This window comes from Pelodiscus sinensis, chromosome 30, assembly GCF_052426305.1.
Source record: "Pelodiscus sinensis isolate ZL-2025 chromosome 30, ASM5242630v1, whole genome shotgun sequence".
Lineage (NCBI taxonomy): Eukaryota > Metazoa > Chordata > Testudines > Trionychidae > Pelodiscus > Pelodiscus sinensis.
In genome coordinates, this window is record NC_143081.1 from 10698233 (window position 1) to 10770321 (window position 72089).

At 49.2% G+C, this 72089-nt stretch overlaps 2 pseudogenes and 1 gene segment (V, D, J or C); all 3 read left to right on the top strand.

Moving 5' to 3' along the window:
* The first annotated feature begins 15626 nt into the window (after positions 1-15626).
* LOC149521205 (immunoglobulin heavy variable 1-3 pseudogene) lies at positions 15627-16446 on the top strand (annotated as a pseudogene).
* Positions 16447-19118: 2672 nt separating this feature from the next.
* On the top strand, positions 19119-19979 carry LOC149521206 (immunoglobulin heavy variable 1-46 pseudogene; annotated as a pseudogene).
* Positions 19980-21262: 1283 nt separating this feature from the next.
* LOC149521207 (Ig heavy chain V region 3-like) lies at positions 21263-23373 on the top strand. The segment is given in 3 exon segments: positions 21263-21527; positions 22684-22819; positions 22905-23373. Coding segments are annotated over 2 exon segments (489 nt in total).
* The last annotated feature ends 48716 nt before the right edge of the window (positions 23374-72089 follow it).

Consider the following 72089-nt stretch of genomic DNA (forward strand, 5'->3'; position numbering starts at 1 on the left):
CAACTCCTTCTGTGGTCAAGGGATTTGGGGGCGCTATTATCAGCTTACCTCCAAGGCTGTGAATCCCAACTGGAGCTCCGTACCTAACTCCCTTTCGCAGGTGGTACCCGCCCCATTCTCGGCGGTGCGGTGGCTTTGGTAAGCCGCCTAGCTCTGTGATCACCGTACCCAAGGAGGCTGAGGTGAATACGGTGAAGTGGGTTGTGACAAGTGTTACCAATACTTGTAGACCCCGATCACCGTCTTGACCAATATCAGTAATCCTAGCAAAACACGGTTTTAGAGGACTTCTTATCTGGCCTCAAAGGTGCGCTAACTACCATCGAATGATACCGGAGGACTTTAAAATTCGAGGCGTACACTTGATTTGCTTGGGAAGTGTTCACGTGCAGGAAAAAAACCCGACTCGTTCATTAGCTGTTTAGAGGCATTTTTTTGTAGAAAATTGACTCCTGATCTCAATGACTCCGCCCAACCCGCGAACTGCACGCTTCTTTTGCAGTAAAGTGCAGCAGTATTATGGGGTAGGTGCTTTAGAATGTCCTCGCAACTTGTACACCACTATGTCAGCATTGCCCCATGTCAGCATTCCTACCGAGGCATTAGTCTCGCCGAATTCCGATATGATCTCTGAAATGCGCTAAAAACCTGCCACGCGTAGTCGAGAACTACACAACTACTTTCACACACGAGATGTCTTTCCGACGTTCTTACAGGCATGGGAAAAAAACCCTAATCGTTCTCTAGTTCTATAAAGTCATCTTTTACAACATTGAGCCCCGTTTCAATGACGCCTCAACAATCAAGTTTCCTTTAAAAATCGCAGCGCAGTTTATGCTGTATGTGCGGCAGAATGCTAGGACGCTTCGGACGCCACATTGCAGAATGTAAGTATCATTAGCTGACACTGTTTCACACCAATTCTTATATGGCTTCAGTAATACGCCTAAAACCGGGACCCACGGACTGGACGACTGCAGAAGTACATTCGTACACCCCATTTGCTTGGGACGTCCTTACATGAAGGAAAAGCACCTAATCCTTCATTAGTTCTCTAAAGACATGCTCTCCAAGCTTGATGCTTGTTTTCAATGCCCCCTCAAAGAGCACTTATCCTCTCAGGCGTAACGCAGCACAGTCCAAACTACATCTGCGTTACAATGCGATCCTACTTTAAAACAAATAGCTCAGCATTGCCCACTCTAAGGAGCAAAAGCAGCATAGAATGCGCTCCATTCTGTTTCCAAGAAAGTTGATGTATACGGAGAGGTGGGGGGCTTTGATAACAGTATTGTATTAGTAAATCATGTCTTTACAGTGCTAGTCGAACGATTCGGTGATTTTCGTGCATGTGAGAACGTCGCAAGGCAATCTCGTGTGCGAATGTAGTTGTGCAGTCTTCCAGCCCCTGAGGCCGGTATGTAGCAAATGTCTGAAGCCATATAAGAATTTGTGAGAAACGGAGTCTGGCTAGTAATAGCTCTATTGGACTTTGCTGAGTTAGTGGCGTTCATGTAGTTAGGATATTCGGAGGCAGAAACTGCGCTGCTAAGTTTTGGGACAGTAGAAGGCTCTTCTGTGAAGCTGCCTAAGAATGGGCGTGCAACAGTGTCTAGCTAGGGATAGCTAAACTCGGTTATGCTGAGCTTACAGAATGCTGTGATTCCTAAATTGTTACCAATACTTTTAGACCCCGATTACCGTCTTGACCAATATCAGTAATCCTAGCAAAACACGGTTTTAGAGGACTTCTTATCTGGCCTCAAAGGTGCGCTAACTACCATCGAAAGATACCGGAGGACTTTATAATTCGAATCGTACACTTCATTTGCTTGGAAAGTGTTCACGTGCAGGAAAAAACCGCCCAATCACTCATTAGCTGTTTAGAGGCTTTTTATAGAAAATTGATTCCTGATCTCAATGACTCCGCCCAACCCGCGAACTGCACGCTTCTTTTGCAGTAAAGTGCAGCAGTATTACGGGGTAGGTGCTTTAGAATGTCCTCGCAACCACTATGCGAGGACACTATCCTCGCAACCACTATGTCAGCATTGCCCCATGTCAGGATTCCTACCGAGGCATTAGTCTCGCCGAATTCCGATATGATCTCTGAAATGCGCTAAAAACCTGCCACGCGTAATCGAGAACTACACAACTACTTTCACACACGAGATGTCTTTCCGACGTCCTTACATGCATGGGAAAAAAACCCTAATCGTTCTCTAGTTCTATAAAGTCATCTTTTACAACATTGAGCCCCGTTTCAATGACGCCTCAACAATCAAGTTTCCTTTAAAAAACGCAGCGCAGTTTATGCTGTATGTGCGGCAGAATGCTAGGACGCTTCGGGCGCCACATTGCAGAATGTAAGTATCATTAGCTGACACTGTTTCACACCAATTCTTATATGGCTTCAGAAATACGCCTAAAACCGGGACCCACGGACTGGACGACTGCAGAAGTACATTGGCAGACCGCATTTGCTTGGCACGTTCTTACATGAAGGAAAAGCACCTACTCCTTCATTAGCTCTCTAAAGACATGCTCTCCAAGCTTCATGCTTGTTTTCAATGCCCCCTCAAAGAGCACTTATCCTCTCAGGCGTAACGCAGCACAGTCCAAACTACATCTGCGTTAGAATGCGATCCTACTTTCAAACCAATAGCTCAGCATTGCCCACTCTAAGGAGGACAAGCAGCATAGAATGCGCTCCGTTCCGCTTCAAAGAAACTTGATGTATACGGAGAGGTGGGGGGCTTTGATAACAGGATTGCATTAGTAAATCATGTCTTTACAGTGCTAGTCGAACGATTCGGTGATTTTCGTGCATGTGAGAACGTCGCAAGGCAATCTCGTGTGCGAATGTAGTTGTGCAGTCTTCCAGCCCCTGAGGCCGGTATGTAGCAAATGTCTGAAGCCATATAAGAATTTGTGAGAAACGGAGTCTGGCTAGTAATAGCTCTATTGGACAATGCTGAGTTAGTGGCGTTCATGTAGTCAGGATATTCGGAGGCACAAACTGCGCTGCTAAGTTTTGGGCTCTTCTGTGAAGCTGCCTAAGAATGGGCGTGCAACAGTTTCTAGCTAGGGTTAGCTACACTCGGTTATGCTGAGCTTACAGAATGCTGTGATTCGTAAATTGTTACCAATACTTGTAGACCCCGATCACCGTCTTGACCAATATCAGTAATCCTAGCAAAACACGGTTTTAGAAGACTTCTTATCTTGCCTCAAAGGTGCGCTAACTACCATCGAATGATACCGGAGGACTTTAAAATTCGAGTCGTACACTTGATTTGCTTGGGAAGTGTTCACGTGCAGGAAAAAGACCCGACTCGTTCATTAGCTGTTTAGAGGTATTTTTTTTTTTTACAAAATTGATTCCTGTTCTCAATGACTCCGCCCAACCCCCGAACTTCACGTTTCTTTTGCAGTAAAGGGCAGCAATAGTTATGGGGTAGGTGTGTTAGAATGTGCTCGCGACTTATACACCTCTATGTCAGCATGACCCCATGTCAGGATTCCTACCGAGGCATTAGTCTCGCCAAATTCTTATATGGCCTCTGAAATGCGCTAAGAACCTGCCACGCGTAGTCGAGAACTACACAACTACTTTCGAACACGAGATGTCTTTCCGACGTTCTTACAGGCATGGGAAAATAAAACCCTAATCGTTCTCTAGTTCTACAAAGTCATCTTTTACAACATTGAGCCCCGTTTCAAGTAAGCCTGAACAATCAAGTTTCCTTTAAAAAAACGCAGCGCAGTTTATGCTGTATGTGCGTCAGAATGCTAGGACGCTTCGGGCACCACATTGCCGAATGTAGGTATTACTAGCTGACACTGTTTCACACCAATTCTTATATGGCTTCAGAAATGCGCCTAAAACCGGGACCCACGGACTGGACGACTGCAGAAGTACATTCGCACACCCCATTTGCTTGGGACGTTCTTACATGAAGGAAAAGCACCTACACCTTCATTAGCTCTCTAAAGACATGCTCTCCAAGCTTGATGCTTGTTTTCAATGCCCCCTCAAAGAGCACTTATCCTCTCAGGCGTAACGCAGCACAGTCCAAACTACATCTGCGTTAGAATGCGATCCTACTTTTAAACCAATAGCTCAGCATTGCCCACTCTAAGGAGCAGAAGCAGCATAGAATGTGCTCCGTTCTGTTTCAAAGAAACTTGATGTATACGGAGAGGTGGGGGGGCTTTGATAACAGGATTGCATTAGTAAATCATGTCTTTACAGTGCTAGTCGAACGATTCGATGATTTTCGTGCATGTGAGAACGTCGCAAGGCAATCTCGTGTTCGAATGTAGTTCTGCAGTCTTCCTGCCCATGAGGCCGGTATGTAGCAAATGTCTTGAAGCCATATAAGAATTTGTGAGAAACGGAGTCTGGCTAGTAATACCTGTATTGGACAATGCTGAGTTAGTGGCGTTCATGTAGTCAGGATATTCGGAGGCAGAAACTGCGCTGCTAAGTTTTGGGACAGTAGAAGACTCTTCTGTGAAGCTGCCTAAGAATCGGCGTGCAACAGTGTCTAGCTAGGGTTAGCTACACTCCGTTATGCTGAACTTACAGAATGCTGGGATTCGTAAATTCCCGAGGACCCCGCCCGGTGTCACTGCGCAGCCGCCACTGCGAGTGCAAACCAGCCGGAGCTGAGACAAAACCCTTCCTCGGCAGCAGCGCTGGGCTGCTCCGCCAGGTGGCGCCCCAGGCCCGCGAGTGAGAACGAGCCGTACGAATCCAGCGGTTCCATCTCAGACACTGACCGGCTCTTCCCGTCCTCCTCCCCCTCCCCAACCTACTGTGCCCTCCCCCCCCCCCCCCGCCCACTGTGCTCCCCCGTGTGACCTCTGCCCTGACCGACAGCCCGCTGGGGACACTCCCACCACGCCCGGATGCTGCTAGCGCCGGGAATGAACCCCGGGCCTTAGGCTCCGGCCGGCATTGGTGCGCCGGGAAGGGAGCGGGAGTGTCCATGCGAACGGGAGCGGGAAGGGGAACAGGAACAAGAATGGGGTGGCAAATGTGATCGGGAGTGTGCGGGATACAGGAAAGGGAATATGAACAGGAGCAGGAATGTGAAGGGAGCATCAGCCTGTATGTGAATGGGAGTAATGGGGGGGTGTGGAATGGAACAGGCGTGGTAGGGGCGGTGGGAACAGAAATGTGTCCGCAGCGAGGCTGGTTCCAGTGCCTGGGAATGGGCATGGAATGATGATGATGATGAATAGTTAGTACCGATTGAATCCTGCCATGTCGCACCACGGGGCTGGGCTCTGAAAGCTGCAGGTTTACTACCTCACAAGCGCTTTAAACCCGACACGGGGAAACCTTCTGTCTCCGCTTTGCGGCTGGTTAATACTGAACTCAGTAAATGAGCTGGAAGATGACGCCCAACGAGGGCGGAGCAGTTGGGGGTAGCGGTCCCAGCGCCCAGGGTCTCTGGTCACAATCTAGGATCCCATTATCCTAGGCCCGGTAGCGGCACAGCCCGTGAGAGCTCTCTCCGCCCGCAACCCCAGTGTAAATGGGAAGCTTTGACCGGCGCTGCGTGGCCCTCCTGAGCATGGGAGGGGCTCCAGAGATCGCTTCCCTCCCCGCATCACCTGAGTCACCAGCCCCTTAGTCCCTGCGCGAGGAATCACAGTCACTGCAGGGAGCTGCTCCTCCTCCAGGTCCGAAAGTGTCAGGAGCGTCCCAGCGCCCCGTGTCCGGCGCTGCACAGACACGCAGGCCGCTCTGGTCTGACTCCTGCAACTGCAGCCCGGGGTCGAGCCTCTGAGATCTCTGGCAGGAGCAGGGCGGGTTTAGGGAGTCAAGTATGCAAACGAGGAAACCAGTTTCCAGTTTAAATTTGTCAGTCCCTCCACGCAGCCTGCACCCGCAGCCCCCTGGGTCTGGGCAGTGACCAGCCAGTCCCCTGAGAACTTTCCCCGCCAGCGCCAGGGACAATGGGATTTTTGCTGCTCTTATGTGTCGCTGTAGCGGCTTTGGAAGGTTTTTTCTATTTCTGAATAACTGGCGGAGTTAGTAGAAATATGGCTCCTTTGACAGAGGTATTGATAAGCTGTTTGAAGAAAACCGGAGACTCTCTGCGCCTCTCCTGCAAAGCCTCCGGCTTCACCTTCAGCAGCTACCCCATGAACTGGGTCCGGCAGGCTCCCGGAAAGGGGCTGGACTGGGTCGCTGCTCTCCTCTTCGAAGATGTTGGTACATTCTACCCCAGTTTATGGAACGCATAGGCGGATTCCGTGAAAGGCCGATTCACCATCTCCAGGAACAACTCCAACAACCTGCTGCACCTGCAAATGACCGGCCTGAAGCCCGAGGACACCGCCCGCTATTACTGTGCGAGAGACACAGCGAGGAGAAGCCGGTCTGAGCCCAGACACAAGCCTCCCCTTACAGTGAGCAGCGAAGCCGTTTGGCGCTGGGGGCGCCCAAGCTCCGTGCATGGAAATGAAACCGAGTTCAGAGAGAGGCTGGGAACAGCAAATCCCTTTCACTGTCGTTCTCAGCCCTCCGCCTTGAGGGGCGGCAGCTCCCGAGACAGGGCTGCAGTGGGCTGGGAGAGGAATATTAGGACGGTTCCACCGGGCACACAGAGAACAGCTCCTCCTTCCAGAGCCCGGGTCACTGTCTCCCTTGGCTCCTCCAAAAACTAGATCTGAGCGCTGCGGGCACCCAAAAAGGGGAGGCGGATTCTCACCGGATTCTCGGGCCTCTCTCAGCCTCTGCGGCGGATATAGGGCAGGAGGAGCGGGGCGGGTGCCCCGGGCCCCGCGCTTCAATAGACCCCGCGCCAGCGCTGTCACTTTCTAGCTTTCGCCACTAGAGGGCGCCGATGCCCCGCGCCTCACAGGTAAAGCCTTTGCAGTTCTGTCTCTAGAGCAGCCCGGCCGGCCCGCAGGCGCTGGCGGAAGGGGGGGTCTCTGCTGGCGGGTGGGTACCGTGAGGCGCCTTTCCCCAGCTCCGCAGACCCAGACACCAGGCCAACTCCTTGAAAGAGTAAAGCGGCAGTTTCTGCAGCCTGGCCCTGGGGGCGACTCTCCTGAGAGGCGCAGGAGCCTTCAGCGCGGCGCTGTGCCTAACGCCGCCCCACCACACATCTCCTGCCCCCCAGCTACCGCCGGATCCTGCAGCCAGAGTCCTCTGCCCCAGCATGGGAAGGGGAGGTCTCGGTGTGGGGGAGCCCCGTGAGCCCCACACTAGCTGGTCGGTGCCTGGGCGGGGTCTGCGCATCGGGGGCTGTTCCCTTCCTGCCCCCGGCACCCAGTCCTAGAGCAATGCGCCGCAGCAGCCGGACAGCGGGGGCCCATACAGCTGCCTTGGTGCGGACACAGGGAGACTGAGCCAGGCGGTTGCCCCCCGCCAGAAGGGAGCCAGCTGTCGGGGGGGAGGGGGGCAACAGTGGCAGGCTCGTTTGCTGTGTCCAAGCTCCCTTTCTCGGCAGGGGCCAGTCGGGGCAGCCTCTATGGCCCCTCCTCTGACCCTGTATGGAGCCTGAGGTGCCGTCTCCTTTCCCTCCAGCTGCTCTGCAGGCTCCTGAGGGTCTGCTGGCTCGGACACAGCAGCCAGCCCCTTCTAAACCGGGTCAGGATTTCCCTGCTCCGCGGGCGCCTCGCTGCTTCCGTGTTTGGGTCTGGAGAAGGGGCTGATGCTGGGGAGAAGCCTTTTCCCACCGGCTGTTAGAGACCCAGCTGCCAAAAGAGCTAGACAGCTGTAACAGACTTAAATACCAATGGAAATGTTTAATTATTAATGTAGAAGTTTGTTTAACAATGAATCACAATAGAATTAAAATAAAAATTATCCAACTAAATTAAGTTTCTATAAAATTTACCCAATTCACATGTAATATGAAAAAAGCTTCAATTTGCTCATTTGACACTTTTTTTTTCTATTTTTTCTCCAAAGGGGAGCCCGGGAAATTGTGCTGTCCTGGGCCCCGCAAAACTCTCATCCGTCCCGCCTCAGTCCCGCCAGGTGGGGCCAGGTCTTGATTAGGATGCAGATGGGCAATAAACAAAACCATCAAGCCTGTAAGGAGAGGCGGTGAGGACTCCCTTAGCGGTAGTGGGGAGGAGGGTGGATGGCAGCCCCAGGAGACCTTTCTGCTTCTTGATGCAGGCTCAGTGCACACAGAGAGACCTGTGCCCCTGGGCGGGACGAGGAGGGGCCGTGAACCCTTCCATTCCTTCCTCCAAAGGGACACGGGAAACCAGCACCTCACACTTGGGTTCAAGGTTCTGACCGAGAACTAGGGGGACAGGCTGGAGAGCGAACCCATCTACAACGCTAGCTGGGCCTTGCTACATCGAGTTTTAGCCTTTCAGCTGCAGGTGTTCACCGTGATTTCCCTGTTACCATACCTGGCCTGGTTTCCCTTCACTTGGCATCATTTAACCTGCAATCCACTGTTAATAAACTTGGTTTATTTCAACCTAAACCAACCAACCTGGGGCTGTGGAGGAAGCTGAACGGTTCATGGCAGGCCGGTTGGGGGAATTCAGGCTGGAAGGGCATAGAGAACCCTTGGCTAGTGATAACCAAGGCTGGTGGAGACAAGAGCACGGTGGGAGGTACCAAGCAGGCTGCTGCAGGGGGGGTTGCTAAACCAGGGCTGTCAATCACACATGCTCAGTTCCTACTTGTCTGCTCGCTGGGAGTGACCGGACGGGGAGCTGCTGCAGACGAGCATTTCAAGGCACCCGAGAGACCAAGCGGGAGGTAATTTTGGATCAAACTCCATATAACTCCTGCCGTGGGACATGGTGGCGGTCAGTGAGCAGTGATCCCACCCTGGCCACAGCAGGAGCAGGGGGTGTGAATGAGCGAGTTCCCCAGTTGGTGTCAATAGACCCCAACTTCTAGGCCCACATCCCCAGAGGTGCCAGCCAGGGACATTTATCCTCGCAAAGCTAGCACGGCGAAAAGCCGAAGGATGACTCTAGGCGTCCCTGAGCACCAATCCACCGGACGTCGGTCCTTCCTCGGTGGTTTATCTCCGTTTGCTCACACCCGCCTGCAAATCCCTGACGCAGCGGGCTCTGCTGCGCCCCAGTCCAGTGCCCGGCCCTCTGCACTCACACCCGCCCTGCCCCAGCCTCGCCTGCAGTGCGGCGTGCGCTGAGCTGAGCGGAGCGTCTCTCTAGTGTAAAGGAGAGACCTGTCCCCGCGGGGACATCGCCACGTGCCGAGCTCTCACCCCCATAGCACTTTATACCCGCCTGAGGAACCCGCATGTAAATTCCTGAGCGGTTAAATACGGAGCCCTGCGTCTCGGAACCTCAGTCTCTGTCCAGACACAGACCTGCTCTGCCCTGCTCTCTGGGGAGTTTCCCTCAGTGCCTGGGAACGAGAATGGAACCTCTGCTGCTTTTCCTCGCCCTGCTCGCCGCCCCCCGCTCTGAGTGTTCCTGGGGCAGGGAGGGGTTTAGGGTCCCACACACATTCAGCGGCTAATTCCTTCCTGGATTTGTTTCCTTTCCCCTGGTGTCCTCGCTCAGGTGCAGCTGGTTCAGTCCGGCCCGGCGGCGGTGAAGCCCGGAGAGACCCTCACCCTGAGCTGCGCTGTCTCCGGGTTCTCCATCTACTACTCCATCAGTACTACTACTGGCACTGGAACCGGCAGCCCCCCAGGAAAGGACTGGAGTGGGTGGGGAACGCGTATCCATATGATGGGAGCACAGGCTACGCCCCGTCTCTCCAAGGCCGAGTCACCATTTCTGGGGACACCGCCAAGAACCAGGTCTCGCTGCAACTCCGCTCGCTGACAGCTGCAGACAGCGGCACCTATTACTGCGCCAGAGACACAGTGACACAGCGCAACGCAAGGCCCAGCACAAAAAGGAGAAGCGGTTTCCAAGCCGCATGCCGTGGCCAGACGAGCAGGGCGAGCGGGGCCCCTCAGAGATCAGGACACACTCGGGGATGGATGCGAACAGCCCACACGCTCCTGTCGGGCAGTGACCGGAGCGGGGCGATTGTCTGTCAGAGGAGAACACAGAGCGCAGGGATAGTCTGAGTCCCGGGTCTTTCTTCCCGCGGGATATAAGGGGTCTGGGAAACCGCCCGGTCCCCGCTACACATGAAAATCCAGACGATGCCAATAGAACTAACTCGCTCTGCTTTGTACCGGGGCGGGGCGGGGCGGGGCTGCTTGGGATCCCACGATGCGCACGGGGAGTGAGGCTGCTGGCTGGGAGTCAGACGCAGGGATTTGGTCCCTGGCTCTGTCACTCACTGGTTGCTGACAGAGCCCCTGCCACGGTCTGTGCCTCTATTTCCCCCTTTCCTTATGCAGGGGAGGGGAGTTGCAAAGCTGAACAAAAGCCTTAGCAGCCTTTGAAACATCCCAGTCTTTGTTCACATGAGGGTCTCGCTTTGAACCCAGCTGGGCCCTTTCGGAGCCATCTTTCCTCCCCAGCAACTCCCCTCCCCTATGTAAGGAAAGGGGCGGGGGGGGGGGGGACAGAGGCACAGATCGTGGCAGGGACTCTGCCTGCACAAACCTGCTTCTTTATCTACCCCATTGGCCTGAGGCCTTTTCTGTCAGTGACACAGAAGTTGGGACTCGCCCAGTCGGAGCTCAGCCTGGATAATTGCCCGGATCCATGGACTCCAAATCGCAGCCCCTCAAGCACCGATTGGTCTTCCTGTCCCTGAGGCCCCGGGGCCGGGATCGCTCCTTTCCGTAGGAGGCAAACTGCAGCTCTCTCGCCAGGGCGGATGGCACCAGGTCTCGCGGGATTAGAGCAGGAGATTCAGACTTCTCCATCGATCGGGCCTCGCACCGCCGAATGCAGCGATGCCAGGTCACCTGGGAACTCTTTGTCCAAATACTTGAAACTCTTGTCCGTAGCTGACTGGGGAATCAAACAGGCACCGGGTGGGATTTCTCATAGACTCATAGACTTTAAGGTCAGAAGGGACCATTATGATCATCTAGTCTGCACCCTGCACAGTGCAGGCCACAGAATCTCAACCACCCCTCTTAGAATAATCCTCTCACCTATATCAAAGATATTGAAGCATTCAAATACTTTGAAGGACCCAACATGCAGAGAGTCCTTCAGCTGTAATCTGTGCCCAATGCTACAGAGTAGGGCGAAAAACCTCCAGGGCCTCTGCCAATCTACCCTGGAGGAAAATTCCTTCCCGACCCCAAATATGGCGATCAGATAAACCCTGAGCATGTGGGCAAGACTCACCAGCCAGACACCCAGAAAGTTCCCTATAGCAACTCCTATCATCCCTCCATTGACCTATTTCCAACTGATAATGAATGGTCAATTAGTTACCAAGATCATGTTATTTCATCCAACCATCCCCTTATAGAATCATAGAACTGGAAGAGACCCCAGAAGGTCGTCAAGTCCAGCCCCCCGCTCTAGGCAGGACCAATCCCATCTAAATCAACACGGCCAGGGCTTTGTCAAGCCGAGACTTAAATACCTCTAGGGATGGAGACTCCACTATTTCCCTAGGTAACCCATTCCAATGCTTTCGAGATTCCAGGTCCGGACGGCAGAGGGATGGCTCAGTCCCTCTTAGGAGGGAGTCCCCGACCACCACCACCCGTCGTTTCCTTTTGGGGGTGGTGGCCGTCGAACCCCCATCCCTAGGACTACGCATCCCATGCCTTTCAGTAGATGGTGCCCCCTTCTGGTTTCTACCTTGTGAGGTCCCTTCCAGAGCTTTCAGCACTGCAGAGCCTGTGGAGAGAGCTTGAAAGCGATTGCTTACCTCTATAGCATCGGGGGAATCCCGTGCTGGCCTTTTTCCCCTTCTAGAAGTTACATGCTGCCAGTTCTCTTCTTGGTCACGTACTGCCCTCACTGGCTCCTCTGCCTGCCGTGCTTGAAGGATCAATTGCTGCCTTCTATCGAGGAAGTCTTCATCCTCTCTGATCAAGCGTAAGGTCGACACTTGGGCCTCCAGTCCTCTAATTTTTTCTTCCAAAATCTCGACCAGCTTGCACTTCGTGCAGATGAAATCCGTTCTTTCTTCCAGGAGGAAGACAAACATGGCACACGCCGTGCAGGTAACAACAGCAGCAGACCCATCATCAACCATCGCTGCTGTCCTGGAAAAGGGATTTAAAAAGAAAGACAAGAGAACCTCCCGCCCTTCCCTCTCCCCTTCAGAACTCCCTCTCAAAACTCCCTGTTAGCAATCACCTGGTCGCTTGCGCACTGCCTTATAAAGCCCCTCCCCCTACCAAGGCTCAGCCAATCAGCAGAGGCTTCTAGAATTCAAACTTTAATTAGAAGCCAACAGTTTCCACCTGCCAATCACAGCCCCTACCAATCACAGCACAAACTCTATCAAGGGGAGGGTTGGGAAGGGGGAAAAAAAAGCCTCACTCTCAAACACAGGGGAAAATAAATAAATAAAATAAACAAACAAACAAACAAACAAAAAACAAAAAAGAACACACACCAACCCTCACTCACAAACACAAGCTCAGTATACAGCAAGCAGCCCAAAGCACAGCACCCACTTCCCTCAAGACTCCTGTATCTGCTTCTCCTTCATCTGGAGAACTCCCTCTCAAAACTCCCTGTTCCCAAGCTCCTTGGTCGCTTGCCCACTGCCTTATAAAGCCCCTCCCCCTACCAAGGCTCAGCCAATCAGCAGAGCCTTCTAGAATTCAAACTTTAATTAGAAGCCAACAGTTGCCACCTGCCAATCACAGCCCCTACCAATCACAGCGCAAGCTCCTTGGTCCCTTGCCCACTGCCTTATACAGCCCCTCCCCCTACCAAGGCTCAGCCAATCAGCAGAGGCTTCTAGAATTCAAACTTTAATTAGAAGCCAACAGTTTCCACCTGCCAATCACAGCCCCTACCAATCACAGCACAAACTCTATCAAGGGGAGGGTTGGGAAGGGGAAAAAAAAGCCTCACTCTCAAACACAGGGGAAAATAAATAAATAAAACAAACAAACAAAAAACAAAAAAGAACACACACCAACCCTCACTCACAAACACAAGCTCAGCGTACAGCAAGCAGCCCGAAGCACAACACCCACTTCCCTCAAGACTCCTGTATCTACTTCTCTATCTGGAGAACTCCCCCTCTAAAGCCTCACTCAAAGGGGGGGGGGAAAACCAACACCCTCACATACCAAACAAACACAAGCTCTGCACACACTAAGAAAGCCCCAATGACAAAACACACTTCCCTCAAGAGTCCTGTATCTGCTTCTCCTTCACCTGGAGAACTCCCTCTCAAAACTCCCTGTTCGCAATCACCTGTTCGCAAGCTCCTTGGTGAAGCTTCCAGAATCACTTGGGTGCCTAAATCCCATAGATCTCAGTGCAGGCTGGGTGTGCCAGCGTTCCTGAAAATCCCACTAAGCACAAACCTGCTTCTTTATCAGCCTCAGTAGTTACAGTAAATGGGCCCCGATACGTAAAGGCCCCGGGCTGGTACATAACCCGAGAGTTAGGTGTCCAAATTGCAGGAAAGCAGAAAGAAATGAAATGTCTGTTCCTAACCCCCTTAGGACACTCTCGTAGGGTCAGAGAATGAAGGGCCCGGTCTGAGCTGCTGCATGGCAGAGGCCAGAGAACGGTACCGGTCTGAGACTCTCAGCCTGGCTGGCCCACTGACTCCCCAGTGCACGTTACACCTTTTCCACCCCGCTCCCTGCAGAACCGTCCAGGCTGAGGAGCCGGGCAGCGCGTGCACCCTCCGTCCGGTTCCTGACAAGGGGTCTGATTCAATCTTCGGCTTGACAAGGCGCAACAGAAACAACCCCCCGTGCAGGGCAATAATTGTGGGTGTGATCCAGCCCCCAGCCCCCAGCCCAGGGGCCCTTTCTACACCGCGAACGAGCTAGGCACATTCCGGGCGGACGCTACCTGTTCAAAGCCCAGGCGCCGAGAGACACTTCCCAAACGGCCCTCGCCCCGCAGCCCCTGCTGGGTCTGTTGCCCTTCGCCCTTCGGCCCTCGCCATGTTCTGCGCAGGAAGATTCCTTCCCTCGCTCGCCGCCAGCTCCGAAGTGTTTGCGCTCAGTAAGTGTTTGGGGTGTTTTGTGTTCGTAGGTGCCCGGTGCGAGGTGGAGCTGGTGGCGTCTGGGGTGGAGTCTAGAATCCCGGAGAGTCCCTGAGACCCTGCAAAGCCTCTGGGCTCACCTCCAGCAGCGCTGGATGCGCCAGGTTCCCGGGAACTCGCTGCAGTGTGATTCGGAGAAAATGTTCTTTATAGAGTCGGCCAAAGAGCACTTCACCGTCTCCACGGACAATCCCAACAACCTGCTGCACCTGCAAATGACCGGCCTGGAGCCCGAGGACACCGCCCGCTATTACTGTGCCAGAGACTCACAGTTACAGGAAACCCCTGAGAGCAAAGCAGAGAAAGGCGGGCACCTCCTCGCGATGAAGAGTGAGATTTTCCCTCCTCCCCCTTCAACTACAGCAGCTGGAGGCTCCATTTGGGATCCAACTCACTTCCCTGGCTCTGAAATTCGGAGCCTGCCCAAGTAACAGACAAGCGGACACGCTCAGTCAGCGGTGACATTGATTTGTGTGTCTATCACGTCACAGGGCGCGCACACACATTGCCAGACACTCAGTGAATTGTTCCCTGGATTCCTACAGCCCAGGTCCAGGTCCCACGTCACAACCAGCTAGTCTCCCCCTCTGTCGGGGTCAGACATGCGCACTGAATGTTCCTCGGAACCGCTCTTGGTGACTTCCCACCCACCCTCCCCGCAGCAGCGAGCTGCCAGAGAACGGGGTAGGGTGGGGAGGGGGAGAGGCACTTGGAAGAGAGACTATGAAGCTAGACAGACATTGAGCGGGTTAGTGAGTGGCCTTGGATACAGCGATAAACTGAAGTAGCCTGCAAATTAAACCCCCTCCCCCTTCTCCAGGCCCTGCAGGGACACAAGTGACCAAGTGACACGAAGCTAAAAGGATGAAGAGGGGGGATCGTTTCTGTGGTTACTGAAGGGACAGATCCGCACGGGGGCAGCAAAGTGTCACGGTCGCTTCGGAAACGTTTCTGCCCAGAGACTGAATCGGGGAATAATCACCAGGAATTATTGGCTTCAGCTCTGCAGGCTGGGCTGGATCTTGAGCGCGAGGCTCTACGCAGCCTAATCCCTTCCCATTCAGCACGAGTTCGGTGCCCAGCGCCCCTTGGAAGATCTAAGATCACCGCTCACAGGTAGATTTCCCCACTGGAGAGTGCCCGTGTATACACATTACTGGACTCTGTGTTGTGTCAGTTTCACATCCACTGGGTGTGACATTGTGACAACCCGCCACAGGGCACCGTAACATTCAGCTTCACCAATTGTCCCTTAGCTCCCACGGACGCCTCGCTGAGGTCACAGTAGCTTCCATGTTGTCCTAGATCGGGGCCCAGATTCCATAGCTCTGCTCTGGCCTCCTCCGTGGCTGTGTCCCTCCAGATTCTGAGGCCGTTTATTTGCACTTCCGGGCAAAGCCGCGCTTTCGTCACCCGATGTAGCCACGCTCATATGCAAATTAAGTAGGGAAAGTGCCTGATAAAGAACAGCCAGGGCGCCTCGCCAACAGGCGGCGGGTTTCCTGCTTTGTAGCACACAAGGTGGTGGAGGAGAATGACAATGATCGGTCTGGGGTTCTGTTTCCTTCTGGCGGCTGTCTCAGGTAAGGGGATGGATGCAGGTGTCTGCTGGGCACAGCTGGGCCGAGAGAGCAAAGATGGTTTGAAGATGAAGATGTAGGAGGTGGATCAGGAACTCTGGAATCAAAATCCCAGCTCTGAGCAGATCGCATGGGATGGAGTTTTAAAGCCAGATGGTGGGGTTTGATGCCCAGGTTTCATTACTCCGTATTAAGAATCCCGTACACAGCATTGAAAAGCCTCCAGAGCAGATTGTGCCTCAGTTTCCACTTTGCCAAATGGGGATAATTGTCCTTCCCTGCTGCACAGGAATATGACGGAGACAAATTCTCTCTTATTAAAAGGCAGATCAGAGACTGCCTTTAGGAGGCAAGACAAGGGCTTGAATAAGGCCGGGAAGAGGAGGAATAGAATGGAATTACCGGTATTTGTATTGTTTTTCTACAGGGGCCAGCTCCCAAATCCAGCTGATCCAGTCTGGGGCAGAAATCAAGAAGCCCGGAGAGTCCGTGAAGGTCTCATGTAAAACCTGCGGCTACAGCTTTACCGACTATTACATTAGCTGGGTCCGGCAGGCTCCCGGGGAAAGCCTGGAGTGGCTGGGATACATCTATCCCGGTAATGGTGGCACTAGCTACTCCCCGGCCTTCCAGGGGCGAGTCACCATGACCAGGGCCAACTCCATAACCACGGCCTGGCTGCAGCTGGGCAGCCTGCGAGCCGATGACACCGCCACGTATTACTGCGCTCGGCACACGGTGACACAAACCAAAACAACAGCCCTTCAAAAACCCCAGTGAGAGAACCCAGGTGTCCTGCCAACCCTGGAGCCTTTAGTCCCTCCGGCGAGCATTTGCCCAGATCAACAAGCCGGGGTCATTTGTCCCAAATTTCATAGGCCCGTCACGGTCAGTTGTTTAGTTATTTCTGGCTGCAGCGTTAAATCAGTTTTCAGAACAGGCTTCTGTGACAGTCATCTGTGTCATCAGCAAAACAGCCCGGAGCGAATGCCCTGAGTGATATACGATAGGAGATTTGAAGGAGGGGTTTTCAATATCTCTGCTTGAAGGTGTTCCTCAGTGAATAAAAAAATACTGGACTGAAAGAGAAGAGGGGTGCCTGTAGCCCATGTCAACCTCCCTTTGACAGTGGAGTCTCAAATTCCTGCTCCCACATCAGGCTCAGGAGGGATGATCCTGGCTGTTTCATTTCCTAGGTAAGTGCTCTAACCACTATAGGAAACCCCACCGACTCCTTCCCTGGCACAAGGGGCTTGGGAGCGTTATTAAGTATCATCTGAAGCACCTACCTTTAGGACAGGGCTGTGAATCCCAAATGCAGTTAGATACTTAACTCCCTTTCACAGGTGGGACCCCTCCTCCGCATTTGCTAAAACTAGAAGCTGCACCAGACAGCCCTACTACCCAGTTTGCTGCCTTTTGTAGCCCTCCTACTAGCCCCCAGCACTCCGCACAGCGAACAGGAGGTGTGATCCCCCGTACCTGGGGAGTCGCAGTTAAATAAGGTGATGCGGGGGCCCGCCAGGGGCTACCCCTGGCAGATGGAATTCGGCCTGTGGGCCAGTATTTGTCCATCGCTGGTTTACAGCCAGTCACAAGTGACTGCACGTGGGATATTTATCTCGCCCGGGTATCCATTGACAAACTCCACGTACATGTCTGTTCCCAGAAGCCCTCGTACCTGTTTCTCATCAGTCTCGGAAGCTCTTTCTAAGGAGCGGTCAGTGCTATTATGCCCCGTTTCACAGAGGGGGAAACTGAGGTACAGGAAGCAGAAGGGACTTGCCCGCAGTCCCCCAGCACCCAGGAGCAAAGCAAGGAACCGCATTCACGTCTCTTGAGTCCCAGCCTGGTTCTTTGTCCTCGCAGATTAGTATGCTCCATATCCAGCAATGCGGACGTGACCGTGCGGGGTTGCAGGTAAGACTAGAGCAAACTTTTTAATACCAGGGACCGCAAACCCATTCACAAACTTTTAGCAGACCGGTAACAGTTAATTTGCATATTTGCATATTCTCGGTCTCCAACTCTTGAGCAGATCCCAACAGCTGAGCCAAACATAGAATCGCCCATTCCCAGCTGGAATGGCGCCGGTGTGGATCAGGCTTCGCGCGGAGGCACTAGGGGGCAGTGTTGCTACACATCTGAGGCAGCGGCAGGCGGTAAAAAGTTGATGCGGATTCAACCTTTACCTTGGTTTCCTGGAATCGTCCCAATCTATCAGCCGACCCTCCACCCTGCCCTTATCTTTAGGAGGGCTCCATGTGCCCCTGCATGATCTTCAGACCGGCCTGCCTATGGGGCGGGGGGACGGGGCAATTTGCCCAAGGGCCTTGACAATTTTAAAGGGCCTAGGGCCCCCCAGCCGCTCCTGCTGACAGCACCCTCCACACATGGAAGCAGCCAGCACCGTCCCTGCGGCATCTGGGGGTGGGATGTCTCTGCGGGCTGCCCCCTCCCAGCACCAACTCCGCACTCTCATTGGCTGGGAACTAGCTTCAGGGGCAGAGCCTGCAGGCAGCGGTACTCTGAGACCCCCTGCACCACCCGCCTAGGAGTCACTGCCAGAGGGAGGCGCCTCCCTGAGCACCTTCTATGAAGTTACCTTCATTGCTTCGGAGCTTTGCTCAGCACATGGGGTGACCAGCCAGCGAGCTCCAAACAAACACAACGAAGCATCATCACCCAGCACCCAGTCAGCCTGTGTCACCCTCTGTCACAGGACACTGTGAAGGGCAAGAGTGTAACAGCCCCCCTCTCCCTTCTCCAGCCCCTGCGGACACAAGTGACCAAGCGACACGAAGCTAAAAGGACAAAGAGGGGGGATCGTTTCTGTGGTTACTGAAGGGACAGATCCGCACGGAGGCAGCAAAGTGTCACGTTCGCTTCAGAAACCGAATAGAAGAATAAGCACCAGGAATTATTGGCTTCAGCTCTGCAGGCTGGGCTGGATCTTCAGCGCGAGGCTATCCCCAGCCTAATCCCTTCCCAATCAGCACGAGTTCGGTGCCCAGAGCCCCTTGGAAGATCACCGCTCCCAGGGAGATTTCCCCACAGGAGCGCGCTCGTGTTCACACATCCCTGGATTCTGTGTTATGTCAGTTTGACACCCATTTGCTGTCACATTGTCATAGCCCGACACTGGGCACCTTGACATTCACCAATTGTCCTTTACTCACACGGACGGCCCGCCGACATCACAGTAGCTTTCGTTTTGTCCTAGATCGGGGCCCAAATTCCATAGACCTGCTCTTGCCGCCTCCGTGGCTGCGTCCCTCCAGATTCGGAGGCCATTCATGAGTAAAGGCGGGCAAAGCCGAGGTTTTGTCATACCATGTAGCCACGCCCACATGCAAATGTGGGGGGAAATGTGCCTGATAAAGAACAGCCAGGGGGGCTCGCCAACAGGCGGCTGGTTTCCTGCTTTGCAGCACACAAGGTGGGAGAGGAGAATGGCAATGATCGCTCTGGGGTTCTGTTTCCTTCTGGCGGCTGTCTCAGGTAAGGGGATGGACGCCGGTGTCTGCCGGGCACAGCTGGGCTGGGGGAGCAAAGATGGTTTGAAGATGAAGACGTAGGAGGTGGATCAGGAACTCGGGATTCTAAATCGCAGCTCTGAGGAAATCGCACACGCTGGAATTTTAAACCCAAATAGGGTATTCTGATGCCCAATTTTCATTACTCTGTAGTAGGAATGCCGTACGCAGCTCTGAAAAACCTCCAGCCCAGTTATACCTCAGTTTCCCCTCTGCAAGAAGGATAACTGTACTTCTTCTGAACAGGAATATGCCATGGACAAATTCTTTATTATTAAAAGGCAGATCAGACCCTGTGATAAGGCAGGGAAGGGTACTTGGATAAGGCTGGGAAGAGGAGGAATAGAATGGAATTAACGGTATTTTTTTTTATTGACAGGTGCCAGCTCCCAGATCCAGCTGACTCAGTCTGGGGTAGAAATCAAAAAGCCTGGAGAGTCCGTGAAGCTGACATGTAAAACCTCCGGCTACACATTTACCAGCAATTACCTTAGCTGGGTCCGGCAGGCTCCCGGGAAAGGCCTGGAGTGGATAGGATACATTGATCCCAGAGATAGTGAAACAGGCTATGCCCAAAATTTCCAGGGGCGATTCACCATCACCAGGGAGAACTCCATAAGTACGACCTGGCTGCAGCTGGGCAGCCTGCGAGCCGATGACACTGCCACGTATTACTGTGCTCGGTGCACAGTGACACAAACCGCAGCTACCGCCGTTCAAAAACCCCGCGAGGGGACCCAGGCTCCTAACTCTCCACATAGCCAACAGGAGCTGTGATCCCCGTACCTGTGGAGGCGCAGGTAAATACGGCATGTGGGGTCCGATCAGGAGCTAACTCTGACTATCGGAATCCGGCCCCCGGGCCAGTATTTGCCCACCTCTGGGCTCCATCAAGTTACAAGAGACAGGAAGCTACAAGGTGTATTTACTTTACCCGTGTGTTCATGGACAAACACCGGAAACGTGTCTGTTCCTGGCAGTCCCTGCTTCTCATCAGATGTGGATGCTCCATCTAAAGAGAGGTCACAGATTGGGAAAATGAAGTTCAGGGAGCAGAAGGGACCTGGCTGCTGTCACCCGGCAGGTCAGGGACAAAACCAGGAACCGCATGGACGTCTCCTGAGCCCCAACCTGGTGGTTGGGTGTCAGGGCCGACCCACAACATTTTGGCATGTGAAGCAGGGAGCTCAAATGACGCCCCCATGCTCCGTCGCTTTGGCCAAAACTTTGTAAGGTCTCAATACTGCCTTTTTCCTGTTCTTTGTTCCCTCCTTCCTCCAGCACAGCACTCCACCATCTCTATGCATCTAGAGCAGAGAGAATACCAGCAGCAGACACAATTTTCTATACACTGGGTCCTAGTGGCCCACCCAGTCTGGCACCTGAGACTGCCATCTCAGTTCCACTGATGGTAAGGCCAGCCCTGTTTGACATCACAGATCAGTCAGCTCCATATCCAGGAGGGCAGGCATGAGTCCTGTGGGGCTGCAGGCCAGACTAAAGGATCTTAGCACCTGGGTGTCCCTTTTTTTTGGTAAATGGGGACCACGGCAGTGCAACCTCCCTGCTCCCCATGTGTGATGGCATGTCGTCAGGGTTTTCCTGTCTCCTGCACCCCCCGTAATGGCATGGATAGACTCCACCAGCCAGTAGAATAAAGGGTGTTTATTGTTTCTCCAGGATACAGCACAGCACAGATGTAATCTGGTTCCAGGGCAGGCCTAGGATGCCTCAGCCCCCCCTTGAGATGGGGGAGACTGGGCCCCTAAACTCCATTCCCTTTCCCTAGGCTGTCTCCTCCATGCTCCCAGACAGAAACTAACCCCCTCACCTCCAGCCCTGCCCCCAGCCAGGGCTCCACTCCCCTTCTTCCCATTGTTCCACCTGTCTGAAGAGTTTCGAAGCCCCCTTGCATAATGACTCATACCCTGCCCTGCTGGGCCGTGCTGCAGACGGCAGCCAGTGGAGGTCACTCAGAACCCACTGCCCAGCATAGCAACCAGCAAGGTACGCCCCACTACGTCACAGTCAGTGCTTGGGGAGGGAGCGGCTCACAGGGTTGCACGGTGCTCGGACCTGGGTCTGAGAGTGGAGGCCTGAGACGCTAGGACCTACTCGCCCCTCCCAAGCCTAGTAACCATGGAAACTGATCATAACAATAGATATTATTGTCCGGGGAATTCACCGGACATGCCGAGTTCCAGCTCCAAACGGGGCAGTGCGGGAGGGGGCTCAGGGCTGGGATAGGGAGCTGGGGAGCCAGGTGATTCACGCGAGAGCTCCATGAGTCCCAGCCAATGGGCGCTTTGAGGGCGGAGCCTGCAGGTGAGGGCAGAGAGGGGACCCCGCTAGCTTGGCGCTCGGGGATGCGGCTCCAGCCCTGTCACGCGCTCTAGGGGTTAGTGGCTGCAGCCCAGGGCCCCAGGATAAGGGCCGCCTGCAAAAAGATCTGCACTTGTAGTGGCCGGGTAATGTCTCTTCTCACCCCCCCTCCCCCGCCCGCCCAGGACAGCCACGGAAGCACCTTTCTTAATCTGGGCCTGGGCGATATAAGTTATAATATATTCGATATAAATATAAATATTTATCCGGGTCTCTCTATGTCCCTGGTCATTCGGACTGTGGCTCTAGGGGCAGAGTTGGTCGTTAATTCGCCTCCTGAATCCCTGAGCGCTGTCCCTGGTGCGAGCCCTGCGGGACGAGGTTTAACACCCCCGCCCAAAGCTCCCCCCACGCCGCTGTGTGTCCCAGCCCCGCTCCCGACCTGCCATAAACCCAGGCCTCCTTCGGCTACAGCCCAGAACTTTCCAGCCTCCCAACTTCCCTCCCTCCCGCTGTTCGCTGCTGTGACTGGGGCAAATCCAGCCTGGCTCGCTCTGCCGGTCACACGGGGCGGCCTCTCGGCTGCACAGACCCAGCCAGGGGGAGCCGGCCCCCAGTCTCCCGCCCCGAGCCCCCTTTGCACAAATCCCCGCTCCGGTGACGAATCCTTTGTCTCCTTCGCCTTCGGTTTGTGTGAGCCTGGGTCACCCCCCGGACTGATTCCAAATCCTCATTCCCCGCCCGGGGAGAGGCTGCCGGACTCACCGCGCTCCCCAGCCCCTTACTTGTAGCCTTCCAGTGAGTGACCCAGCCCCGTGCAACCCTGTGACCCCGCCCCTTCCAGGCACCGACCTCCTGACCCGCTGTCCGCATGGACAGGACCTCGGACACCTCCACGTAACGGGATAACTACGTGACAATCGGGCCCTAAATTCAATACCGGGGAACCGGGCTCGAACCCGGCAGCTGCTTCTCCCCTTTAACCCACCTCCCTGGAGCTGGGAGCTGCACAGACACAGCGGGGCAGAGTCTGACTCCGCCCTGAGCCCCGAGCCAGCGAATCAGAGTTAAGGGAAGGAGCCTGGGTCCGTTATAAGCAGCGGGCCATGCAAATAGGGGAGAGAGGTTCCTGTTTAAATCTGTGCCTCTCTCTGCCCAGCCTGCACCCGCAGGGACAATCCGCAGCCCCTTGGCTCAGAGCAGGGAGCAGCCAGTCCCCGGAGAACTTTCCCCGCCAGCAGCAGAGACAATGAGACTTTGGGTCGCAGCTGTTTTCATTCTAGCAGCTCTGGAAGGTATTTAGTTCCCCGATCAAGTGGCAGAGCCCAGACAATTCTCGCTGGTTTTATGCCGGTTCTTCTAACATCCCTTTATTCCCAGGTGCCCGGTGCCAGGTGCAGCTGGTGGAGTCCGGAGGGGATGTGAAGAAGCCCGGAGACTCTCTGCGCCTCTCCTGCAAAGCCTCCGGCTTCACCTTCAGCAGCTCCGGGATGGACTGGCTCCGGCAGGCTCCCGGGAAGGTCCTGGAGTGGGTGGCTGCTATCAGCACCGGCAGTGGGAGCAGCACGTTCTACTCTGATGCACTTGGGGGCCGATTCACCATCTCCAGGGACAACCCCAACAACCTGCTGCACCTGCCAATGACCGGCCTGAAGCCCGAGGACACCGCCCGCTATTACTGTGCGAGACACACAGCGACACGAAACCTAGTGATGCGCCTGCAAAAACCCAGGCTGCAGAACCCGCGGCCGCCACGCGGGGGCAGCAGAGACACAAACAACCGGGCGCTGCGCACAGAACCGAGAACAAACTTCGGTGGATGAAATACAAACCCGCGGGGAGATTTTAACCCTTTCGTTGCCTAGAAACGCCCCCTCTCCTCCCGTTTGCATCACGGTGTTCCCCTGGGCCTGCGCGGCAGACATCGCCGGCTGCCTCAGCCAGTCCCGTTGAGGCGGGAGCCCTGTTCCCCCGGCCCGGCTTGGCTTGCTGATCGGGCACTTTCACTGATGTAAACCGGGATTCATTGGACTCCTTCCAACGTGGCTCCTGCGCTCCCCTTCCCCCACAGAGACCCGGGTCCAGCTTCCTCGGAGCCACCCGGCCCGGGAGAGAAGGTCCCCCGTGGCCTGCGCTCTGCAGCAAGTCACGCAGAGAGGTGGCAGCGGTTCCTTCTGCCCCTCGGCTCTGTGCCAGAGCCCGGGGGGCGGAGGGTGACGGAAGGAAACACGCAAACAGGCCACAGTCAGTTATCAGAGCGCTTAGGAAGCAAGAGCGGCTGGTCTATTTAGGACAGCAGACGGGGACTTGAGTCCAGGTGCGCCCCTGTGCCTGTTACAGAACAGGAGTGATTGTCCGCAGCTGGGACAGGACACACACACACACGAACCGCACACACAGTAACACACAGCGGAGACACACAAACAAATCAAACACAGTCACTCAGACACAGAGACACTCGGACACACTCACGTCTCCTCCCCTTTTCTGAGGCTAAAAGGACGACGAGGGAGAATCGTTTCTGTGGTTACTGAAGGGAGAGATCCGCTCCGGGGCAGCAAAGTGTCACGTTCGCTTCGGAGACTGAATGTTCGGCCTTAGCTCTGCAGGCTGGGATGGAACCGCAGCGCGAGGCTCTGCCCAGCCTAATCGCTTCCCAGTCAGTACGAGTTCGATGCCCTTGGAAGTTCGCCTAGCACCGCTCACAGGCAGATTTTCTCCATTGGAGTGGGCCCGAAAGGCAGAAGGAGGACGAATAGAGTTCACTGAATTTGTGTCGCTTTTTATTCACAAGTCCAGCTCACCCGGTCTGGGACTGGCTATGCCCCGGCCTTCCAAGGGCGACTCACCATCACCAGGGACAATTCTGGAAGCACGGCCTGGCTGCAGCTTTAGTCCCTCCAGAGAGCGTTTGCTCGGGTCAACAGCCTGGGATAATTTCGCCCCAAACTTCATAGCCCCGTGACTCACTTAAGTCGCATGGCAACGAGAGTTTTCTGGCTGAAGCGCTAAGTCACTTTTCAAAGTATGAATTAGGCCCCTGTGTCACTTGTGACAGCAACAAAACATCCCTGAGCAAATGTCGTGAATGCCAGACAACGGGAGACTTGGGGGGAGAATCTTTCAGTATCTCCTGTTGAAGCTAATACCCATGAAGTCTGAAAAAATAAGGGGGTGTCGGCACCCCCATGTCACCCTCCCTTTACACGGTGGAGGATGGGGTGTCAAATCCCTGCTCCCACATCAGGCTGAGGAGGGATGATCTTGGCTGTATCATTTGCTAGGCACGTGATCTAACCACTAGGCAATAGGAAGCACCATCAACTCCTTCTGTGGTCAAGGGATTTGGGGGCGCTATTATCAGCTTACCTCCAAGGCTGTGAATCCCAACTGGAGCTCCGTACCTAACTCCCTTTCGCAGGTGGTACCCGCCCCATTCTCCGGCGGTGGGGTGGCTTTGGTAAGCCGCCTAGCTCTGTGAAAACCGTACCCAAGGAGGCTGAGGTGAATACGGTGAAGTGGGTTGTGACAAGTGTTACCAATACTTGTAGACCCCGATCACAGTCTTGACCAATATCAGTAATCCTAGCAAAACACGTTTTTGGAGGACTTCTTATCTGGCCTCAAAGGTGCGCTAACTACCATCGAATGATACCGGAGGACTTTAAAATTCGAGGCGTACACTTGATTTGCTTGGGAAGTGTTCACGTGCAGGAAAAAAACCCGACTCGTTCATTAGCTGTTTAGAGGCATTTTTTTGGAGAAAATTGACTCCTGATCTCAATGACTCCGCCCAACCCGCGAACTGCACGCTTCTTTTGCAGCAAAGTGCAGCAGTATTACGGGGTTGGTGCTTTAGAATGTGCTCGCGACTTGTACACCACTATGTCAGCATTGCCCCATGTCAGGATTCCTACCGAGGCATTAGTCTCGCCAAATTCTTATATGGCCTCTGAAATGCGCTAAATACCTGCCACGCGTAGTCGAGAACTACACAACTACTTTCGCACACGAGATGTCTTTCCGACGTTCTTACCTGCATGGGGAAAAAAACCCTAATCGTTCTCTAGTTCTATAAACATTGAGCCCCGTTTCAATGACGCCTCAACAATCAAGTTTCCTTTAAAAAACGCAGCGCAGTTTATGCTGAATGTGCGGCAGAATGCTAGGACGCTTCGGGCGCCACATTGCAGAATGTAAGTATCATTAGCTGACACTGTTTCACACCAATTCTTATATGGCTTCAGTAATACGCCTAAAACCGGGACCCACGGACTGGACGACTGCAGAAGTACATTCGCACACCCCATTTGCTTGGGACGTCCTTACATGAAGGAAAAGCACCTAATCCTTCATTAGTTCTCTAAAGACATGCTCTCCAAGCTTGATGCTTGTTTTCAATGCCCCCTCAAAGAGCACTTATCCTCTCAGGCGTAACGCAGCACAGTCCAAACTACATCTGCGTTACAATGCGATCCTACTTTCAAACCAATAGCTCAGCATTGCCCACTCTAAGGAGCAAAAGCAGCATAGAATGCGCTCCATTCTGTTTCAAAGAAAGTTGATGTATACGGATAGGTGGGGGGGCTTTGATAACAGGATTGTATTAGTAAATCATGTCTTTACAGTGCTAGTCGAACGATTCGGTGATTTTCGTGCATGTGAGAACGTCGCAAGGCAATCTCGTGTGCGAATGTAGTTGTGCAGTCTTCCAGCTCCTGAGGCCGGTATCTAGCAAATGTCTGAAGCCATATAAGAATTTGTGAGAAACGGAGTCTGGCTAGTAATAGCTCTATTGGACAATGCTGAGTTAGTGGCGTTCATGTAGTCAGGATATTCGAGGCAGAAACTGCGCTTCTGTTTTGGGACAGTAGAAGGCTCTTCTGTGAAGCTGCCTAAGAATGGGCGTGCAACAGTGTCTAGCTAGGGATAGGTACACTCCGTTATGCTGAGCTTACAGAATGCTGTGATTCCTAAATTGTTACCAATACTTGTAGACCCCGATTACCGTCTTGACCAATATCAGTAATCCTAGCAAAACACGGTTTTAGAGGACTTCTTATCTGGCCTCAAAGGTGCGCTAACTACCATCGAAAGATACCGGAGGACTTTTTAATTCGAATCGTACACTTCATTTGCTTGGAAAGTGTTCACGTGCAGGAAAAAAACGCCCAATCACTCATTAGCTGTTTAGAGGCTTTTTTATAGAAAATTGATTCCTGACCTCAATGACTCCGCCGAACCCGCGAACTTCACGTTTCTTTTGCAGTAAAAGGCAGCAGTATTACGGGGTAGGTGCTTTAGAATGTCTTCGCAACTTGTACACCACTATGAAAGCATTGCCCCATGTCAGGATTCCTACCGAGGCATTAGTCTCGCCAAATTCCGATATGGCCTCTGAAATGCGCTAAAAACCTGCCACGCGTAGTCGAGAACTACACAACTACTTTCGCACACGAGATGTCTTTCCGACGTTCTTACATGCATGGGAAAAAAAACCCTAATCGTTCTCTATTTCTATAAAGTCATCTTTTACAACATTGAGCCCCGTTTCAATGACGCCTCAACCATCAAGTTTACTTTAAAAAAACGCAGCGCAGTTTATGCTGTATGTGCGGCAGAATGCTAGGACGCTTCGGGCACCACATTGCCGAATGTAAGTATTACTTGCTGACACTGTTTCACACCTATTCTTATATGGCTTCAGAAATACGCCTAAAACCGGGACCCACGGACTGGACGACTGCAGAAGTACATTCGCACACCCCATTTGCTTGGCACGTTCTTACATGAAGGAAAAGCACCTACTCCTTCATTAGCTCTCTAAAGACATGCTCTCCAAGCTTGATGCTTGTTTTCAATGCCCCCTCAAAGAGCACTTATCCTCTCAGGCGTAACGCAGCACAGTCCAAACTACATCTGCGTTAGAATGCGATCCTACTTTTAAACCAATAGCTCAGCATTGCCCACTCTAAGGAGGACAAGCAGCATAGAATGCGCTCCGTTCCGCTTCAAAGAAACTTGATGTATACGGAGAGGTGGGGGGCTTTGATAACAGGATTGCATTAGTAAATCATGTCTTTACAGTGCTAGTCGAACGATTCGGTGATTTTCGTGCATGTGAGAACGTCGCAAGGCAATCTCGTGTGCGAATGTAGTTGTGCAGTCTTCCAGCCCCTGAGGCCGGTATGTAGCAAATGTCTGAAGCCATATAAGAATTTGTGAGAAACGGAGTCTGGCTAGTAATAGCTCTATTGGACAATGCTGAGTTAGTGGCGTTCATGTAGTCAGGATATTCGGAGGCACAAACTGCGCTGCTAAGTTTTGGGCTCTTCTGTGAAGCTGCCTAAGAATGGGCGTGCAACAGTTTCTAGCTAGGGTTAGCTACACTCCGTTATGCTGAGCTTACAGAATGCTGTGATTCGTAAATTGTTACCAATACTTGTAGACCCCGATCACCGTCTTGACCAATATCAGTAATCCTAGCAAAACACGGTTTTAGAAGACTTCTTATCTTGCCTCAAAGGTGCGCTAACTACCATCGAATGATACCGGAGGACTTTAAAATTCGAGTCGTACACTTGATTTGCTTGGGAAGTGTTCACGTGCAGGAAAAAGACCCGACTCGTTCATTAGCTGTTTAGAGGTATTTTTTTTTTTACAAAATTGATTCCTGTTCTCAATGACTCCGCCCAACCCCCGAACTTCACGTTTCTTTTGCAGTAAAGGGCAGCAATAGTTATGGGGTAGGTGTGTTAGAATGTGCTCGCGACTTATACACCTCTATGTCAGCATGACCCCATGTCAGGATTCCTACCGAGGCATTAGTCTCGCCAAATTCTTATATGGCCTCTGAAATGCGCTAAGAACCTGCCACGCTTAGTCGAGAACTACACAACTACTTTCGAACACGAGATGTCTTTCCGACGTCCTTACAGGCATGGGGAAAAAAAAACCCTAATCGTTCTCTAGTTCTATAAAGTCATCTTTTACAACATTGAGCCCCGTTTCAATGACGCCTCAACAATCAAGTTTCCTTTAAAAAAACGCAGCGCAGTTTATGCTGTATGTGCGTCAGAATGCTAGGACGCTTCGGGCACCACATTGCCGAATGTAGGTATTACTAGCTGACACTGTTTCACACCAATTCTTATATGGCTTCAGAAATGCGCCTAAAACCGGGACCCACGGACTGGACGACTGCAGAAGTACATTCGCACACCCCATTTGCTTGGGACGTTCTTACATGAAGGAAAAGCACCTACTCCTTCATTAGCTCTCTAAAGACATGCTCTCCAAGCTTGATGCTTGTTTTCAATGCCCCCTCAAAGAGCACTTATCCTCTCAGGCGTAACGCAGCACAGTCCAAACTACATCTGCGTTAGAATGCGATCCTACTTTTAAACCAATAGCTCAGCATTGCCCACTCTAAGGAGCAGAAGCAGCATAGAATGTGCTCCGTTCTGTTTCAAAGAAACTTGATGTATACGGAGAGGTGGGGGGCTTTGATAACAGGATTGCATTAGTAAATCATGTCTTTACAGTGCTAGTCGAACGATTCGGTGATTTTCGTGCATGTGAGAACGTCGCAAGGCAATCTCGTGTGCGAATGTAGTTCTGCAGTCTTCCTGCCCATGAGGCCGGTATGTAGCAAATGTCTTGAAGCCATATAAGAATTTGTGAGAAACGGAGTCTGGCTAGTAATAGCTCTATTGGACAATGCTGAGTTAGTGGCGTTCATGTAGTCAGGATATTCGGAGGCAGAAACTGCGCTGCTAAGTTTTGGGACAGTAGAAGACTCTTCTGTGAAGCTGCCTAAGAATCGGCGTGCAACAGTGTCTAGCTAGGGTTAGCTACACTCCGTTATGCTGAACTTACAGAATGCTGTGATTCCTAAATTGTTACCAATACTTGTAGACCCCGATTACCGTCTTGACCAATATCAGTAATCCTAGCAAAACACGGTTTTAGAGGACTTCTTATCTGGCCTCAAAGGTGCGCTAACTACCATCGAAAGATACCGGAGGACTTTATAATTCGAATCGTACACTTCATTTGCTTGGAAAGTGTTCACGTGCAGGAAAAAAACGCCCAATCACTCATTAGCTGTTTAGAGGCTTTTTTATAGAAAATTGATTCCTGACCTCAATGACTCCGCCGAACCCGCGATCTTCACGTTTCTTTTGCAGTAAAAGGCAGCAGTATTACGGGGTAGGTGCTTTAGAATGTCTTCGCAACTTGTACACCACTATGAAAGCATTGCCCCATGTCAGGATTCCTACCGAGGCATTAGTCTCGCCAAATTCCGATATGGCCTCTGAAATGCGCTAAAAACCTGCCACGCGTAGTCGAGAACTACACAACTACTTTCGCACACGAGATGTCTTTCCGACGTTCTTACATGCATGGGAAAAAAAACCCTAATCGTTCTCTATTTCTATAAAGTCATCTTTTACAACATTGAGCCCCGTTTCAATGACGCCTCAACAATCAAGTTTCCTTTAAAAAAAGGCAGCGCAGTTTATGCTGTATGTGCGTCAGAATGCTAGGACGCTTCGGGCACCACATTGCCGAATGTAAGTATTACTTGCTGACACTGTTTCACACCTATTCTTATATGGCTTCAGAAATACGCCTAAAACCGGGACCCACGGACTGGACGACTGCAGAAGTACATTCGCACACCGCATTTGCTTGGCACGTTCTTACATGAAGGAAAAGCACCTACTCCTTCATTAGCTCTCTAAAGACATGCTCTCCAAGCTTGATGCTTGTTTTCAATGCCCCCTCAAAGAGCACTTATCCTCTCAGGCGTAACGCAGCACAGTCCAAACTACATCTGCGTTAGAATGCGATCCTACTTTTAAACCAATAGCTCAGCATTGCCCACTCTAAGGAGGACAAGCAGCATAGAATGCGCTCCGTTCCGCTTCAAAGAAACTTGATGTATACGGAGAGGTGGGGGGCTTTGATAACAGGATTGCATTAGTAAATCATGTCTTTACAGTGCTAGTCGAACGATTCGGTGATTTTCGTGCATGTGAGAACGTCGCAAGGCAATCTCGTGTGCGAATGTAGTTGTGCAGTCTTCCAGCCCCTGAGGCCGGTATGTAGCAAATGTCTGAAGCCATATAAGAATTTGTGAGAAACGGAGTCTGGCTAGTAATAGCTCTATTGGACAATGCTGAGTTAGTGGCGTTCATGTAGTCAGGATATTCGGAGGCACAAACTGCGCTGCTAAGTTTTGGGCTCTTCTGTGAAGCTGCCTAAGAATGGGCGTGCAACAGTTTCTAGCTAGGGTTAGCTACACTCGGTTATGCTGAGCTTACAGACTCCTGTGATTCGTAAATTGTTACCAATACTTGTAGACCCCGATCACCGTCTTGACCAATATCAGTAATCCTAGCAAAACACGGTTTTAGAAGACTTCTTATCTTGCCTCAAAGGTGCGCTAACTACCATCGAATGATACCGGAGGACTTTAAAATTCGAGTCGTACACTTGATTTGCTTGGGAAGTGTTCACGTGCAGGAAAAAGACCCGACTCGTTCATTAGCTGTTTAGAGGCATTTTTTTGGAGAAAATTGACTCCTGATCTCAATGACTCCGCCCAACCCGCGAACTGCACGCTTCTTTTGCAGCAAAGTGCAGCAGTATTACGGGGTTGGTGCTTTATTATGTGCTCGCGACTTGTACACCACTATGTCAGCATTGCCCCATGTCAGGATTCCTACCGAGGCATTAGTCTCGCCAAATTCTTATATGGCCTCTGAAATGCGCTAAATACCTGCCACGCGTAGTCGAGAACTACACAACTACTTTCGCACACGAGATGTCTTTCCGACGTTCTTACCTGCATGGGGAAAAAAACCCTAATCGTTCTCTAGTTCTATAAAGTCATCTTTTACAACATTGAGCCCCGTTTCAATGACGCCTCAACAATCAAGTTTCCTTTAAAAAACGCAGCGCAGTTTATGCTGAATGTGCGGCAGAATGCTAGGACGCTTCGGGCGCCACATTGCAGAATGTAAGTATCATTAGCTGACACTGTTTCACACCAATTCTTATATGGCTTCAGTAATACGCCTAAAACCGGGACCCACGGACTGGACGACTGCAGAAGTACATTCGCACACCCCATTTGCTTGGGACGTCCTTACATGAAGGAAAAGCACCTAATCCTTCATTAGTTCTCTAAAGACATGCTCTCCAAGCTTGATGCTTGTTTTCAATGCCCCCTCAAAGAGCACTTATCCTCTCAGGCGTAACGCAGCACAGTCCAAACTACATCTGCGTTACAATGCGATCCTACTTTCAAACCAATAGCTCAGCATTGCCCACTCTAAGGAGCAAAAGCAGCATAGAATGCGCTCCATTCTGTTTCAAAGAAAGTTGATGTATACGGATAGGTGGGGGGGCTTTGATAACAGGATTGTATTAGTAAATCATGTCTTTACAGTGCTAGTCGAACGATTCGGTGATTTTCGTGCATGTGAGAACGTCGCAAGGCAATCTCGTGTGCGAATGTAGTTGTGCAGTCTTCCAGCTCCTGAGGCCGGTATCTAGCAAATGTCTGAAGCCATATAAGAATTTGTGAGAAACGGAGTCTGGCTAGTAATAGCTCTATTGGACAATGCTGAGTTAGTGGCGTTCATGTAGTCAGGATATTCGAGGCAGAAACTGCGCTTCTGTTTTGGGACAGTAGAAGGCTCTTCTGTGAAGCTGCCTAAGAATGGGCGTGCAACAGTGTCTAGCTAGGGATAGGTACACTCCGTTATGCTGAGCTTACAGAATGCTGTGATTCCTAAATTGTTACCAATACTTGTAGACCCCGATTACCGTCTTGACCAATATCAGTAATCCTAGCAAAACACGGTTTTAGAGGACTTCTTATCTGGCCTCAAAGGTGCGCTAACTACCATCGAAAGATACCGGAGGACTTTTTAATTCGAATCGTACACTTCATTTGCTTGGAAAGTGTTCACGTGCAGGAAAAAAACGCCCAATCACTCATTAGCTGTTTAGAGGCTTTTTTATAGAAAATTGATTCCTGACCTCAATGACTCCGCCGAACCCGCGAACTTCACGTTTCTTTTGCAGTAAAAGGCAGCAGTATTACGGGGTAGGTGCTTTAGAATGTCTTCGCAACTTGTACACCACTATGAAAGCATTGCCCCATGTCAGGATTCCTACCGAGGCATTAGTCTCGCCAAATTCCGATATGGCCTCTGAAATGCGCTAAAAACCTGCCACGCGTAGTCGAGAACTACACAACTACTTTCGCACACGAGATGTCTTTCCGACGTTCTTACATGCATGGGAAAAAAAACCCTAATCGTTCTCTATTTCTATAAAGTCATCTTTTACAACATTGAGCCCCGTTTCAATGACGCCTCAACCATCAAGTTTACTTTAAAAAAACGCAGCGCAGTTTATGCTGTATGTGCGGCAGAATGCTAGGACGCTTCGGGCACCACATTGCCGAATGTAAGTATTACTTGCTGACACTGTTTCACACCTATTCTTATATGGCTTCAGAAATACGCCTAAAACCGGGACCCACGGACTGGACGACTGCAGAAGTACATTCGCACACCGCATTTGCTTGGCACGTTCTTACATGAAGGAAAAGCACCTACTCCTTCATTAGCTCTCTAAAGACATGCTCTCCAAGCTTGATGCTTGTTTTCAATGCCCCCTCAAAGAGCACTTATCCTCTCAGGCGTAACGCAGCACAGTCCAAACTACATCTGCGTTAGAATGCGATCCTACTTTTAAACCAATAGCTCAGCATTGCCCACTCTAAGGAGGACAAGCAGCATAGAATGCGCTCCGTTCCGCTTCAAAGAAACTTGATGTATACGGAGAGGTGGGGGGCTTTGATAACAGGATTGCATTAGTAAATCATGTCTTTACAGTGCTAGTCGAACGATTCGGTGATTTTCGTGCATGTGAGAACGTCGCAAGGCAATCTCGTGTGCGAATGTAGTTGTGCAGTCTTCCAGCCCCTGAGGCCGGTATGTAGCAAATGTCTGAAGCCATATAAGAATTTGTGAGAAACGGAGTCTGGCTAGTAATAGCTCTATTGGACAATGCTGAGTTAGTGGCGTTCATGTAGTCAGGATATTCGGAGGCACAAACTGCGCTGCTAAGTTTTGGGCTCTTCTGTGAAGCTGCCTAAGAATGGGCGTGCAACAGTTTCTAGCTAGGGTTAGCTACACTCGGTTATGCTGAGCTTACAGAATGCTGTGATTCGTAAATTGTTACCAATACTTGTAGACCCCGATCACCGTCTTGACCAATATCAGTAATCCTAGCAAAACACGGTTTTAGAAGACTTCTTATCTTGCCTCAAAGGTGCGCTAACTACCATCGAATGATACCGGAGGACTTTAAAATTCGAGTCGTACACTTGATTTGCTTGGGAAGTGTTCACGTGCAGGAAAAAGACCCGACTCGTTCATTAGCTGTTTAGAGGTATTTTTTTTTTTACAAAATTGATTCCTGTTCTCAATGACTCCGCCCAACCCCCGAACTTCACGTTTCTTTTGCAGTAAAGGGCAGCAATAGTTATGGGGTAGGTGTGTTAGAATGTGCTCGCGACTTATACACCTCTATGTCAGCATGACCCCATGTCAGGATTCCTACCGAGGCATTAGTCTCGCCAAATTCTTATATGGCCTCTGAAATGCGCTAAGAACCTGCCACGCTTAGTCGAGAACTACACAACTACTTTCGAACACGAGATGTCTTTCCGACGTCCTTACAGGCATGGGGAAAAAAAAACCCTAATCGTTCTCTAGTTCTATAAAGTCATCTTTTACAACATTGAGCCCCGTTTCAATGACGCCTCAACAATCAAGTTTCCTTTAAAAAAACGCAGCGCAGTTTATGCTGTATGTGCGTCAGAATGCTAGGACGCTTCGGGCACCACATTGCCGAATGTAGGTATTACTAGCTGACACTGTTTCACACCAATTCTTATATGGCTTCAGAAATGCGCCTAAAACCGGGACCCACGGACTGGACGACTGCAGAAGTACATTCGCACACCCCATTTGCTTGGGACGTTCTTACATGAAGGAAAAGCACCTACTCCTTCATTAGCTCTCTAAAGACATGCTCTCCAAGCTTGATGCTTGTTTTCAATGCCCCCTCAAAGAGCACTTATCCTCTCAGGCGTAACGCAGCACAGTCCAAACTACATCTGCGTTAGAATGCGATCCTACTTTTAAACCAATAGCTCAGCATTGCCCACTCTAAGGAGCAGAAGCAGCATAGAATGTGCTCCGTTCTGTTTCAAAGAAACTTGATGTATACGGAGAGGTGGGGGGCTTTGATAACAGGATTGCATTAGTAAATCATGTCTTTACAGTGCTAGTCGAACGATTCGGTGATTTTCGTGCATGTGAGAACGTCGCAAGGCAATCTCGTGTGCGAATGTAGTTCTGCAGTCTTCCTGCCCATGAGGCCGGTATGTAGCAAATGTCTTGAAGCCATATAAGAATTTGTGAGAAACGGAGTCTGGCTAGTAATAGCTCTATTGGACAATGCTGAGTTAGTGGCGTTCATGTAGTCAGGATATTCGGAGGCAGAAACTGCGCTGCTAAGTTTTGGGACAGTAGAAGACTCTTCTGTGAAGCTGCCTAAGAATCGGCGTGCAACAGTGTCTAGCTAGGGTTAGCTACACTCCGTTATGCTGAACTTACAGAATGCTGTGATTCCTAAATTGTTACCAATACTTGTAGACCCCGATTACCGTCTTGACCAATATCAGTAATCCTAGCAAAACACGGTTTTAGAGGACTTCTTATCTGGCCTCAAAGGTGCGCTAACTACCATCGAAAGATACCGGAGGACTTTATAATTCGAATCGTACACTTCATTTGCTTGGAAAGTGTTCACGTGCAGGAAAAAAACGCCCAATCACTCATTAGCTGTTTAGAGGCTTTTTTATAGAAAATTGATTCCTGACCTCAATGACTCCGCCGAACCCGCGATCTTCACGTTTCTTTTGCAGTAAAAGGCAGCAGTATTACGGGGTAGGTGCTTTAGAATGTCTTCGCAACTTGTACACCACTATGAAAGCATTGCCCCATGTCAGGATTCCTACCGAGGCATTAGTCTCGCCAAATTCCGATATGGCCTCTGAAATGCGCTAAAAACCTGCCACGCGTAGTCGAGAACTACACAACTACTTTCGCACACGAGATGTCTTTCCGACGTTCTTACATGCATGGGAAAAAAAACCCTAATCGTTCTCTATTTCTATAAAGTCATCTTTTACAACATTGAGCCCCGTTTCAATGACGCCTCAACAATCAAGTTTCCTTTAAAAAAAGGCAGCGCAGTTTATGCTGTATGTGCGTCAGAATGCTAGGACGCTTCGGGCACCACATTGCCGAATGTAGGTATTACTAGCTGACACTGTTTCACACCAATTCTTATATGGCTTCAGAAATGCGCCTAAAACCGGGACCCACGGACTGGACGACTGCAGAAGTACATTCGCACACCCCATTTGCTTGGGACGTTCTTACATGAAGGAAAAGCACCTACTCCTTCATTAGCTCTCTAAAGACATGCTCTCCAAGCTTGATGCTTGTTTTCAATGCCCCCTCAAAGAGCACTTATCCTCTCAGGCGTAACGCAGCACAGTCCAAACTACATCTGCGTTAGAATGCGATCCTACTTTTAAACCAATAGCTCAGCATTGCCCACTCTAAGGAGCAGAAGCAGCATAGAATGTGCTCCGTTCTGTTTCAAAGAAACTTGATGTATACGGAGAGGTGGGGGGGCTTTGATAACAGGATTGCATTAGTAAATCATGTCTTTACAGTGCTAGTCGAACGATTCGATGATTTTCATGCATGTGAGAACGTCGCAAGGCAATCTCGTGTTCGAATGTAGTTCTGCAGTCTTCCTGCCCATGAGGCCGGTATGTAGCAAATGTCTTGAAGCCATATAAGAATTTGTGAGAAACGGAGTCTGGCTAGTAATAGCTCTATTGGACAATGCTGAGTTAGTGGCGTTCATGTAGTCAGGATATTCGGAGGCAGAAACTGCGCTGCTAAGTTTTGGGACAGTAGAAGACTCTTCTGTGAAGCTGCCTAAGAATCGGCGTGCAACAGTGTCTAGCTAGGGTTAGCTACACTCCGTTATGCTGAATTTACAGAATGCTGTGATTCCTAAATTGTTACCAATACTTGTAGACCCCGATTACCGTCTTGACCAATATCAGTAATCCTAGCAAAACACGGTTTTAGAGGACTTCTTATCTGGCCTCAAAGGTGCGCTAACTACCATCGAAAGATACCGGAGGACTTTATAATTCGAATCGTACACTTCATTTGCTTGGAAAGTGTTCACGTGCAGGAAAAAAACGCCCAATCACTCATTAGCTGTTTAGAGGCTTTTTTATAGAAAATTGATTCCTGACCTCAATGACTCCGCCGAACCCGCGATCTTCACGTTTCTTTTGCAGTAAAAGGCAGCAGTATTACGGGGTAGGTGCTTTAGAATGTCTTCGCAACTTGTACACCACTATGAAAGCATTGCCCCATGTCAGGATTCCTACCGAGGCATTAGTCTCGCCAAATTCCGATATGGCCTCTGAAATGCGCTAAAAACCTGCCACGCGTAGTCGAGAACTACACAACTACTTTCGCACACGAGATGTCTTTCCGACGTTCTTACATGCATGGGAAAAAAAACCCTAATCGTTCTCTATTTCTATAAAGTCATCTTTTACAACATTGAGCCCCGTTTCAATGACGCCTCAACCATCAAGTTTCCTTTAAAAAAACGCAGCGCAGTTTATGCTGTATGTGCGGCAGAATGCTAGGACGCTTCGGGCACCACATTGCCGAATGTAAGTATTACTTGCTGACACTGTTTCACACCTATTCTTATATGGCTTCAGAAATACGCCTAAAACCGGGACCCACGGACTGGACGACTGCAGAAGTACATTCGCACACCGCATTTGCTTGGCACGTTCTTACATGAAGGAAAAGCACCTACTCCTTCATTAGCTCTCTAAAGACATGCTCTCCAAGCTTGATGCTTGTTTTCAATGCCCCCTCAAAGAGCACTTATCCTCTCAGGCGTAACGCAGCACAGTCCAAACTACATCTGCGTTAGAATGCGATCCTACTTTTAAACCAATAGCTCAGCATTGCCCACTCTAAGGAGGACAAGCAGCATAGAATGCGCTCCGTTCCGCTTCAAAGAAACTTGATGTATACGGAGAGGTGGGGGGCTTTGATAACAGGATTGCATTAGTAAATCATGTCTTTACAGTGCTAGTCGAACGATTCGGTGATTTTCGTGCATGTGAGAACGTCGCAAGGCAATCTCGTGTGCGAATGTAGTTGTGCAGTCTTCCAGCCCCTGAGGCCGGTATGTAGCAAATGTCTGAAGCCATATAAGAATTTGTGAGAAACGGAGTCTGGCTAGTAATAGCTCTATTGGACAATGCTGAGTTAGTGGCGTTCATGTAGTCAGGATATTCGGAGGCACAAACTGCGCTGCTAAGTTTTGGGCTCTTCTGTGAAGCTGCCTAAGAATGGGCGTGCAACAGTTTCTAGCTAGGGTTAGCTACACTCGGTTATGCTGAGCTTACAGACTGCTGTGATTCGTAAATTGTTACCAATACTTGTAGACCCCCGATCACCGTCTTGACCAATATCAGTAATCCTAGCAAAACACGGTTTTAGAAGACTTCTTATCTGGCCTCAAAGGTGCGCTAACTACCATCGAATGATACCGGAGGACTTTAAAATTCGAGTCGTACACTTGATTTGCTTGGGAAGTGTTCACGTGCAGGAAAAAGACCCGACTCGTTCATTAGCTGTTTAGAGGTATTTTTTTTTTTACAAAATTGATTCCTGTTCTCAATGACTCCGCCCAACCCCCGAACTTCACGTTTCTTTTGCAGTAAAGGGCAGCAATAGTTATGGGGTAGGTGTGTTAGAATGTGCTCGCGACTTATACACCTCTATGTCAGCATGACCCCATGTCAGGATTCCTACCGAGGCATTAGTCTCGCCAAATTCTTATATAGCCTCTGAAATGCGCTAAGAACCTGCCACGCTTAGTCGAGAACTACACAACTACTTTCGAACACGAGATGTCTTTCCGACGTCCTTACAGGCATGGGGAAAAAAAACCCCTAATCGTTCTCTAGTTCTATAAAGTCATCTTTTACAACATTGAGCCCCGTTTCAATGACGCCTCAACAATCAAGTTTCCTTTAAAAAAAGGCAGCGCAGTTTATGCTGTATGTGCGTCAGAATGCTAGGACGCTTCGGGCACCACATTGCCGAATGTAGGTATTACTAGCTGACACTGTTTCACACCAATTCTTATATGGCTTCAGAAATGCGCCTAAAACCGGGACCCACGGACTGGACGACTGCAGAAGTACATTCGCACACCCCATTTGCTTGGGACGTTCTTACATGAAGGAAAAGCACCTACTCCTTCATTAGCTCTCTAAAGACATGCTCTCCAAGCTTGATGCTTGTTTTCAATGCCCCCTCAAGGAGCACTTATCCTCTCAGGCGTAACGCAGCACAGTCCAAACTACATCTGCGTTAGAATGCGATCCTACTTTTAAACCAATAGCTCAGCATTGCCCACTCTAAGGAGCAGAAGCAGCATAGAATGTGCTCCGTTCTGTTTCAAAGAAACTTGATGTATACGGAGAGGTGGGGGCTTTGATAACAGGATTGCATTAGTAAATCATGTCTTTACAGTGCTAGTCGAACGATTCGATGATTTTCATGCATGTGAGAACGTCGCAAGGCAATCTCGTGTTCGAATGTAGTTCTGCAGTCTTCCTGCCCATGAGGCCGGTATGTAGCAAATGTCTTGAAGCCATATAAGAATTTGTGAGAAACGGAGTCTGGCTAGTAATAGCTCTATTGGACAATGCTGAGTTAGTGGCGTTCATGTAGTCAGGATATTCGGAGGCAGAAACTGCGCTGCTAAGTTTTGGGACAGTAGAAGACTCTTCTGTGAAGCTGCCTAAGAATCGGCGTGCAACAGTGTCTAGCTAGGGTTAGCTACACTCCGTTATGCTGAACTTACAGAATGCTGTGATTCCTAAATTGTTACCAATACTTGTAGACCCCGATTACCGTCTTGACCAATATCAGTAATCCTAGCAAAACACGGTTTTAGAGGACTTCTTATCTGGCCTCAAAGGTGCGCTAACTACCATCGAAAGATACCGGAGGACTTTATAATTCGAATCGTTGTGACGGCGCGTTGGGGGTTCCCCGTCTCCTGCACCCCGAAATGGCACAAACAGACTGCACCAGCCAGTGGAATTGAGGGTGGTTTATTGCTCCTCCAGCACAGCGCAGCACAGATGTAGTCTGGTCACAGGAACTGGGCTAGGATGCCTCAGGCCCCCTTGAGATGGGGGAGACTGGGCCCCTAAACTCCAGCCCCTTCCCCTAGGCTCTCCTCCATGCCCTCCGACAGCCAGCAACCAACTCACTAACTTCCAGCCCTGCCCCCCAGCCAAGGCAGCCTTCCACCTTCCTTTGTTCCTCTCCATGGGGGGTGTCTGGCCACTGGTTTGCATAGTGACTCATCCTGTTTTGCTGGGTCGTGGTCCCCACGACAGCCAGTGGGGGTTCCCCCAGAGCCAGCAGCATAGAAACCAGCCAGGTACCCCCACTACGTCACAGTTCTCCCCCCTCCGAGAGCGAACTGAGCAGGGTCACTCTGCTCGTGACCTAGGGAAGTTCGGGTCCTCTGCGTGGGAACCCGCCCTGGGGACATGGGTGCTCCCCTTGACTCGGGCCGGCCGTGGCGAGGCCCCACATGAATTGGCTTCCCTCTGTCCACTCGCCGCCCCGCTCCAGGGCGACTGGCACAGGCCTGTCCTCGGGGGTCACACCCACCCTTCCACTGGCCTTGATCTCTGGCCAGGGTCTCTCGGGCCGGGGCCATGAGCCCAGCGAGCCTTCTCTGGACAGCCAGGGCGGCTTCCACCCCCGATGCTCCATCCAGGGAGGACTTCCCCTCCCATAACTCTCTCAGCAAGCCCAGAGGGTCTATCTGGGGTAGAGACCCCCAAGCCGCTTTCCTACTGTCTTGGGCCTTCCCGCCCCTCTGGCAGGAGTCACAGGACCGGCAGTACCGCTGCACGGCTGTAAAGATTCCCGGCCAATAGAAGTGCTGGAGCAGCTTCAGCCGGGTGCTCCGGATCCCCCGGTGGGCCCCAACGGGGGAATCGTGGGCCAAATACAGCAGCTTGAGGCGATACTTTCGGGGGACGACCAGCTGCCGCTCTACCCTCCATGCCCTCACCTTCCTGGGGGGGAGCCACTCACGGAACAGGAGCCCACGCTCCCGCAGGAATCTCTCCTGGCCACCTCTCCCCCGGGGCTGAGCTGCATGGAGGCCAGCCTGGTCCCTCAGCCTCTGCAAGGAGGGGTCTGCCTGCACCTCAGCCTGGAATTCAGCTGCTGAGGCAGGGATCGGGACCTGTCCCCCACCTCTGCCTAGGTCCGGAGTCCCAGCCTGGCTGGACCCCGTGTCCACTGGGATGGGACCCTGAGGACGCTGCCAGGAGTCCTTCCCTGGACCCACGTTGTCAGCCCCCCGCTGGCTCTGGCTCCGGGTAGTGACTAGAGCCCGCTGGGATTCATGGGGCCACTCCTCTAGGTCGTTCCCCATCAGCACCTCGGTGGGCAAGTGCGGGTGCACCCCCACTTCCTTGAGGCCTTCCTTCGCCCCCCATTTCAGATGCACCCTGGCTACAGGCACCTTAAACGGGGACCCGTCTATGCCCTTCAGGGTCAGCTGCGCGTGGGGTAGTATCCGCTCCTGGGCCGCTATGTCAGATCGGGCCAGAGTCACCTCCGCCCCCGTGTCCCAGAAGCCCGTCACCTTCCTACCATCCACCTCCAGGGGTATGAGGCACTCGCTCCGCAGGGGCCGTCCTGCCCCCACCCGGTACACGGAGAAATCCGCCTCCCGAGAATCAGACCTCCCAGGGGAGGTGCACTGAGCATCCTTCCCCTCTCTCTGAGCTGAGGTTTGCCTGCCAGCCCCTGCCTCTGGGGCAGCCTGCCCTTCCTCCCGCCCCAGCCAGTTAACCCTGGAAAGTCCCCGGTCCTGGGACCTGGTGCACTGAGCCCTCTTGTGGCCTTTTTGCCCACAGCGATGGCAAGTTAGGCTTTGGGCTGTCTCTGTCCCGGCCCTGGCTGGTTCTCTGGGGCACAGATGACCTGTTCCTTGGTCTCGCCCCGTAGTTGACTCCCTCCGTCGCTCAGCCGAGATCCGGTCTCTGCGCGGTTCCCTCTCTCTCCGGGACTCCCGTTCACACCCGGACCGGCTCTCCGTGAACTCATCCGCCAGTCTCCCGGCCTCCTGGGGGTTCTCTGGTCTCCGGTCCTTGAGCCACAGCCTCAGTTTGGGTGGGCACGCTTCATAGAACTGCTCCATCATGACCAGCTTGAGCAGCTCCTCTGCGGTCTGGGCTCCGACTCCAGACACCCACTTGCGGCAGTATTGCGCCAGGCGGGAGGCCAGGTCCACATAGGTCTCCCGTGGCCCTTTCTGTACCCCCCGGAACTTCTTCCTGTACATCTCGGGGGTCAGCCCGAACTTGTGCAGCAGGGCCTCCTTGACTCGGTTGTAATCCCCTGGCTGTAGGTCCTCCAGCTGACTGAGCACTCCGGCCGCCTCCTGGCTCAGTGCGGGGATGAGCTCCTGCAGCCAGTCAGCTGGGGGAACCCGTTGCAGTCCACAGGCCCTCTCAAAGGTACTGAGGAACCCGTCTATGTCACCCATGCCCTTCAATTGGGCCACCACGGGCTTCTCCAAGCGTCTGGCAGTCCTGGGACCCTGGGGCCCATCCGCATTTGGCGCAGCCGGTGCCCCGCCGGTTCTCCGCTCTGCCATGGCCAGCTCATGCTGCCGCTGCCTCTCTCGATCTTGGCGCTCCCTCTCTCGATCTTGGCGCTCCTTCTCTCGGTCCTGGCGGTCCTTCTCTCGGTCCTCTACTTCCAATTCCCTGATCCGCAGCTGGATCTCCAGGCGCCGCAGCTCCGCTGGGCTGTCCCCTGCCCTAGATGGGCTACGGCTTGCAGGCCTCCCGGGAGACGCTGTCTCATCTCTCCGTTGGGTTCCAGCACTCCTCCCCCTCTCTGAGCCTGACACACTCTCAGGGGGGGTCTGGCTGCTTCCCCTGGGGACAAGATCCTGGCCCTGTGGCTGGTCATTATCTTCCAGCTGGGCAATCAGCTGGGCCTTGGTTGCTTTCTGCACAGGCAAGCCCCTCTCTCTGCACAGCCCCACCAGCTCTGCCTTCAAGAGTCGGGCGTAGGCCATCTGCCCGCTGGGCCCCTCGGTGCAGACTCACCAGTCTAGTGCTGCAGCGCCCCACGATTCCCAGGAACCGCTTCGCTCTGTCTCCAGCACGCCTGGCTCCAGGGCTCTTGCTTCTACGGCGCCTTGTCGCTTGCCGCTGGGAGCTTCATCCACGGGGTGCAGTGCATCCCACTCCTGACACCAGTGTGACGGCGCGTTGGGGGTTCCCCGTCTCCTGCACCCCGAAATGGCACAAACAGACTGCACCAGCCAGTGGAATTGAGGGTGGTTTATTGCTCCTCCAGCACAGCGCAGCACAGATGTAGTCTGGTCACAGGAACTGGGCTAGGATGCCTCAGGCCCCCTTGAGATGGGGGAGACTGGGCCCCTAAACTCCAGCCCCTTCCCCTAGGCTCTCCTCCATGCCCTCCGACAGCCAGCAACCAACTCACTAACTTCCAGCCCTGCCCCCCAGCCAAGGCAGCCTTCCACCTTCCTTTGTTCCTCTCCATGGGGGGTGTCTGGCCACTGGTTTGCATAGTGACTCATCCTGTTTTGCTGGGTCGTGGTCCCCACGACAGCCAGTGGGGGTTCCCCCAGAGCCAGCAGCATAGAAACCAGCCAGGTACCCCCACTACGTCACAATCGTACACTTCATTTGCTTGGAAAGTGTTCACGTGCAGGAAAAAAACGCCCAATCACTCATTAGCTGTTTAGAGGCTTTTTTATAGAAAATTGATTCCTGACCTCAATGACTCCGCCGAACCCGCGATCTTCACGTTTCTTTTGCAGTAAAAGGCAGCAGTATTACGGGGTAGGTGCTTTAGAATGTCTTCGCAACTTGTACACCACTATGAAAGCATTGCCCCATGTCAGGATTCCTACCGAGGCATTAGTCTCGCCAAATTCCGATATGGCCTCTGAAATGCGCTAAAAACCTGCCACGCGTAGTCGAGAACTACACAACTACTTTCGCACACGAGATGTCTTTCCGACGTTCTTACATGCATGGGAAAAAAAACCCTAATCGTTCTCTATTTCTATAAAGTCATCTTTTACAACATTGAGCCCCGTTTCAATGACGCCTCAACAATCAAGTTTCCTTTAAAAAAAGGCAGCGCAGTTTATGCTGTATGTGCGTCAGAATGCTAGGACGCTTCGGGCACCACATTGCCGAATGTAAGTATTACTTGCTGACACTGTTTCACACCTATTCTTATATGGCTTCAGAAATACGCCTAAAACCGGGACCCACGGACTGGACGACTGCAGAAGTACATTCGCACACCGCATTTGCTTGGCACGTTCTTACATGAAGGAAAAGCACCTACTCCTTCATTAGCTCTCTAAAGACATGCTCTCCAAGCTTGATGCTTGTTTTCAATGCCCCCTCAAAGAGCACTTATCCTCTCAGGCGTAACGCAGCACAGTCCAAACTACATCTGCGTTAGAATGCGATCCTACTTTTAAACCAATAGCTCAGCATTGCCCACTCTAAGGAGGACAAGCAGCATAGAATGCGCTCCGTTCCGCTTCAAAGAAACTTGATGTATACGGAGAGGTGGGGGGCTTTGATAACAGGATTGCATTAGTAAATCATGTCTTTACAGTGCTAGTCGAACGATTCGGTGATTTTCGTGCATGTGAGAACGTCGCAAGGCAATCTCGTGTGCGAATGTAGTTGTGCAGTCTTCCAGCCCCTGAGGCCGGTATGTAGCAAATGTCTGAAGCCATATAAGAATTTGTGAGAAACGGAGTCTGGCTAGTAATAGCTCTATTGGACAATGCTGAGTTAGTGGCGTTCATGTAGTCAGGATATTCGGAGGCACAAACTGCGCTGCTAAGTTTTGGGCTCTTCTGTGAAGCTGCCTAAGAATGGGCGTGCAACAGTTTCTAGCTAGGGTTAGCTACACTCGGTTATGCTGAGCTTACAGACTCCTGTGATTCGTAAATTGTTACCAATACTTGTAGACCCCGATCACCGTCTTGACCAATATCAGTAATCCTAGCAAAACACGGTTTTAGAAGACTTCTTATCTTGCCTCAAAGGTGCGCTAACTACCATCGAATGATACCGGAGGACTTTAAAATTCGAGTCGTACACTTGATTTGCTTGGGAAGTGTTCACGTGCAGGAAAAAGACCCGACTCGTTCATTAGCTGTTTAGAGGTATTTTTTTTTTTACAAAATTGATTCCTGTTCTCAATGACTCCGCCCAACCCCCGAACTTCACGTTTCTTTTGCAGTAAAGGGCAGCAATAGTTATGGGGTAGGTGTGTTAGAATGTGCTCGCGACTTATACACCTCTATGTCAGCATGACCCCATGTCAGGATTCCTACCGAGGCATTAGTCTCGCCAAATTCTTATATGGCCTCTGAAATGCGCTAAGAACCTGCCACGCTTAGTCGAGAACTACACAACTACTTTCGAACACGAGATGTCTTTCCGACGTCCTTACAGGCATGGGGAAAAAAAACCCCTAATCGTTCTCTAGTTCTATAAAGTCATCTTTTACAACATTGAGCCCCGTTTCAATGACGCCTCAACAATCAAGTTTCCTTTAAAAAAAGGCAGCGCAGTTTATGCTGTATGTGCGTCAGAATGCTAGGACGCTTCGGGCACCACATTGCCGAATGTAGGTATTACTAGCTGACACTGTTTCACACCAATTCTTATATGGCTTCAGAAATGCGCCTAAAACCGGGACCCACGGACTGGACGACTGCAGAAGTACATTCGCACACCCCATTTGCTTGGGACGTTCTTACATGAAGGAAAAGCACCTACTCCTTCATTAGCTCTCTAAAGACATGCTCTCCAAGCTTGATGCTTGTTTTCAATGCCCCCTCAAAGAGCACTTATCCTCTCAGGCGTAACGCAGCACAGTCCAAACTACATCTGCGTTAGAATGCGATCCTACTTTTAAACCAATAGCTCAGCATTGCCCACTCTAAGGAGCAGAAGCAGCATAGAATGTGCTCCGTTCTGTTTCAAAGAAACTTGATGTATACGGAGAGGTGGGGGGCTTTGATAACAGGATTGCATTAGTAAATCATGTCTTTACAGTGCTAGTCGAACGATTCGATGATTTTCATGCATGTGAGAACGTCGCAAGGCAATCTCGTGTTCGAATGTAGTTCTGCAGTCTTCCTGCCCATGAGGCCGGTATGTAGCAAATGTCTTGAAGCCATATAAGAATTTGTGAGAAACGGAGTCTGGCTAGTAATAGCTCTAATGGACAATGCTGAGTTAGTGGCGTTCATGTAGTCAGGATATTCGGAGGCAGAAACTGCGCTGCTAAGTTTTGGGACAGTAGAAGACTCTTCTGTGAAGCTGCCTAAGAATCGGCGTGCAACAGTGTCTAGCTAGGGTTAGCTACACTCCGTTATGCTGAACTTACAGAATGCTGTGATTCCTAAATTGTTACCAATACTTGTAGACCCCGATTACCGTCTTGACCAATATCAGTAATCCTAGCAAAACACGGTTTTAGAGGACTTCTTATCTGGCCTCAAAGGTGCGCTAACTACCATCGAAAGATACCGGAGGACTTTATAATTCGAATCGTACACTTCATTTGCTTGGAAAGTGTTCACGTGCAGGAAAAAAACGCCCAATCACTCATTAGCTGTTTAGAGGCTTTTTTATAGAAAATTGATTCCTGACCTCAATGACTCCGCCGAACCCGCGATCTTCACGTTTCTTTTGCAGTAAAAGGCAGCAGTATTCCGGGGTAGGTGCTTTAGAATGTCTTCGCAACTTGTACACCACTATGAAAGCATTGCCCCATGTCAGGATTCCTACCGAGGCATTAGTCTCGCCAAATTCCGATATGGCCTCTGAAATGCGCTAAAAACCTGCCACGCGTAGTCGAGAACTACACAACTACTTTCGCACACGAGATGTCTTTCCGACGTTCTTACATGCATGGGAAAAAAAACCCTAATCGTTCTCTATTTCTATAAAGTCATCTTTTACAACATTGAGCCCCGTTTCAATGACGCCTCAACCATCAAGTTTCCTTTAAAAAAACGCAGCGCAGTTTATGCTGTATGTGCGGCAGAATGCTAGGACGCTTCGGGCACCACATTGCCGAATGTAAGTATTACTTGCTGACACTGTTTCACACCTATTCTTATATGGCTTCAGAAATACGCCTAAAACCGGGACCCACGGACTGGACGACTGCAGAAGTACATTCGCACACCGCATTTGCTTGGCACGTTCTTACATGAAGGAAAAGCACCTACTCCTTCATTAGCTCTCTAAAGACATGCTCTCCCAGCTTGATGCTTGTTTTCAATGCCCCCTCAAAGAGCACTTATCCTCTCAGGCGTAACGCAGCACAGTCCAAACTACATCTGCGTTAGAATGCGATCCTACTTTTAAACCAATAGCTCAGCATTGCCCACTCTAAGGAGGACAAGCAGCATAGAATGCGCTCCGTTCCGCTTCAAAGAAACTTGATGTATACGGAGAGGTGGGGGGCTTTGATAACAGGATTGCATTAGTAAATCATGTCTTTACAGTGCTAGTCGAACGATTCGGTGATTTTCGTGCATGTGAGAACGTCGCAAGGCAATCTCGTGTGCGAATGTAGTTGTGCAGTCTTCCAGCCCCTGAGGCCGGTATGTAGCAAATGTCTGAAGCCATATAAGAATTTGGGAGAAACGGAGTCTGGCTAGTAATAGCTCTATTGGACAATGCTGAGTTAGTGGCGTTCATGTAGTCAGGATATTCGGAGGCACAAACTGCGCTGCTAAGTTTTGGGCTCTTCTGTGAAGCTGCCTAAGAATGGGCGTGCAACAGTTTCTAGCTAGGGTTAGCTACACTCGGTTATGCTGAGCTTACAGAATGCTGTGATTCGTAAATTGTTACCAATACTTGTAGACCCCGATCACCGTCTTGACCAATATCAGTAATCCTAGCAAAACACGGTTTTAGAAGACTTCTTATCTTGCCTCAAAGGTGCGCTAACTACCATCGAATGATACCGGAGGACTTTAAAATTCGAGTCGTACACTTGATTTGCTTGGGAAGTGTTCACGTGCAGGAAAAAGACCCGACTCGTTCATTAGCTGTTTAGAGGTATTTTTTTTTTTACAAAATTGATTCCTGTTCTCAATGACTCCGCCCAACCCCCGAACTTCACGTTTCTTTTGCAGTAAAGGGCAGCAATAGTTATGGGGTAGGTGTGTTAGAATGTGCTCGCGACTTATACACCTCTATGTCAGCATGACCCCATGTCAGGATTCCTACCGAGGCATTAGTCTCGCCAAATTCTTATATGGCCTCTGAAATGCGCTAAGAACCTGCCACGCTTAGTCGAGAACTACACAACTACTTTCGAACACGAGATGTCTTTCCGACGTCCTTACAGGCATGGGGAAAAAAAACCCCTAATCGTTCTCTAGTTCTATAAAGTCATCTTTTACAACATTGAGCCCCGTTTCAATGACGCCTCAACAATCAAGTTTCCTTTAAAAAAAGGCAGCGCAGTTTATGCTGTATGTGCGTCAGAATGCTAGGACGCTTCGGGCACCACATTGCCGAATGTAGGTATTACTAGCTGACACTGTTTCACACCAATTCTTATATGGCTTCAGAAATGCGCCTAAAACCGGGACCCACGGACTGGACGACTGCAGAAGTACATTCGCACACCCCATTTGCTTGGGACGTTCTTACATGAAGGAAAAGCACCTACTCCTTCATTAGCTCTCTAAAGACATGCTCTCCAAGCTTGATGCTTGTTTTCAATGCCCCCTCAAAGAGCACTTATCCTCTCAGGCGTAACGCAGCACAGTCCAAACTACATCTGCGTTAGAATGCGATCCTACTTTTAAACCAATAGCTCAGCATTGCCCACTCTAAGGAGCAGAAGCAGCATAGAATGTGCTCCGTTCTGTTTCAAAGAAACTTGATGTATACGGAGAGGTGGGGGGGCTTTGATAACAGGATTGCATTAGTAAATCATGTCTTTACAGTGCTAGTCGAACGATTCGATGATTTTCATGCATGTGAGAACGTCGCAAGGCAATCTCGTGTTCGAATGTAGTTCTGCAGTCTTCCTGCCCATGAGGCCGGTATGTAGCAAATGTCTTGAAGCCATATAAGAATTTGTGAGAAACGGAGTCTGGCTAGTAATAGCTCTATTGGACAATGCTGAGTTAGTGGCGTTCATGTAGTCAGGATATTCGGAGGCACAAACTGCGCTGCTAAGTTTTGGGACAGTAGAAGACTCTTCTGTGAAGCTGCCTAAGAATCGGCGTGCAACAGTGTCTAGCTAGGGTTAGCTACACTCCGTTATGCTGAACTTACAGAATGCTGTGATTCCTAAATTGTTACCAATACTTGTAGACCCCGATTACCGTCTTGACCAATATCAGTAATCCTAGCAAAACACGGTTTTAGAGGACTTCTTATCTGGCCTCAAAGGTGCGCTAACTACCATCGAAAGATACCGGAGGACTTTATAATTCGAATCGTACACTTGATTTGCTTGGGAAGTGTTCACGTGCAGGAAAAAGACCCGACTCGTTCATTAGCTGTTTAGAGGTATTTTTTTTTTTACAAAATTGATTCCTGTTCTCAATGACTCCGCCCAACCCCCGAACTTCACGTTTCTTTTGCAGTAAAGGGCAGCAATAGTTATGGGGTAGGTGTGTTAGAATGTGCTCGCGACTTATACACCTCTATGTCAGCATGACCCCATGTCAGGATTCCTACCGAGGCATTAGTCTCGCCAAATTCTTATATGGCCTCTGAAATGCGCTAAGAACCTGCCACGCTTAGTCGAGAACTACACAACTACTTTCGAACACGAGATGTCTTTCCGACGTCCTTACAGGCATGGGGAAAAAAAACCCCTAATCGTTCTCTAGTTCTATAAAGTCATCTTTTACAACATTGAGCCCCGTTTCAATGACGCCTCAACAATCAAGTTTCCTTTAAAAAAAGGCAGCGCAGTTTATGCTGTATGTGCGTCAGAATGCTAGGACGCTTCGGGCACCACATTGCCGAATGTAGGTATTACTAGCTGACACTGTTTCACACCAATTCTTATATGGCTTCAGAAATGCGCCTAAAACCGGGACCCACGGACTGGACGACTGCAGAAGTACATTCGCACACCCCATTTGCTTGGGACGTTCTTACATGAAGGAAAAGCACCTACTCCTTCATTAGCTCTCTAAAGACATGCTCTCCAAGCTTGATGCTTGTTTTCAATGCCCCCTCAAAGAGCACTTATCCTCTCAGGCGTAACGCAGCACAGTCCAAACTACATCTGCGTTAGAATGCGATCCTACTTTTAAACCAATAGCTCAGCATTGCCCACTCTAAGGAGCAGAAGCAGCATAGAATGTGCTCCGTTCTGTTTCAAAGAAACTTGATGTATACGGAGAGGTGGGGGGCTTTGATAACAGGATTGCATTAGTAAATCATGTCTTTACAGTGCTAGTCGAACGATTCGATGATTTTCATGCATGTGAGAACGTCGCAAGGCAATCTCGTGTTCGAATGTAGTTCTGCAGTCTTCCTGCCCATGAGGCCGGTATGTAGCAAATGTCTTGAAGCCATATAAGAATTTGTGAGAAACGGAGTCTGGCTAGTAATAGCTCTAATGGACAATGCTGAGTTAGTGGCGTTCATGTAGTCAGGATATTCGGAGGCAGAAACTGCGCTGCTAAGTTTTGGGACAGTAGAAGACTCTTCTGTGAAGCTGCCTAAGAATCGGCGTGCAACAGTGTCTAGCTAGGGTTAGCTACACTCCGTTATGCTGAACTTACAGAATGCTGTGATTCCTAAATTGTTACCAATACTTGTAGACCCCGATTACCGTCTTGACCAATATCAGTAATCCTAGCAAAACACGGTTTTAGAGGACTTCTTATCTGGCCTCAAAGGTGCGCTAACTACCATCGAAAGATACCGGAGGACTTTATAATTCGAATCGTACACTTCATTTGCTTGGAAAGTGTTCACGTGCAGGAAAAAAACGCCCAATCACTCATTAGCTGTTTAGAGGCTTTTTTATAGAAAATTGATTCCTGACCTCAATGACTCCGCCGAACCCGCGATCTTCACGTTTCTTTTGCAGTAAAAGGCAGCAGTATTCCGGGGTAGGTGCTTTAGAATGTCTTCGCAACTTGTACACCACTATGAAAGCATTGCCCCATGTCAGGATTCCTACCGAGGCATTAGTCTCGCCAAATTCCGATATGGCCTCTGAAATGCGCTAAAAACCTGCCACGCGTAGTCGAGAACTACACAACTACTTTCGCACACGAGATGTCTTTCCGACGTTCTTACATGCATGGGAAAAAAAACCCTAATCGTTCTCTAGTTCTATAAAGTCATCTTTTACAACATTGAGCCCCGTTTCAATGACGCCTCAACCATCAAGTTTCCTTTAAAAAAACGCAGCGCAGTTTATGCTGTATGTGCGGCAGAATGCTAGGACGCTTCGGGCACCACATTGCCGAATGTAAGTATTACTTGCTGACACTGTTTCACACCTATTCTTATATGGCTTCAGAAATACGCCTAAAACCGGGACCCACGGACTGGACGACTGCAGAAGTACATTCGCACACCGCATTTGCTTGGCACGTTCTTACATGAAGGAAAAGCACCTAATCCTTCATTAGCTCTCTAAAGACATGCTCTCCCAGCTTGATGCTTGTTTTCAATGCCCCCTCAAAGAGCACTTATCCTCTCAGGCGTAACGCAGCACAGTCCAAACTACATCTGCGTTAGAATGCGATCCTACTTTTAAACCAATAGCTCAGCATTGCCCACTCTAAGGAGGACAAGCAGCATAGAATGCGCTCCGTTCCGCTTCAAAGAAACTTGATGTATACGGAGAGGTGGGGGGCTTTGATAACAGGATTGCATTAGTAAATCATGTCTTTACAGTGCTAGTCGAACGATTCGGTGATTTTCGTGCATGTGAGAACGTCGCAAGGCAATCTCGTGTGCGAATGTAGTTGTGCAGTCTTCCAGCCCCTGAGGCCGGTATGTAGCAAATGTCTGAAGCCATATAAGAATTTGGGAGAAACGGAGTCTGGCTAGTAATAGCTCTATTGGACAATGCTGAGTTAGTGGCGTTCATGTAGTCAGGATATTCGGAGGCACAAACTGCGCTGCTAAGTTTTGGGCTCTTCTGTGAAGCTGCCTAAGAATGGGCGTGCAACAGTTTCTAGCTAGGGTTAGCTACACTCGGTTATGCTGAGCTTACAGAATGCTGTGATTCGTAAATTGTTACCAATACTTGTAGACCCCGATCACCGTCTTGACCAATATCAGTAATCCTAGCAAAACACGGTTTTAGAAGACTTCTTATCTTGCCTCAAAGGTGCGCTAACTACCATCGAATGATACCGGAGGACTTTAAAATTCGAGTCGTACACTTGATTTGCTTGGGAAGTGTTCACGTGCAGGAAAAAGACCCGACTCGTTCATTAGCTGTTTAGAGGTATTTTTTTTTTTACAAAATTGATTCCTGTTCTCAATGACTCCGCCCAACCCCCGAACTTCACGTTTCTTTTGCAGTAAAGGGCAGCAATAGTTATGGGGTAGGTGTGTTAGAATGTGCTCGCGACTTATACACCTCTATGTCAGCATGACCCCATGTCAGGATTCCTACCGAGGCATTAGTCTCGCCAAATTCTTATATGGCCTCTGAAATGCGCTAAGAACCTGCCACGCTTAGTCGAGAACTACACAACTACTTTCGAACACGAGATGTCTTTCCGACGTCCTTACAGGCATGGGGAAAAAAAACCCCTAATCGTTCTCTAGTTCTATAAAGTCATCTTTTACAACATTGAGCCCCGTTTCAATGACGCCTCAACAATCAAGTTTCCTTTAAAAAAAGGCAGCGCAGTTTATGCTGTATGTGCGTCAGAATGCTAGGACGCTTCGGGCACCACATTGCCGAATGTAGGTATTACTAGCTGACACTGTTTCACACCAATTCTTATATGGCTTCAGAAATGCGCCTAAAACCGGGACCCACGGACTGGACGACTGCAGAAGTACATTCGCACACCCCATTTGCTTGGGACGTTCTTACATGAAGGAAAAGCACCTACTCCTTCATTAGCTCTCTAAAGACATGCTCTCCAAGCTTGATGCTTGTTTTCAATGCCCCCTCAAAGAGCACTTATCCTCTCAGGCGTAACGCAGCACAGTCCAAACTACATCTGCGTTAGAATGCGATCCTACTTTTAAACCAATAGCTCAGCATTGCCCACTCTAAGGAGCAGAAGCAGCATAGAATGTGCTCCGTTCTGTTTCAAAGAAACTTGATGTATACGGAGAGGTGGGGGGGCTTTGATAACAGGATTGCATTAGTAAATCATGTCTTTACAGTGCTAGTCGAACGATTCGATGATTTTCATGCATGTGAGAACGTCGCAAGGCAATCTCGTGTTCGAATGTAGTTCTGCAGTCTTCCTGCCCATGAGGCCGGTATGTAGCAAATGTCTTGAAGCCATATAAGAATTTGTGAGAAACGGAGTCTGGCTAGTAATAGCTCTATTGGACAATGCTGAGTTAGTGGCGTTCATGTAGTCAGGATATTCGGAGGCACAAACTGCGCTGCTAAGTTTTGGGACAGTAGAAGACTCTTCTGTGAAGCTGCCTAAGAATCGGCGTGCAACAGTGTCTAGCTAGGGTTAGCTACACTCCGTTATGCTGAACTTACAGAATGCTGTGATTCCTAAATTGTTACCAATACTTGTAGACCCCGATTACCGTCTTGACCAATATCAGTAATCCTAGCAAAACACGGTTTTAGAGGACTTCTTATCTGGCCTCAAAGGTGCGCTAACTACCATCGAAAGATACCGGAGGACTTTATAATTCGAATCGTACACTTGATTTGCTTGGGAAGTGTTCACGTGCAGGAAAAAGACCCGACTCGTTCATTAGCTGTTTAGAGGTATTTTTTTTTTTACAAAATTGATTCCTGTTCTCAATGACTCCGCCCAACCCCCGAACTTCACGTTTCTTTTGCAGTAAAGGGCAGCAATAGTTATGGGGTAGGTGTGTTAGAATGTGCTCGCGACTTATACACCTCTATGTCAGCATGACCCCATGTCAGGATTCCTACCGAGGCATTAGTCTCGCCAAATTCTTATATGGCCTCTGAAATGCGCTAAGAACCTGCCACGCTTAGTCGAGAACTACACAACTACTTTCGAACACGAGATGTCTTTCCGACGTCCTTACAGGCATGGGGAAAAAAAACCCCTAATCGTTCTCTAGTTCTATAAAGTCATCTTTTACAACATTGAGCCCCGTTTCAATGACGCCTCAACAATCAAGTTTCCTTTAAAAAAAGGCAGCGCAGTTTATGCTGTATGTGCGTCAGAATGCTAGGACGCTTCGGGCACCACATTGCCGAATGTAGGTATTACTAGCTGACACTGTTTCACACCAATTCTTATATGGCTTCAGAAATGCGCCTAAAACCGGGACCCACGGACTGGACGACTGCAGAAGTACATTCGCACACCCCATTTGCTTGGGACGTTCTTACATGAAGGAAAAGCACCTACTCCTTCATTAGCTCTCTAAAGACATGCTCTCCAAGCTTGATGCTTGTTTTCAATGCCCCCTCAAAGAGCACTTATCCTCTCAGGCGTAACGCAGCACAGTCCAAACTACATCTGCGTTAGAATGCGATCCTACTTTTAAACCAATAGCTCAGCATTGCCCACTCTAAGGAGCAGAAGCAGCATAGAATGTGCTCCGTTCTGTTTCAAAGAAACTTGATGTATACGGAGAGGTGGGGGGGCTTTGATAACAGGATTGCATTAGTAAATCATGTCTTTACAGTGCTAGTCGAACGATTCGATGATTTTCATGCATGTGAGAACGTCGCAAGGCAATCTCGTGTTCGAATGTAGTTCTGCAGTCTTCCTGCCCATGAGGCCGGTATGTAGCAAATGTCTTGAAGCCATATAAGAATTTGTGAGAAACGGAGTCTGGCTAGTAATAGCTCTATTGGACAATGCTGAGTTAGTGGCGTTCATGTAGTCAGGATATTCGGAGGCACAAACTGCGCTGCTAAGTTTTGGGACAGTAGAAGACTCTTCTGTGAAGCTGCCTAAGAATCGGCGTGCAACAGTGTCTAGCTAGGGTTAGCTACACTCCGTTATGCTGAACTTACAGAATGCTGTGATTCCTAAATTGTTACCAATACTTGTAGACCCCGATTACCGTCTTGACCAATATCAGTAATCCTAGCAAAACACGGTTTTAGAGGACTTCTTATCTGGCCTCAAAGGTGCGCTAACTACCATCGAAAGATACCGGAGGACTTTATAATTCGAATCGTACACTTGATTTGCTTGGGAAGTGTTCACGTGCAGGAAAAAGACCCGACTCGTTCATTAGCTGTTTAGAGGTATTTTTTTTTTTACAAAATTGATTCCTGTTCTCAATGACTCCGCCCAACCCCCGAACTTCACGTTTCTTTTGCAGTAAAGGGCAGCAATAGTTATGGGGTAGGTGTGTTAGAATGTGCTCGCGACTTATACACCTCTATGTCAGCATGACCCCATGTCAGGATTCCTACCGAGGCATTAGTCTCGCCAAATTCTTATATGGCCTCTGAAATGCGCTAAGAACCTGCCACGCTTAGTCGAGAACTACACAACTACTTTCGAACACGAGATGTCTTTCCGACGTCCTTACAGGCATGGGGAAAAAAAACCCCTAATCGTTCTCTAGTTCTATAAAGTCATCTTTTACAACATTGAGCCCCGTTTCAATGACGCCTCAACAATCAAGTTTCCTTTAAAAAAAGGCAGCGCAGTTTATGCTGTATGTGCGTCAGAATGCTAGGACGCTTCGGGCACCACATTGCCGAATGTAGGTATTACTAGCTGACACTGTTTCACACCAATTCTTATATGGCTTCAGAAATGCGCCTAAAACCGGGACCCACGGACTGGACGACTGCAGAAGTACATTCGCACACCCCATTTGCTTGGGACGTTCTTACATGAAGGAAAAGCACCTACTCCTTCATTAGCTCTCTAAAGACATGCTCTCCAAGCTTGATGCTTGTTTTCAATGCCCCCTCAAAGAGCACTTATCCTCTCAGGCGTAACGCAGCACAGTCCAAACTACATCTGCGTTAGAATGCGATCCTACTTTTAAACCAATAGCTCAGCATTGCCCACTCTAAGGAGCAGAAGCAGCATAGAATGTGCTCCGTTCTGTTTCAAAGAAACTTGATGTATACGGAGAGGTGGGGGGCTTTGATAACAGGATTGCATTAGTAAATCATGTCTTTACAGTGCTAGTCGAACGATTCGATGATTTTCATGCATGTGAGAACGTCGCAAGGCAATCTCGTGTTCGAATGTAGTTCTGCAGTCTTCCTGCCCATGAGGCCGGTATGTAGCAAATGTCTTGAAGCCATATAAGAATTTGTGAGAAACGGAGTCTGGCTAGTAATAGCTCTAATGGACAATGCTGAGTTAGTGGCGTTCATGTAGTCAGGATATTCGGAGGCAGAAACTGCGCTGCTAAGTTTTGGGACAGTAGAAGACTCTTCTGTGAAGCTGCCTAAGAATCGGCGTGCAACAGTGTCTAGCTAGGGTTAGCTACACTCCGTTATGCTGAACTTACAGAATGCTGTGATTCCTAAATTGTTACCAATACTTGTAGACCCCGATTACCGTCTTGACCAATATCAGTAATCCTAGCAAAACACGGTTTTAGAGGACTTCTTATCTGGCCTCAAAGGTGCGCTAACTACCATCGAAAGATACCGGAGGACTTTATAATTCGAATCGTACACTTCATTTGCTTGGAAAGTGTTCACGTGCAGGAAAAAAACGCCCAATCACTCATTAGCTGTTTAGAGGCTTTTTTATAGAAAATTGATTCCTGACCTCAATGACTCCGCCGAACCCGCGATCTTCACGTTTCTTTTGCAGTAAAAGGCAGCAGTATTCCGGGGTAGGTGCTTTAGAATGTCTTCGCAACTTGTACACCACTATGAAAGCATTGCCCCATGTCAGGATTCCTACCGAGGCATTAGTCTCGCCAAATTCCGATATGGCCTCTGAAATGCGCTAAAAACCTGCCACGCGTAGTCGAGAACTACACAACTACTTTCGCACACGAGATGTCTTTCCGACGTTCTTACATGCATGGGAAAAAAAACCCTAATCGTTCTCTAGTTCTATAAAGTCATCTTTTACAACATTGAGCCCCGTTTCAATGACGCCTCAACCATCAAGTTTCCTTTAAAAAAACGCAGCGCAGTTTATGCTGTATGTGCGGCAGAATGCTAGGACGCTTCGGGCACCACATTGCCGAATGTAAGTATTACTTGCTGACACTGTTTCACACCTATTCTTATATGGCTTCAGAAATACGCCTAAAACCGGGACCCACGGACTGGACGACTGCAGAAGTACATTCGCACACCGCATTTGCTTGGCACGTTCTTACATGAAGGAAAAGCACCTACTCCTTCATTAGCTCTCTAAAGACATGCTCTCCAAGCTTGATGCTTGTTTTCAATGCCCCCTCAAAGAGCACTTATCCTCTCAGGCGTAACGCAGCACAGTCCAAACTACATCTGCGTTAGAATGCGATCCTACTTTTAAACCAATAGCTCAGCATTGCCCACTCTAAGGAGGACAAGCAGCATAGAATGCGCTCCGTTCCGCTTCAAAGAAACTTGATGTATACGGAGAGGTGGGGGGCTTTGATAACAGGATTGCATTAGTAAATCATGTCTTTACAGTGCTAGTCGAACGATTCGGTGATTTTCGTGCATGTGAGAACGTCGCAAGGCAATCTCGTGTGCGAATGTAGTTGTGCAGTCTTCCAGCCCCTGAGGCCGGTATGTAGCAAATGTCTGAAGCCATATAAGAATTTGTGAGAAACGGAGTCTGGCTAGTAATAGCTCTATTGGACAATGCTGAGTTAGTGGCGTTCATGTAGTCAGGATATTCGGAGGCACAAACTGCGCTGCTAAGTTTTGGGCTCTTCTGTGAAGCTGCCTAAGAATGGGCGTGCAACAGTTTCTAGCTAGGGTTAGCTACACTCGGTTATGCTGAGCTTACAGAATGCTGTGATTCGTAAATTGTTACCAATACTTGTAGACCCCGATCACCGTCTTGACCAATATCAGTAATCCTAGCAAAACACGGTTTTAGAAGACTTCTTATCTTGCCTCAAAGGTGCGCTAACTACCATCGAATGATACCGGAGGACTTTAAAATTCGAGTCGTACACTTGATTTGCTTGGGAAGTGTTCACGTGCAGGAAAAAGACCCGACTCGTTCATTAGCTGTTTAGAGGTATTTTTTTTTTTACAAAATTGATTCCTGTTCTCAATGACTCCGCCCAACCCCCGAACTTCACGTTTCTTTTGCAGTAAAGGGCAGCAATAGTTATGGGGTAGGTGTGTTAGAATGTGCTCGCGACTTATACACCTCTATGTCAGCATGACCCCATGTCAGGATTCCTACCGAGGCATTAGTCTCGCCAAATTCTTATATGGCCTCTGAAATGCGCTAAGAACCTGCCACGCTTAGTCGAGAACTACACAACTACTTTCGAACACGAGATGTCTTTCCGACGTCCTTACAGGCATGGGGAAAAAAAACCCCTAATCGTTCTCTAGTTCTATAAAGTCATCTTTTACAACATTGAGCCCCGTTTCAATGACGCCTCAACAATCAAGTTTCCTTTAAAAAAAGGCAGCGCAGTTTATGCTGTATGTGCGTCAGAATGCTAGGACGCTTCGGGCACCACATTGCCGAATGTAGGTATTACTAGCTGACACTGTTTCACACCTATTCTTATATGGCTTCAGAAATGCGCCTAAAACCGGGACCCACGGACTGGACGACTGCAGAAGTACATTCGCACACCGCATTTGCTTGGCACGTTCTTACATGAAGGAAAAGCACCTACTCCTTCATTAGCTCTCTAAAGACATGCTCTCCAAGCTTGATGCTTGTTTTCAATGCCCCCTCAAAGAGCACTTATCCTCTCAGGCGTAACGCAGCACAGTCCAAACTACATCTGCGTTAGAATGCGATCCTACTTTTAAACCAATAGCTCAGCATTGCCCACTCTAAGGAGCAGAAGCAGCATAGAATGTGCTCCGTTCTGTTTCAAAGAAACTTGATGTATACGGAGAGGTGGGGGGCTTTGATAACAGGATTGCATTAGTAAATCATGTCTTTACAGTGCTAGTCGAACGATTCGATGATTTTCATGCATGTGAGAACGTCGCAAGGCAATCTCGTGTTCGAATGTAGTTCTGCAGTCTTCCTGCCCATGAGGCCGGTATGTAGCAAATGTCTTGAAGCCATATAAGAATTTGTGAGAAACGGAGTCTGGCTAGTAATAGCTCTATTGGACAATGCTGAGTTAGTGGCGTTCATGTAGTCAGGATATTCGGAGGCAGAAACTGCGCTGCTAAGTTTTGGGACAGTAGAAGACTCTTCTGTGAAGCTGCCTAAGAATCGGCGTGCAACAGTGTCTAGCTAGGGTTAGCTACACTCCGTTATGCTGAACTTACAGAATGCTGTGATTCCTAAATTGTTACCAATACTTGTAGACCCCGATTACCGTCTTGACCAATATCAGTAATCCTAGCAAAACACGGTTTTAGAGGACTTCTTATCTGGCCTCAAAGGTGCGCTAACTACCATCGAAAGATACCGGAGGACTTTATAATTCGAATCGTACACTTCATTTGCTTGGAAAGTGTTCACGTGCAGGAAAAAAACGCCCAATCACTCATTAGCTGTTTAGAGGCTTTTTTATAGAAAATTGATTCCTGACCTCAATGACTCCGCCGAACCCGCGATCTTCACGTTTCTTTTGCAGTAAAAGGCAGCAGTATTACGGGGTAGGTGCTTTAGAATGTCTTCGCAACTTGTACACCACTATGAAAGCATTGCCCCATGTCAGGATTCCTACCGAGGCATTAGTCTCGCCAAATTCCGATATGGCCTCTGAAATGCGCTAAAAACCTGCCACGCGTAGTCGAGAACTACACAACTACTTTCGCACACGAGATGTCTTTCCGACGTTCTTACATGCATGGGAAAAAAAACCCTAATCGTTCTCTAGTTCTATAAAGTCATCTTTTACAACATTGAGCCCCGTTTCAATGACGCCTCAACCATCAAGTTTCCTTTAAAAAAACGCAGCGCAGTTTATGCTGTATGTGCGGCAGAATGCTAGGACGCTTCGGGCACCACATTGCCGAATGTAAGTATTACTTGCTGACACTGTTTCACACCTATTCTTATATGGCTTCAGAAATACGCCTAAAACCGGGACCCACGGACTGGACGACTGCAGAAGTACATTCGCACACCGCATTTGCTTGGCACGTTCTTACATGAAGGAAAAGCACCTACTCCTTCATTAGCTCTCTAAAGACATGCTCTCCCAGCTTGATGCTTGTTTTCAATGCCCCCTCAAAGAGCACTTATCCTCTCAGGCGTAACGCAGCACAGTCCAAACTACATCTGCGTTAGAATGCGATCCTACTTTTAAACCAATAGCTCAGCATTGCCCACTCTAAGGAGGACAAGCAGCATAGAATGCGCTCCGTTCCGCTTCAAAGAAACTTGATGTATACGGAGAGGTGGGGGGCTTTGATAACAGGATTGCATTAGTAAATCATGTCTTTACAGTGCTAGTCGAACGATTCGGTGATTTTCGTGCATGTGAGAACGTCGCAAGGCAATCTCGTGTGCGAATGTAGTTGTGCAGTCTTCCAGCCCCTGAGGCCGGTATGTAGCAAATGTCTGAAGCCATATAAGAATTTGGGAGAAACGGAGTCTGGCTAGTAATAGCTCTATTGGACAATGCTGAGTTAGTGGCGTTCATGTAGTCAGGATATTCGGAGGCACAAACTGCGCTGCTAAGTTTTGGGCTCTTCTGTGAAGCTGCCTAAGAATGGGCGTGCAACAGTTTCTAGCTAGGGTTAGCTACACTCGGTTATGCTGAGCTTACAGAATGCTGTGATTCGTAAATTGTTACCAATACTTGTAGACCCCGATCACCGTCTTGACCAATATCAGTAATCCTAGCAAAACACGGTTTTAGAAGACTTCTTATCTGGCCTCAAAGGTGCGCTAACTACCATCGAATGATACCGGAGGACTTTAAAATTCGAGTCGTACACTTGATTTGCTTGGGAAGTGTTCACGTGCAGGAAAAAGACCCGACTCGTTCATTAGCTGTTTAGAGGTATTTTTTTTTTTACAAAATTGATTCCTGTTCTCAATGACTCCGCCCAACCCCCGAACTTCACGTTTCTTTTGCAGTAAAGGGCAGCAATAGTTATGGGGTAGGTGTGTTAGAATGTGCTCGCGACTTATACACCTCTATGTCAGCATGACCCCATGTCAGGATTCCTACCGAGGCATTAGTCTCGCCAAATTCTTATATAGCCTCTGAAATGCGCTAAGAACCTGCCACGCTTAGTCGAGAACTACACAACTACTTTCGAACACGAGATGTCTTTCCGACGTCCTTACAGGCATGGGGAAAAAAAACCCCTAATCGTTCTCTAGTTCTATAAAGTCATCTTTTACAACATTGAGCCCCGTTTCAATGACGCCTCAACAATCAAGTTTCCTTTAAAAAAAGGCAGCGCAGTTTATGCTGTATGTGCGTCAGAATGCTAGGACGCTTCGGGCACCACATTGCCGAATGTAGGTATTACTAGCTGACACTGTTTCACACCAATTCTTATATGGCTTCAGAAATGCGCCTAAAACCGGGACCCACGGACTGGACGACTGCAGAAGTACATTCGCACACCCCATTTGCTTGGGACGTTCTTACATGAAGGAAAAGCACCTACTCCTTCATTAGCTCTCTAAAGACATGCTCTCCAAGCTTGATGCTTGTTTTCAATGCCCCCTCAAAGAGCACTTATCCTCTCAGGCGTAACGCAGCACAGTCCAAACTACATCTGCGTTAGAATGCGATCCTACTTTTAAACCAATAGCTCAGCATTGCCCACTCTAAGGAGCAGAAGCAGCATAGAATGTGCTCCGTTCTGTTTCAAAGAAACTTGATGTATACGGAGAGGTGGGGGGGCTTTGATAACAGGATTGCATTAGTAAATCATGTCTTTACAGTGCTAGTCGAACGATTCGATGATTTTCATGCATGTGAGAACGTCGCAAGGCAATCTCGTGTTCGAATGTAGTTCTGCAGTCTTCCTGCCCATGAGGCCGGTATGTAGCAAATGTCTTGAAGCCATATAAGAATTTGTGAGAAACGGAGTCTGGCTAGTAATAGCTCTATTGGACAATGCTGAGTTAGTGGCGTTCATGTAGTCAGGATATTCGGAGGCACAAACTGCGCTGCTAAGTTTTGGGACAGTAGAAGACTCTTCTGTGAAGCTGCCTAAGAATCGGCGTGCAACAGTGTCTAGCTAGGGTTAGCTACACTCCGTTATGCTGAACTTACAGAATGCTGTGATTCCTAAATTGTTACCAATACTTGTAGACCCCGATTACCGTCTTGACCAATATCAGTAATCCTAGCAAAACACGGTTTTAGAGGACTTCTTATCTGGCCTCAAAGGTGCGCTAACTACCATCGAAAGATACCGGAGGACTTTATAATTCGAATCGTACACTTGATTTGCTTGGGAAGTGTTCACGTGCAGGAAAAAGACCCGACTCGTTCATTAGCTGTTTAGAGGTATTTTTTTTTTTACAAAATTGATTCCTGTTCTCAATGACTCCGCCCAACCCCCGAACTTCACGTTTCTTTTGCAGTAAAGGGCAGCAATAGTTATGGGGTAGGTGTGTTAGAATGTGCTCGCGACTTATACACCTCTATGTCAGCATGACCCCATGTCAGGATTCCTACCGAGGCATTAGTCTCGCCAAATTCTTATATGGCCTCTGAAATGCGCTAAGAACCTGCCACGCTTAGTCGAGAACTACACAACTACTTTCGAACACGAGATGTCTTTCCGACGTCCTTACAGGCATGGGGAAAAAAAACCCCTAATCGTTCTCTAGTTCTATAAAGTCATCTTTTACAACATTGAGCCCCGTTTCAATGACGCCTCAACAATCAAGTTTCCTTTAAAAAAAGGCAGCGCAGTTTATGCTGTATGTGCGTCAGAATGCTAGGACGCTTCGGGCACCACATTGCCGAATGTAGGTATTACTAGCTGACACTGTTTCACACCAATTCTTATATGGCTTCAGAAATGCGCCTAAAACCGGGACCCACGGACTGGACGACTGCAGAAGTACATTCGCACACCCCATTTGCTTGGGACGTTCTTACATGAAGGAAAAGCACCTACTCCTTCATTAGCTCTCTAAAGACATGCTCTCCAAGCTTGATGCTTGTTTTCAATGCCCCCTCAAAGAGCACTTATCCTCTCAGGCGTAACGCAGCACAGTCCAAACTACATCTGCGTTAGAATGCGATCCTACTTTTAAACCAATAGCTCAGCATTGCCCACTCTAAGGAGCAGAAGCAGCATAGAATGTGCTCCGTTCTGTTTCAAAGAAACTTGATGTATACGGAGAGGTGGGGGGCTTTGATAACAGGATTGCATTAGTAAATCATGTCTTTACAGTGCTAGTCGAACGATTCGATGATTTTCATGCATGTGAGAACGTCGCAAGGCAATCTCGTGTTCGAATGTAGTTCTGCAGTCTTCCTGCCCATGAGGCCGGTATGTAGCAAATGTCTTGAAGCCATATAAGAATTTGTGAGAAACGGAGTCTGGCTAGTAATAGCTCTAATGGACAATGCTGAGTTAGTGGCGTTCATGTAGTCAGGATATTCGGAGGCAGAAACTGCGCTGCTAAGTTTTGGGACAGTAGAAGACTCTTCTGTGAAGCTGCCTAAGAATCGGCGTGCAACAGTGTCTAGCTAGGGTTAGCTACACTCCGTTATGCTGAACTTACAGAATGCTGTGATTCCTAAATTGTTACCAATACTTGTAGACCCCGATTACCGTCTTGACCAATATCAGTAATCCTAGCAAAACACGGTTTTAGAGGACTTCTTATCTGGCCTCAAAGGTGCGCTAACTACCATCGAAAGATACCGGAGGACTTTATAATTCGAATCGTACACTTCATTTGCTTGGAAAGTGTTCACGTGCAGGAAAAAAACGCCCAATCACTCATTAGCTGTTTAGAGGCTTTTTTATAGAAAATTGATTCCTGACCTCAATGACTCCGCCGAACCCGCGATCTTCACGTTTCTTTTGCAGTAAAAGGCAGCAGTATTCCGGGGTAGGTGCTTTAGAATGTCTTCGCAACTTGTACACCACTATGAAAGCATTGCCCCATGTCAGGATTCCTACCGAGGCATTAGTCTCGCCAAATTCCGATATGGCCTCTGAAATGCGCTAAAAACCTGCCACGCGTAGTCGAGAACTACACAACTACTTTCGCACACGAGATGTCTTTCCGACGTTCTTACATGCATGGGAAAAAAAACCCTAATCGTTCTCTAGTTCTATAAAGTCATCTTTTACAACATTGAGCCCCGTTTCAATGACGCCTCAACCATCAAGTTTCCTTTAAAAAAACGCAGCGCAGTTTATGCTGTATGTGCGGCAGAATGCTAGGACGCTTCGGGCACCACATTGCCGAATGTAAGTATTACTTGCTGACACTGTTTCACACCTATTCTTATATGGCTTCAGAAATACGCCTAAAACCGGGACCCACGGACTGGACGACTGCAGAAGTACATTCGCACACCGCATTTGCTTGGCACGTTCTTACATGAAGGAAAAGCACCTACTCCTTCATTAGCTCTCTAAAGACATGCTCTCCAAGCTTGATGCTTGTTTTCAATGCCCCCTCAAAGAGCACTTATCCTCTCAGGCGTAACGCAGCACAGTCCAAACTACATCTGCGTTAGAATGCGATCCTACTTTTAAACCAATAGCTCAGCATTGCCCACTCTAAGGAGGACAAGCAGCATAGAATGCGCTCCGTTCCGCTTCAAAGAAACTTGATGTATACGGAGAGGTGGGGGGCTTTGATAACAGGATTGCATTAGTAAATCATGTCTTTACAGTGCTAGTCGAACGATTCGGTGATTTTCGTGCATGTGAGAACGTCGCAAGGCAATCTCGTGTGCGAATGTAGTTGTGCAGTCTTCCAGCCCCTGAGGCCGGTATGTAGCAAATGTCTGAAGCCATATAAGAATTTGTGAGAAACGGAGTCTGGCTAGTAATAGCTCTATTGGACAATGCTGAGTTAGTGGCGTTCATGTAGTCAGGATATTCGGAGGCACAAACTGCGCTGCTAAGTTTTGGGCTCTTCTGTGAAGCTGCCTAAGAATGGGCGTGCAACAGTTTCTAGCTAGGGTTAGCTACACTCGGTTATGCTGAGCTTACAGAATGCTGTGATTCGTAAATTGTTACCAATACTTGTAGACCCCGATCACCGTCTTGACCAATATCAGTAATCCTAGCAAAACACGGTTTTAGAAGACTTCGTATCTTGCCTCAAAGGTGCGCTAACTACCATCGAATGATACCGGAGGACTTTAAAATTCGAGTCGTACACTTGATTTGCTTGGGAAGTGTTCACGTGCAGGAAAAAGACCCGACTCGTTCATTAGCTGTTTAGAGGTTTTTTTTTTTTTACAAAATTGATTCCTGTTCTCAATGACTCCGCCCAACCCCCGAACTTCACGTTTCTTTTGCAGTAAAGGGCAGCAATAGTTATGGGGTAGGTGTGTTAGAATGTGCTCGCGACTTATACACCTCTATGTCAGCATGACCCCATGTCAGGATTCCTACCGAGGCATTAGTCTCGCCAAATTCTTATATGGCCTCTGAAATGCGCTAAGAACCTGCCACGCTTAGTCGAGAACTACACAACTACTTTCGAACACGAGATGTCTTTCCGACGTCCTTACAGGCATGGGGAAAAAAAACCCCTAATCGTTCTCTAGTTCTATAAAGTCATCTTTTACAACATTGAGCCCCGTTTCAATGACGCCTCAACAATCAAGTTTCCTTTAAAAAAAGGCAGCGCAGTTTATGCTGTATGTGCGTCAGAATGCTAGGACGCTTCGGGCACCACATTGCCGAATGTAGGTATTACTAGCTGACACTGTTTCACACCAATTCTTATATGGCTTCAGAAATGCGCCTAAAACCGGGACCCACGGACTGGACGACTGCAGAAGTACATTCGCACACCCCATTTGCTTGGGACGTTCTTACATGAAGGAAAAGCACCTACTCCTTCATTAGCTCTCTAAAGACATGCTCTCCAAGCTTGATGCTTGTTTTCAATGCCCCCTCAAAGAGCACTTATCCTCTCAGGCGTAACGCAGCACAGTCCAAACTACATCTGCGTTAGAATGCGATCCTACTTTTAAACCAATAGCTCAGCATTGCCCACTCTAAGGAGCAGAAGCAGCATAGAATGTGCTCCGTTCTGTTTCAAAGAAACTTGATGTATACGGAGAGGTGGGGGGGCTTTGATAACAGGATTGCATTAGTAAATCATGTCTTTACAGTGCTAGTCGAACGATTCGATGATTTTCATGCATGTGAGAACGTCGCAAGGCAATCTCGTGTTCGAATGTAGTTCTGCAGTCTTCCTGCCCATGAGGCCGGTATGTAGCAAATGTCTTGAAGCCATATAAGAATTTGTGAGAAACGGAGTCTGGCTAGTAATAGCTCTATTGGACAATGCTGAGTTAGTGGCGTTCATGTAGTCAGGATATTCGGAGGCAGAAACTGCGCTGCTAAGTTTTGGGACAGTAGAAGACTCTTCTGTGAAGCTGCCTAAGAATCGGCGTGCAACAGTGTCTAGCTAGGGTTAGCTACACTCCGTTATGCTGAACTTACAGAATGCTGTGATTCCTAAATTGTTACCAATACTTGTAGACCCCGATTACCGTCTTGACCAATATCAGTAATCCTAGCAAAACACGGTTTTAGAGGACTTCTTATCTGGCCTCAAAGGTGCGCTAACTACCATCGAAAGATACCGGAGGACTTTATAATTCGAATCGTACACTTCATTTGCTTGGAAAGTGTTCACGTGCAGGAAAAAAACGCCCAATCACTCATTAGCTGTTTAGAGGCTTTTTTATAGAAAATTGATTCCTGACCTCAATGACTCCGCCGAACCCGCGATCTTCACGTTTCTTTTGCAGTAAAAGGCAGCAGTATTACGGGGTAGGTGCTTTAGAATGTCTTCGCAACTTGTACACCACTATGAAAGCATTGCCCCATGTCAGGATTCCTACCGAGGCATTAGTCTCGCCAAATTCCGATATGGCCTCTGAAATGCGCTAAAAACCTGCCACGCGTAGTCGAGAACTACACAACTACTTTCGCACACGAGATGTCTTTCCGACGTTCTTACATGCATGGGAAAAAAAACCCTAATCGTTCTCTATTTCTATAAAGTCATCTTTTACAACATTGAGCCCCGTTTCAATGACGCCTCAACCATCAAGTTTCCTTTAAAAAAACGCAGCGCAGTTTATGCTGTATGTGCGGCAGAATGCTAGGACGCTTCGGGCACCACATTGCCGAATGTAAGTATTACTTGCTGACACTGTTTCACACCTATTCTTATATGGCTTCAGAAATACGCCTAAAACCGGGACCCACGGACTGGACGACTGCAGAAGTACATTCGCACACCGCATTTGCTTGGCACGTTCTTACATGAAGGAAAAGCACCTACTCCTTCATTAGCTCTCTAAAGACATGCTCTCCCAGCTTGATGCTTGTTTTCAATGCCCCCTCAAAGAGCACTTATCCTCTCAGGCGTAACGCAGCACAGTCCAAACTACATCTGCGTTAGAATGCGATCCTACTTTTAAACCAATAGCTCAGCATTGCCCACTCTAAGGAGGACAAGCAGCATAGAATGCGCTCCGTTCCGCTTCAAAGAAACTTGATGTATACGGAGAGGTGGGGGGCTTTGATAACAGGATTGCATTAGTAAATCATGTCTTTACAGTGCTAGTCGAACGATTCGGTGATTTTCGTGCATGTGAGAACGTCGCAAGGCAATCTCGTGTGCGAATGTAGTTGTGCAGTCTTCCAGCCCCTGAGGCCGGTATGTAGCAAATGTCTGAAGCCATATAAGAATTTGTGAGAAACGGAGTCTGGCTAGTAATAGCTCTATTGGACAATGCTGAGTTAGTGGCGTTCATGTAGTCAGGATATTCGGAGGCACAAACTGCGCTGCTAAGTTTTGGGCTCTTCTGTGAAGCTGCCTAAGAATGGGCGTGCAACAGTTTCTAGCTAGGGTTAGCTACACTCGGTTATGCTGAGCTTACAGAATGCTGTGATTCGTAAATTGTTACCAATACTTGTAGACCCCGATCACCGTCTTGACCAATATCAGTAATCCTAGCAAAACACGGTTTTAGAAGACTTCTTATCTGGCCTCAAAGGTGCGCTAACTACCATCGAATGATTCCGTAGGACTTTAAAATTCGAGTCGTACACTTGATTTGCTTGGGAAGTGTTCACGTGCAGGAAAAAGACCCGACTCGTTCATTAGCTGTTTAGAGGTATTTTTTTTTTTACAAAATTGATTCCTGTTCTCAATGACTCCGCCCAACCCCCGAACTTCACGTTTCTTTTGCAGTAAAGGGCAGCAATAGTTATGGGGTAGGTGTGTTAGAATGTGCTCGCGACTTATACACCTCTATGTCAGCATGACCCCATGTCAGGATTCCTACCGAGGCATTAGTCTCGCCAAATTCTTATATAGCCTCTGAAATGCGCTAAGAACCTGCCACGCTTAGTCGAGAACTACACAACTACTTTCGAACACGAGATGTCTTTCCGACGTCCTTACAGGCATGGGGAAAAAAAACCCCTAATCGTTCTCTAGTTCTATAAAGTCATCTTTTACAACATTGAGCCCCGTTTCAATGACGCCTCAACAATCAAGTTTCCTTTAAAAAAAGGCAGCGCAGTTTATGCTGTATGTGCGTCAGAATGCTAGGACGCTTCGGGCACCACATTGCCGAATGTAGGTATTACTAGCTGACACTGTTTCACACCAATTCTTATATGGCTTCAGAAATGCGCCTAAAACCGGGACCCACAGACTGGACGACTGCAGAAGTACATTCGCACACCCCATTTGCTTGGGACGTTCTTACATGAAGGAAAAGCACCTACTCCTTCATTAGCTCTCTAAAGACATGCTCTCCAAGCTTGATGCTTGTTTTCAATGCCCCCTCAAAGAGCACTTATCCTCTCAGGCGTAACGCAGCACAGTCCAAACTACATCTGCGTTAGAATGCGATCCTACTTTTAAACCAATAGCTCAGCATTGCCCACTCTAAGGAGCAGAAGCAGCATAGAATGTGCTCCGTTCTGTTTCAAAGAAACTTGATGTATACGGAGAGGTGGGGGGGCTTTGATAACAGGATTGCATTAGTAAATCATGTCTTTACAGTGCTAGTCGAACGATTCGATGATTTTCATGCATGTGAGAACGTCGCAAGGCAATCTCGTGTTCGAATGTAGTTCTGCAGTCTTCCTGCCCATGAGGCCGGTATGTAGCAAATGTCTTGAAGCCATATAAGAATTTGTGAGAAACGGAGTCTGGCTAGTAATAGCTCTATTGGACAATGCTGAGTTAGTGGCGTTCATGTAGTCAGGATATTCGGAGGCAGAAACTGCGCTGCTAAGTTTTGGGACAGTAGAAGACTCTTCTGTGAAGCTGCCTAAGAATCGGCGTGCAACAGTGTCTAGCTAGGGTTAGCTACACTCCGTTATGCTGAACTTACAGAATGCTGTGATTCCTAAATTGTTACCAATACTTGTAGACCCCGATTACCGTCTTGACCAATATCAGTAATCCTAGCAAAACACGGTTTTAGAGGACTTCTTATCTGGCCTCAAAGGTGCGCTAACTACCATCGAAAGATACCGGAGGACTTTATAATTCGAATCGTACACTTCATTTGCTTGGAAAGTGTTCACGTGCAGGAAAAAAACGCCCAATCACTCATTAGCTGTTTAGAGGCTTTTTTATAGAAAATTGATTCCTGACCTCAATGACTCCGCCGAACCCGCGATCTTCACGTTTCTTTTGCAGTAAAAGGCAGCAGTATTACGGGGTAGGTGCTTTAGAATGTCTTCGCAACTTGTACACCACTATGAAAGCATTGCCCCATGTCAGGATTCCTACCGAGGCATTAGTCTCGCCAAATTCCGATATGGCCTCTGAAATGCGCTAAAAACCTGCCACGCGTAGTCGAGAACTACACAACTACTTTCGCACACGAGATGTCTTTCCGACGTTCTTACATGCATGGGAAAAAAACCCTAATCGTTCTCTATTTCTATAAAGTCATCTTTTACAACATTGAGCCCCGTTTCAATGACGCCTCAACCATCAAGTTTCCTTTAAAAAAACGCAGCGCAGTTTATGCTGTATGTGCGGCAGAATGCTAGGACGCTTCGGGCACCACATTGCCGAATGTAAGTATTACTTGCTGACACTGTTTCACACCTATTCTTATATGGCTTCAGAAATACGCCTAAAACCGGGACCCACGGACTGGACGACTGCAGAAGTACATTCGCACACCGCATTTGCTTGGCACGTTCTTACATGAAGGAAAAGCACCTACTCCTTCATTAGCTCTCTAAAGACATGCTCTCCAAGCTTGATGCTTGTTTTCAATGCCCCCTCAAAGAGCACTTATCCTCTCAGGCGTAACGCAGCACAGTCCAAACTACATCTGCGTTAGAATGCGATCCTACTTTTAAACCAATAGCTCAGCATTGCCCACTCTAAGGAGGACAAGCAGCATAGAATGCGCTCCGTTCCGCTTCAAAGAAACTTGATGTATACGGAGAGGTGGGGGGCTTTGATAACAGGATTGCATTAGTAAATCATGTCTTTACAGTGCTAGTCGAACGATTCGGTGATTTTCGTGCATGTGAGAACGTCGCAAGGCAATCTCGTGTGCGAATGTAGTTGTGCAGTCTTCCAGCCCCTGAGGCCGGTATGTAGCAAATGTCTGAAGCCATATAAGAATTTGTGAGAAACGGAGTCTGGCTAGTAATAGCTCTATTGGACAATGCTGAGTTAGCGGCGTTCATGTAGTCAGGATATTCGGAGGCACAAACTGCGCTGCTAAGTTTTGGGCTCTTCTGTGAAGCTGCCTAAGAATGGGCGTGCAACAGTTTCTAGCTAGGGTTAGCTACACTCGGTTATGCTGAGCTTACAGAATGCTGTGATTCGTAAATTGTTACCAATACTTGTAGACCCCGATCACCGTCTTGACCAATATCAGTAATCCTAGCAAAACACGGTTTTAGAAGACTTCTTATCTTGCCTCAAAGGTGCGCTAACTACCATCGAATGATACCGGAGGACTTTAAAATTCGAGTCGTACACTTGATTTGCTTGGGAAGTGTTCACGTGCAGGAAAAAGACCCGACTCGTTCATTAGCTGTTTAGAGGTATTTTTTTTTTTACAAAATTGATTCCTGTTCTCAATGACTCCGCCCAACCCCCGAACTTCACGTTTCTTTTGCAGTAAAGGGCAGCAATAGTTATGGGGTAGGTGTGTTAGAATGTGCTCGCGACTTATACACCTCTATGTCAGCATGACCCCATGTCAGGATTCCTACCGAGGCATTAGTCTCGCCAAATTCTTATATGGCCTCTGAAATGCGCTAAGAACCTGCCACGCTTAGTCGAGAACTACACAACTACTTTCGAACACGAGATGTCTTTCCGACGTCCTTACAGGCATGGGGAAAAAAAAACCCTAATCGTTCTCTAGTTCTATAAAGTCATCTTTTACAACATTGAGCCCCGTTTCAATGACGCCTCAACAATCAAGTTTCCTTTAAAAAAAGGCAGCGCAGTTTATGCTGTATGTGCGTCAGAATGCTAGGACGCTTCGGGCACCACATTGCCGAATGTAGGTATTACTAGCTGACACTGTTTCACACCAATTCTTATATGGCTTCAGAAATGCGCCTAAAACCGGGACCCACGGACTGGACGACTGCAGAAGTACATTCGCACACCCCATTTGCTTGGGACGTTCTTACATGAAGGAAAAGCACCTACTCCTTCATTAGCTCTCTAAAGACATGCTCTCCAAGCTTGATGCTTGTTTTCAATGCCCCCTCAAAGAGCACTTATCCTCTCAGGCGTAACGCAGCACAGTCCAAACTACATCTGCGTTAGAAT